This window comes from Magnolia sinica, chromosome 18 (assembly GCF_029962835.1).
Source record: "Magnolia sinica isolate HGM2019 chromosome 18, MsV1, whole genome shotgun sequence".
In the NCBI taxonomy this organism is placed as follows: Eukaryota; Viridiplantae; Streptophyta; class Magnoliopsida; order Magnoliales; family Magnoliaceae; genus Magnolia; species Magnolia sinica.
This window is the reverse complement of record NC_080590.1, coordinates 910,344-971,190: the sequence shown is the minus strand read 5'-3', so window position 1 is coordinate 971,190 and position 60,847 is coordinate 910,344. Positions and strand designations below refer to the sequence as shown.

The 60,847-nt window shown below is 40.2% G+C and overlaps 4 protein-coding genes across 8 annotated transcripts; 1 reads left to right on the top strand and 3 right to left on the bottom strand.

Moving 5' to 3' along the window:
- Nucleotides 1-2,751: 2,751 nt before the first annotated feature.
- LOC131232251 (cleavage and polyadenylation specificity factor subunit 3-I-like) lies at nucleotides 2,752-11,189 on the bottom strand. The gene is made up of 5 exons (XM_058228468.1): nucleotides 10,665-11,189; nucleotides 9,977-10,074; nucleotides 8,738-8,783; nucleotides 8,509-8,658; nucleotides 2,752-4,687 (listed from the first exon to the last, which is right to left on the bottom strand). The coding sequence occupies exons 1-5, from the start codon at nucleotides 10,821-10,823 to the stop codon at nucleotides 3,056-3,058; spliced, it is 2,085 nt and encodes a 694-aa protein (XP_058084451.1). The 5' UTR covers nucleotides 10,824-11,189; the 3' UTR covers nucleotides 2,752-3,055.
- A 7,923-nt stretch (nucleotides 11,190-19,112) lies between these two features.
- On the top strand, nucleotides 19,113-30,188 carry LOC131233927 (cleavage and polyadenylation specificity factor subunit 3-I-like). Its single transcript, XM_058230791.1, has 5 exons — nucleotides 19,113-19,583; nucleotides 20,135-20,232; nucleotides 24,395-24,440; nucleotides 24,520-24,669; nucleotides 28,483-30,188. The coding sequence occupies exons 1-5, from the start codon at nucleotides 19,425-19,427 to the stop codon at nucleotides 30,112-30,114; spliced, it is 2,085 nt and encodes a 694-aa protein (XP_058086774.1). The 5' UTR covers nucleotides 19,113-19,424; the 3' UTR covers nucleotides 30,115-30,188.
- A 2,513-nt stretch (nucleotides 30,189-32,701) lies between these two features.
- LOC131233928 (uncharacterized) lies at nucleotides 32,702-37,797 on the bottom strand. Its single transcript, XM_058230792.1, has 2 exons — nucleotides 37,573-37,797; nucleotides 32,702-33,035 (listed from the first exon to the last, which is right to left on the bottom strand). Exons 1-2 carry the CDS (start codon nucleotides 37,733-37,735, stop codon nucleotides 32,842-32,844), a joined length of 357 nt encoding a protein of 118 aa, XP_058086775.1. The 5' UTR covers nucleotides 37,736-37,797; the 3' UTR covers nucleotides 32,702-32,841.
- An 8,973-nt stretch (nucleotides 37,798-46,770) lies between these two features.
- On the bottom strand, nucleotides 46,771-57,659 carry LOC131232469 (RNA polymerase sigma factor sigA-like). Of its 5 annotated transcripts, none has more exons than XM_058228712.1 (10): nucleotides 57,524-57,659; nucleotides 56,175-57,001; nucleotides 53,580-53,778; nucleotides 53,370-53,462; nucleotides 50,706-50,834; nucleotides 49,233-49,286; nucleotides 49,058-49,135; nucleotides 48,891-48,953; nucleotides 48,076-48,188; nucleotides 46,771-47,104 (listed from the first exon to the last, which is right to left on the bottom strand). In XM_058228712.1, exons 2-10 carry the CDS (start codon nucleotides 56,858-56,860, stop codon nucleotides 46,996-46,998), a joined length of 1,524 nt encoding a protein of 507 aa, XP_058084695.1. In that variant the 5' UTR covers nucleotides 56,861-57,001; nucleotides 57,524-57,659; the 3' UTR covers nucleotides 46,771-46,995. The 5 variants fall into 5 exon arrangements, with proteins under 5 accessions (XP_058084695.1, XP_058084698.1, XP_058084697.1 ...); XM_058228715.1 differs by lacking the exon at nucleotides 57,524-57,659 and adding an exon at nucleotides 57,359-57,485; XM_058228714.1 differs by lacking the exon at nucleotides 57,524-57,659 and adding an exon at nucleotides 57,274-57,413.
- Between the last annotated feature and the right edge of the window lie 3,188 nt (nucleotides 57,660-60,847).

Sequence of the window (60,847 nt, the reverse complement as noted above, 5' to 3'; positions counted from 1 at the left end):
AGGCATGCATTGCCCATTCTCTGACCTCAAAATGGGATTTGTAAACTGTCTACCCCGTCTATTAACTGATATTTTCACTAGTAGGAGAATCTGTCTGATTGGTGGCTTGGAAATGAAATTAGTGGCATAAATTCCGTAAGGATTGCCTGATTTAGGTGGTTGTAGTGGCGTAAGCAATCCATGTTCATGCTCGGTTGGATGGACAACCCATATCAAGGCTATCGATGCGCAGTATGGAAAATGGTCTAAAATTCACGACATGAAGGTTGCATTGATAAATAGAAAGAAATTCAACCTGATCCACGATCCATTATCCTATTGCCGGATCTGATCCACTTAAAGTTGATCAAGTCCAAGATCGAACTGACCGAATTCATTTAATCGCAGATGGTCGGGCTTGACCCACCCAATCCATTCAGACCAAACTCGAGTTTAACAGTGAAATATGGAGCTAAATGTGCCGGCTCGGCCCCAATTTGTGGATACATACAAACATGCATACGTTGAATATATAATCTGTAATTATCTTCTATTAATTTATTTTGAATTTTGAGCCAACTTGAGCTTGACCCATTTACCTAGCTATATGGGTCCCACATTCTATCGTTCAACTTGGCAAATCCGCATCAGAAGTGGGTTGGACTAATTGATCAAGCAAGACCCAAATTTATTGTTTATTGATTAATCACAGCCATGCAATTAAGGGCATGCAGAATTGATGGTATGGGAGATTTCTTACTAAGATCCAAATTTGAACGGCATCAATGGTCCAGATGGATCATTATGAATGGGCATACCATAGGATACTTAATGGATCATTATGAATGGGCATACCATAGGATACACGTGGCACACATTAACTCAATTTAAACTGTCCAAATTGAGTGATCCATGTGGACCGGTTGTAAACACAGTAACAGAGATTTATTAGCTGAACTAGGATGGTTGGGTATTTTATATATCAATTGTCCATTAAAATTTCCATCAATCAGTAGAAAGGTTACCTGTTGGAGCAAGGTTCGAAATATGCTGTTTCGATTCATAGCCACTCGGTCCCAATTCAGAGATGGTCTAAGATAGCCAAGATATTGGCCACGCTTGAAATCTTTTAAATGATGTGGGATAGCCAATCAATGTGATTTCTGCATTGTGGATGCTGGCCCATAGTAGTGTGGTATGAATTTACCGTCCAGATCAAATGGTTTACTTCCCCGTGTGAAAATATTGCCACGTGGGATGACATTTAAAAGAATTGGGACCCCAGATATCAGAATGTATCAAATGTAACTATCATTTAAATTACGTAATTGTATAAAATGAGATGAGCTTTGTTAAGCCCACACCCCATATAAGCTTTGTCCACTAGTCAAGAGCACTACAGTTTACAAGATAAATGTACTGCTGGAAAGATTGCCCACTTCTTTATTACCCGTCCACCTCTTCCAAACATTGTAGCCCACTTAATGAGTGGGCCAACTTGATTTTTGAGTGAGAACATCTATAAGGTCAGACCACCTGATGGAGAACTTGGATATTGGGGAGTTCAAATTAAAGTAGCTGGCATTTGCAGGATACAGTTTATTCTGACTTTTGCTCAACACAACCCCCCCAAATAAATAAAATAAATAAAGTTCTGAATTGGGCCATTTTGAACACCAAGACATCCTATGGTTGCTATTTCAGTTCTTGTTGTTCTCTCCTTGTGCTGTGACTTTCAACCAAGATGGATCGTTTTTCCCCAACAGATTACCCATCAGTTTTGACCCTAAACATCCCTCCCTCCACTTCATCCACTCGTTCTATTCTGTTGGAAACAAACTCATCAATCTCTCCATCTTTTGGATAATAGACAGCAGTTATAAAACAGATTAACAATCCCCTTCAATGTTCACGGTGTGACCCACCAGAATTAGCGAGCCAGCCTGGTTTTCAAGCTGGGGAGCAGATAAAGGTATGGCCTAGTGAACGGCCTGCATCTCATACACCAGCAACACATTAGCACCTGCAATAATGAGGGGGCTACTGGGCTAGGCATTAGAAGTGCAATTACATAGGGCTACGCTCTGGTTCCATGTTCCTTCTGATTTTATATCACCCACCTGGAGATGTGCATATATATGAAAAGTTCAAGCTAGATGGATTACTTTTTTCAATATATCCTAGAAATGATCTTGCATGGTTTTTATGAGTCCTCTTCAATCCATAGTACAAATATCTCCCATATTCTGAAAATATATAGCTGTATTATCTCTGAAAGTATCTCCAAAACCCTAAAAACAAATCCCAATATTCTCCCAACAGGATAATGACAATAATCTCAAATATCCAAAATATCTGCTCCTCTGTACCAACCACTTTTTTCTTTTTTTTAAAAAAAATCTCTTTTCTGTGTGGTTTCCCAAACATATGCTAAGAAAAATACCTGAATTTGGAAATATCCTGAGAATTCCTTATCGAGAAGGAGATTTGTGGCCTTGCTTCAACCTGTGTGCTTAGGGTAGTTCCCTATTGCAACCATTAGATTGCTGAAATGCAGATAATGAACTATGCATAAGCTACCCCAGGACCAGGATTTATATGATACTCAATACTAGCCAATTTTCAGTTTGTAAGAGTGGACCCATGGTTCAGTGATTGATACCATTGATACAATCAGCACCACTGTCGATTGATCATTCCCTAAGAATGTCCTCCACAGGAAAATCCTACATTTCTAGTCTTTGAATTTGTCATCCTTCAAATAGATGGATGAGAAAAGAAATACAGAAACAGTTCATTCAACTGGAAAAGTCCAAAGGCTGGACCATCAGATCAACATTCTGGACCACTGGACCATGGACCTACTCGTACAAACTACAAACTGAAAATCCGAGGATGCTGTGCATATATCCTTGGGTAGAGGATCATACAAATCATTCTACTACTGCCTACTTACATGATTGATTTATCAGACACCCTAACCTGTGAAAGGCCATAAAAAATGCCACATATAACATCTCTAATTCTCATAGGGATGAGAAAACAGTTTGATGCTCCTAACAATGATTAAGCCATTTCAAGATGCTGAAAGCGGGATTGGCTTCACGGCACTCTGGATCCGACGAAATGCTGTCCTTACTCTTTCCTTTAAATTCTCATTCTCGCACTCAACATCTCCATTCTTGCCATCAACACGAGCCACATTCCCATCAACCGTCACAACCAGTTTCCCTTCCTCTCCCATCTTGACATCGCCAAACAACGAAACCAAGAGCGCAAATATCACTTTCTCCGCTGTCTTTCCCATCTTCTCCTCTGTCTTGGTCTCCGTCACCGTCACCTTCGGAACTTCCCGGTTGATATTCAAAACCAGAGCGACAATAGAGTCTGAGACCATGTCACTAATGGGGTCTGAAGTCCACTGTAACGAAACATGCTTTTCTGACTCCTGCTTCACTGTCACCCGTTCATGCACATGCAAGGTTGGGACCTCAGATTCATCAATTGGGGATTCAACGCTCTCATATATCTGCTTGAGCCGGTGCTTTATCACTCCAAAGGCACCAGAATAAGGGACTGCAATCCTCTGAGTGATGTTTGCAGTGGATAGCTGTGAGAAGATGTGGAGGTCATCAGGGGCCATTATTTGGTATGCGAATCCCTTCTTTACAAGCAAGCCACTGACAGTCTCTCCCACTTCCGGGGTCTTTTCAGCCAACCGCCCAATTGTCTTGGCCATTTTCTCTGAATTGAAGTACATCTCGACAGACTGGCAGTTTTTAGGAGATATGATCTTCATGTTTTTGTCAATGAATTGGGTGATGAGCTTCTGTTTAAGCCTTCCCATCTCGTTGGCTTCTCCATGAACCAGGATTATGTTGGGGGGCATGAGCTCTTTCAAAAACGTACTTGTCTGTGCAAAATCGGCATGGGCCGAGAATGAAATGTAATGGACCTGCATGTTGAGAGGGGCAGTGAGGCCATTCATGAGTGTGACTTCCTTGGGTTCATTAATGATAGTCTTGGCCAATGTCCCTTCCACAACATACCCAGGAATCACGCAAGCATTCTTCTTGTCCGAGCACCACTTGTCGAACAGCTGCCTCGACAGACCACTCTGCAGACCACTAGGACTTGCCATCACCACGGATGGGCCGACATCATCAAAATTCTCTATGCTCTTCAATGGTGATATGTGCTTGAAGTCGAACGGGTTTGAATTTGCAAACTGGTTCCGGATCCTCTCGTTCATTGCATTGATGTAGGTTTGGTAGACTGCCATGCACCTCTTGGCAAGAGGGGAAGCATAGTAAATGGGAATGTTGTGGAGTTCAGGGTGGTTTGACCAGTACTCATCCAGAATGAGGAGGAGCTCTTGTGCACGGCCAAGTGCAAATGCCGGAATGAGGACGCGGCCGCCCTGAGAAATAGTTGAGTGGATAACATCGGTAAAGCGTTTCTCTCGTACAAGCCTGGGCTGGTGGAGCTGGACACCATAGGTGGATTCAATGATGCAGATGTCAGGGGAAAACTGTGGGATCTCAGCAGCACGGAGGTGGCGATCTTCTTCACGGGAGTAATCTCCTGTGTAAAGCACCCGGACCCCAGCGATGTCAACCATGAACATGGCAGCCCCAAGGACATGGCCAGCAGTGTAGCACCAGAACCGGATGCCATTTACTTCTAGAGTCTGGTGGAAATCGATGACCTGCATAGGGAAGAGTATGGTCTTGCACTTAAATATCTAAAGATGATTAGTGATGCATTCAAAGGACAAAAATTACCTTGCAAGACAAGAAAGAAAGAAATAAAGAAAGAAAAGATCAGGCTTTCAAGATCAGGACTCTGTCCAACTTCAAATTTTAGGAGAAGAGAACATGGTTATTAGCAAAAAAGGCCGATACCAGATCTCTATTTCAATTTTCTGTTTGATCAATAAAGATCCCCATTTGGATTAACTACCTGGAGGAGAAAAAAAGGCTCACTTGAGTGGAAACTAGCAGCAAGCATTGAATGGGCTGGCTACATATGGATAGGAGGTAAGAGCAAAAGAAGTCCTTTCTTCTTCTTCTTCTTCTTCTTTGAGAAGTCACAGCAGTCTTCATGCTCAATAATCCATCAAATAATCTATATTTTGAAAATCAGGCTAATCACATACAATTTTGATGGATGAGAGGTTCAAACAGATGTACTTCTTAAATGTTTAAGGTTGGATTCCCATAACTTTCAACAATGACAAAAGCATAGCTTCCCATTAGTTTCAACAATGGCAAGAATATTTGGCTTGAAAACAGCAACGTCTGGATATAGGAAAGCGGCACTGGCATATTTTGATTTTGGTCAAATCCTGAAGCAAGGCACTTTCACAAAAATGAAAAAACAAAAAATGCAAATATTATCCTCAGGTAAGGAGGTCCCTTCCCCTCTTAAAAATACATCTCCTATTCCTCTATTCCATAATGAATAGACCAAAATGCCATCTCTATCACCAATTGAGGTTATCTCCTTCTATTCCTCTCTGCCAGAAGACCCACCATGACACCCATTAAATGCTCACTCAAGATTTTGACAGTTTGTTTGTACAAGTGGGAGGCTGGTATAGCTGTCCAAACCATTAATATGATGGCCATCATCGTGATAGCCAATGCACCACAAATCCTCTGGATTGGAAAATCATAGCCTCGTAATAATGCACTTTTTGGTTCAATGTGTGCTACTTGTTGCATTTTCTTTCTCACTCATCTACCTGTTGCCAACAAATTGAAGGATTATGATTTTCTGAACTGGGGGATTTTTAATAGCGGTCTCCTACTAATATCAACAGTTTGGATCAGAGAGCAACAAACCCCATTTGGTAAAATTGAAAACCAAAGCATAGTTTACAAACTTTTGGGCAGACCATTATGCAACACTGCATGAATCACTCTTCCTACTCACAGCTAACGGACAGCTTATTAATGCACAAAATTCCGTACATGTTAGTCTATGGTCCAGTGATAAAAAATGATCTTGTGGGAGAGTTCTCACACCATCACCCAGGTTTGAAGATCCCAATGCTTCGATCAAAGGCCTCCACATGGATGGTTGAGGAGAAATACAGAAATGGTCCACTTGCCCCCATTTGTACAAACTTACAAAAATGACATGACATATTGCAACCTTTCGGCCCAAGCAGTGTATGATACCACGAGGAAAAACATCTAAGTGATCCTTGCCAGTCAAACAAAGGACTTGTTAACGACCCTTAGGTAGATGATTAAAGAATGTTCACAGATGGTTCATGTTTAAATGACAAAAAGACTTCACACTATTCTGACAGTATTGCTAAGTTGATGATCCTAAACAATAATTGGCATTCTACACAAAGTGGTTTGCTTGGCAATTTGCATTCTCAAATTTAACAGTTAGGATAATTTGACAGGTACCTTTTTCAATTTATGGCCAATGCATGATAGGTTGTGCCAATGAGGATAATCCTATGCATCATAGTGGTGGCAATGGGTTGGGTACGGATCAGGTCAGGTTCAGCCCAAGCCCAAAAAATGACCAGATTGTAATAAACCTGCGCCTAGCCTGACCTGACTCACCTGTTAAAAAAAGAATATCAGGAGGGCTCGAACCTGAGACCACCTGCAAGACACCATATATCTCCAAGCACACGATTAATGCACACATTTATTTATACATAACTTATCAACAGCTAAAATGATATATGGGCAGGTCTGGTGTTACCTAGGTCAACCTGAGCCCAGTGTTCGAAGTATCGTTATCGCTACAAGTTTCGCTTGCCAAGGATACGGAAACAATATCGATATCACCGATAATATCGCTGATAACTGGAGATGCGGGGAAACATGGGAAAAACGGTAGAATTTTCAGCGAAACTTGAGGAGATGTTAAAATGGACATATTTGCATATTTAGAAATATAAAAATTGCAAAAAGAATACATACATAACAAGTTTCCATTTAACGGGGCCTTAAAAGCATGTGTTGTTGTAAGAAATCAATCCAACCATCCCATCCGTCCTAGTTAACCATCCAACCTTCCTTCCAAACATCCATCGATATTGCAAAATATCAACAACATATGATATTTCACTAAGAAATCATCAACAATTGGAAAGAAAACGAAAGATTGTGGTCTCAATATCACGCATGTTGCAATATTGATAATATCGAGATCTTATCAATATTATCAATAACAAATTGAAAACTACGTATGACCATGTACTCATGAAAAAAAAATTTGAAATAAATTTTTACTACTGAAATATCGTCGATATACTTATGATACAAGCATTGCCTAGAATTTACATAGTCAAAAATATTAGTGATACATTGGCGATATTAATACATTGGCAATACAAGCGACACCTAAAATTTACATAGTTAAAAATATTGGTGATTGCATTAACGATATTGATACGTTGGCGATACTTAGCAATACATTGCTAATACCTGGAATTTCTGATACTACCAGCGTTATTGGTATCGCTACCAATGTTATCGGTATCGCTAAGTTGGAGATAAAGATAATATCGGAGATAATTCAAACACTGCCTGAGCCCTACCCATTTATTAAATGGGGTATGTTTTCCGGCCTAAGCCTAACTGGAAACGCAATAAAATCAGCCCAACCATGGCTTTTTTTTAAGAGAGTTAAGTTGGTTGGCAGGCAGTCCATCCGACCCAATGCCAATCCTAATGTACAATACAATGTGGTTTACAATTATTACTTCAAATGAAACTACGAAATTGCAAACATTGTGTTGGTAGATGAACATGCAAAAGAAAAAAATAAAATAAGAAGAAGAAGAAGAAGAAGAAAATCCAATTTTGACTTTGGTAATCAGAAAATTGTCAAAATAAAAAACATAAAATTATTTAGTCCAGAAGTTGGAAAGTTGCAATGAAATAAATTTTCAATCAACCATTCAAAAAACCAAAAGAATGTTTTCAATCCAAATGCACCCTAAGTTAAGAAATTGATTAGGGGAAAAGAAGAACACAACACTAATTAGGTTCTGATGTCTTCAACTGTTGGGCTGAGTTGGATGAGCAAACTTTTTGTTACTTCCAAGGGCAATTCTATCATTACCCAAAGTTTCAGGGTAGTCCCATCTAATATATGTCAAAGGGCACTTTCCTGACCAAATCTTCTTTTCCACCATGGTTCTTATTTATTTGTTTTGTATATCAGTAGCCTTTTCTATTTCTGGTCTCAGCCTGGATAAAGGAGGGTTGCATTCAGGTTAGCAGCCAGTGCGAGCCTCCAGCCACCACTTTTATCATAAATCTTGACAATCTCGCATTTCAAGATAAGAGTGGAATGGCAGAATATGATCCAATTAGTTGGGATAAGGCTTAAATGATGACAATGATGACGAAGATGATGATGTTGACGATGATGATTAGTAGCCTTTTCCAGCATATGACAGAGGAGAATATGGGCAAAAAGAGCACATAACCTGAGGCTATGCAATAAAAAGCATCCTTACAAAACAGCACAAGAAACAGATGAACAAACCTCGATTTTGTCCATGGACCGAAGAATGTCTTGTTCATCATACAGCATGTCCTCAACCGAAACTTTGCTCACTTTCACATAATCTGACAAAAGCAGCTTGTATATGGCCTTTGTAGCATGAGTCATGAAAACCCGTCCCTTGAAAGTGGTCTGTAAAAATATGAACACACTTCACTCAGTATATCAGCACAGGAAGACCACGCAAATATTTATCCATAATGCTACATACCTTCTCGAGAAAATATGGCAGTGATGCAGCATGGTCGAGGTGAAAGCTGCAAATAAATGGCATCTTCTTAAAACAAATTCATGATTTATACAGTGAGGAATGCAAAGCTGAATTAATGAATAAAGTCGCAGAAAGGAATGCTGTGATGGGAAGAAAATTTTAACAAGAGAACTATATTTTCATTTATTCAATAAACAACTTCTTCATTGCTAAGTACATGAATTACAAGGTAATGGGTTCCCCCCAAGAAAGGGGCATCAATTGCAAATGCAATGATGGCATGGTATTTTGGATTAAATACTGGCTTTGGAGTGTGACTCGCCTTCGGGCTGGAATAATTTGCCCCAAATTGTTTGTTTCGGTTCCCTATTGGTTGGTTTCAATCTTTATTAGCCTGGTGACTTGTTTCATAAAACAGGACTTGTCCAAATTGGTCCCCTATTGGTCGCTCTCGGTCTGCATCAGCATGGTGATTTGCTTCAATCTGGGATGAAACTGGAATGACTCGGATGACTCATCCACTAGAAAATTAATTTTTTTTTAAAAAATGGAATCGCCACAACAAAAATAAATTGCCATCATCTTTCTTTTTTTAAAAAATAAAAAATAGCTGATTGACACTGCTTTAGTTTTTGTTTGAATGCACAAGGGAATTAAATTGCAAACATTCTTCTGAAAAGATTTTAATTTTTTTTTTTTATAAAAAAAATCAATGTTTCCAGTATTCACCATGGAAAAGTAGTTATAAAAGTTGCAGCTATGTTTCTATTTAGTCAACTTCAAAGTAACATATTTGTATTTTGGAGCTCAAATCATGAACTTGAACGTTAAGTAGATTGCAACTTGACTGTTTCCACTTTATTATCAAATTAAGAACTGCATCCAAACACACCCCTAATGATTAACAAGCTAACCTTAACAGTCTATACCGTACAACACAACTAATTTGGGCAGTCTCAAACCAATCGGAAGTTCACAACAAGTGATTGCCAGACAATTAACTGAATTATCAAGCAATTTGAACCCCACGAAACATGTCAATCATTCGGACGAAAGTAGATAACAGACACTTCAAAATGTTCCTCAACATCTCTTTAAACAACAAACTAATCAATTTCACTATTTTTCTTAGTTTTCAGCTCATTCCTACATTGTCTTCCGAATTTAACTCAGAACGTGGTAAGCAATGCGTACCAAGATATCTATTGAAGAAATAACCAGAACAGATTCTATACTTACTGTGTAACAAGAAGCACGTCAATGGTGGATGGATCAATCTCGTCAAAGTAAGGCAAAGCAGCCATTCCCGAGTAAGCTGGATGTATTCCACAATCAAACTACAAACCAAGAAAACACAAACTGTGTGAAAATCTAATGCATGTAAATAAAGAGAGAGAGAGAGAGAGAGAGAGAGAGAGAGAGAGAGAGAGAGAGAGAGAGAGAGAGAGAGAGAGAGAGAGAGAGGCAGAATTCTCTATTTAACAACAAATCCAGAACCTCCATGTCATGGGGCCCATGGTTCAGTGATCCAAACCATTGATTTGCCACCCCCCATCATGGATGGAGCATGCCCTGAAAACGTCCCCAACTGTAAGATCCTAGCCATCGAATCCACGGCCTTTTAATCCACTGAACAAGGACTGTTGGCATGTATTTTGTAATCCATCCATAAATAAGCTAACAATGGAAAGGTCATTTCATTTGGGGTATGGTCCATCCGTGATACGGTCCACTACATCAACGGATTGTATCACCCAACCATGGGCTCCACATGTATAAACTTCACGTAGAAATATTTAAATTCCCAATTGCTGAAGAAGTAGAAAAAGAAGAAGAAGCAACAAAGAGGTGCAAGCTGAAATCACTCAAGACCTGCAATTCGAAACCAAAAATTGGAAGAAAGGCACGATCGATACAGGCAGCATACCAGTACAGTTTTTCCTTTGTAGGACATGTAAACGCACGACCGACCCACTTCATTGCCGGCTCCCAACGGTGTTACGATGAGCTGATCGCCTTCTCTCGTAACCGACGAATCCCGTCTCTTCAGAGACGGAGGAGGTTGGCTCCCTACGGATGCTGCCATTTCCAACTTCAATGATCCGTGCTACAGCAACACCGACGAATCAACAGAAAATTCAGCTCCTCTTCCGTTAAAACAGGAAAGAGCTCTCAAACTCAATGAGATGCTGATGACGGCATTCAATCCTCGTATATATCTTCAGATCGTGACCGCAGGAAAAGAAAATCAAAATAAAAATCTGGAAGACTTGGATTTGGGGAAAACTGATAGAAGAATGATATTTCTCTTGACCTAGATTTGGGAATAATTTCTCAGAGGAGAGGGCTTCGTTTTCCTCTGCAGCTGTGCAGAGTGCCGAGACACTTAAAAACCCTAAATGGACTGATGTTATTCAAGACATTTGCCCGCCTCTTCTGCTCCCGGACGGAAGCGGATTGGCTGGTGTACCACACACCAGCTATATAGCTGGTGTGTTGACGTCAGCAACTTCTTTGGGTCTAATCGTGAGATGATGATTTCCATCCTTTGGCGAGCTAGTCTTAAAGCTTGATACGAAAAATAAGATAGATATAACTGTCAAGTAGACAAAACTGTAAAAAAGCAGGGAGGATTGAACGTCTACCATTAAACCTTTTAAGAATCGTAGGAGTTTTGGACCAATATGGAATTTTTTATCTCTTCGCCCATGCCTTTGTGACCTTATGAAAAGATTGGATAGAAAATAAAAGTTATGTTGGGCCCTATAAAGTTTTTAACAGTGAAAATCATTATCCCTGCTGCTATTTTTGGTGTGGCACATTTAATCTTTGGATATAATTCTTTTTTGAATAATGCTCTAAAATTATCTTGAAAAATGTATAAACGGTGTGGATATAATAAATACATCACTGTGGGGCTCATGTAACTTTGATCTCCTTTGAACCGTTTGTACAACACGGAGCGTCAGCGCTCGTCTTCGCACACAGCACGTTCCTACACCAGCGTGAGTCTAAAAATGGAAATATCCAAAGTTCAGGTAACCACACCAAAGGAAAGTGTGAATTGGACCATACAATAATACAATAGGAAATAGTGTGAACTGAACTTCTACGGTATGAAAATTTCTTAGGGGCTGCAAAAGTTTTGGATCAAGCTTGTATTTGTTCGTATCTTAGTGATCTTATGAACAGGTAACAAATAAACATTACTGGGGGGCCTCTGATGGAAATCATTATTCCCACTATTTTTGTGGTATTGTCCACTTGATCTTTGGATATGCTTCGGGCCTGTTCGAGCAGTGGGATTAGAAGGGATTAGGTGGGATGGGATTAAAAAATATAATTATTACCAAATTGTCCCCTGTTGCCATGGGATAAGATTAATGTCATGATTTGTAGATAATATGGTGGTACATTGAATGGATATACCCACAATCATTTGAAATTATGGAGAATAATGCATGTGTTATATCTAAACCGTTCATTTGTTTTGTAACCTCATTTTATGGCATGGACCTAAAAATGAGGTAGATCGAAAACTTATGTGGCCCCAAAGAAGTTTTCAATGATAAGTATTCAATCCCCATTGCTTTCTATGGTGGGTCACTTAAGCTTTAGTTTTACCTTATTTTTTGGCCCATGCTCTAAAATAATCTCGATAAATGGGTGGACGGTGTGGATATAGCCCACACATCATGGTGGGACCTACACAACTTGCTAATATTAAGTAAAATTGGCACGGGGACCAATGCAATTCCATTTAATGTAATTCCAAGCTTTTCCATTCTTCCAAAACATGGAGTGGAATTGGCACAGGATGAGATGAATCCCATCCCACCTAATCCCATCTAATCCCATTGCCCAAACAAGCCCTTAAATTTTAAGCTCTATCCCCTTAAAATGAGCCGGAAAAACGGATGGACAATGTGAAAAAACCATGTACATTCACAATGGGCCCAACATAGTTTACTTAGTATCATAAGAGCTAATTGAGTAACTCACCACGCAATCCGATTACCTCATTCTTGAGCTCATGGGCTAAAATGATCTTTCAAAGTGTATGGACGGTGTGGATACAACACATACATCATGGTAGGGCCTAGGGCCCATAGATGTTGGCAATGTCACTTGGGCATGCTTAAACCGGGAGCAAAGGACACGGTTCACTTGAGCTTTAGATCTGCCTCATTTTTTATTTCATGTAATAAAATAATTTGGAAAAATTAAATAGATAGCATAGATAAAACTTATATATAATAATGGTCCCCACATAACATGGTCATTTGGGGGCCAGGCGCAATCCACTTACCTCCAAATAATCCATTACTAGATTGGGGACATGAATTTTGTGAAAAATAAAAGAAAGGAATTATATCCTTACTCTTTAGCAAGAGAAGCATTATATACATAATGGTTGAAAATTTTTACAAGTGTCTTATTGCCACACAAGTAGTTAATATTGTTGGCCTGGCAGCAAATGGTGTCATGCACCAAAAATCCCCAAATTGAAAAGAGCCCTTATCCTCCAGTAGATTCACAACAAATATATATTCCATTACCATCTTCATCTTTACTGAAACTTTAGCCCTAAAATTATTAATTAAGAAAATAGTGCGTGTATCGTTTGCCTTAAACTAAAGAAGGCAAATATAACAAGTCTAGGGTTTCTTTCACTTGGGTAACTTTGGATATATGTTTCATCATATTAGTTGTTTTAAATCATACAAACTACTAATAAAGAAAATAGTACAACATTTGTGTTCAACTAAAAACAGTAAATATTATGAAGCTGGAATCTTTCACATCTTGCTAATTTTTAATATATGAGCCAACCAAAATTTAAAATTTGAGTCACTGACCCCACTTTTACTAATTGGATATCGAAACAGTTACTCAACAACCAGTATACATACATACATATACATACATAATAAAGAAAGTCTTTCAGCTTTGTAGCCAGTGTTTTCTTTCTTTCAGCAAATGCAGGACAGCATGACCATGTGTGTGGTATGATGGAAAAACAAGACATGTTTCATTGAATTATGTGATGAAAATCTCTCATGCAATATCTATATTTATCTAACAACCCAACAGAAATTAAATAAAATGAAAGGATTTAGAGTCAGTGTAGGAAATGGAAGTAGCACTCATCAGCTTGGCTGGCCGTGGCAGTGCCCCAAGACAAGGAGGAGAGACCACGTCACAGAAGAAGAGGGGCAAGGAGGTGCGTCCATTTCCTAACGATGCTGCTGCTTTGGTGGACGTACCCCACGCTACCCCATTTGAAAATTCCGTGGTGGCACACACCTGTCCCTGCTTGATTGGGAAACAGAATCCCACTCACTTTGCTTTTCTATTCTATAATATGTTTTGAAAAATGCTGACAGAGATACGAAGAAGCGCACGTGCGAATGATGCACGCGTGATGAAAAACCAAGTGGGTCACACGTATGCAATATATTTGGACTATTGGCTGTTATGTACACACTTTGTGGTCCACCTGATCATTGTGCAGGCCTGATTTTTGAGACAATGCAATTACACAGTGAGGATGGCTGGATGAGCGGCTTTGATATCACATACGAGTGCTTCCTTTCCACGTGTGAGATGATAGAGCCACTAGAACCTGAATATTTTAGACCCACGTCTCTGGAGAGTACTCGTTGCGGGGTGTCCTATCAGTGGGGACCGTAAATAAAGTAGCCCACATAAATCAGATGATGCTAGCCATCTGATCAGTGTCGTTCAAAGGTGGTGGAAAGCAAAGAGAGCCAAAGGGGCGGCCATTCAGTGCAGCAAAGTGAAAGAAAAGTGTTGGTGCTGGATATGATTCTGAGACGAGTGCGACTTGTTAACCACTGACCATCAATGATATGGCCCACTTAATGGACGGTCCAAGTTAATGTATCACCCCTGTAATTCAGTTCATACGGATTTTAAGGGGTCATTTCGATGCAAGCCAAGTTCTGTACAGCACAGTGGCGCAACATGTTGTCTATGGTCTGTCTAAGGATGGAACTCATAGAAGAGCTTTGTAAGCCCATACGCACGTCAATCTTCAAATACCTTATATATACCATGTGTATGCATATTCACATGGACCATAAATATTATATATATGCTCATTTATCTTAAGCTCTTCACAGAGTAATATGTCTCTGGTTAATTTTTATAAAGGTATTTGACAAATAATGAAGAAATTAGTTGCTGATCCACGGTAACATAACTTAATAGACTTATCTAAGACAGGGAGACAAGACCAAGGCACTACGCCCACGCTAGGATTTAGCTTGCATCCAGGAGAGTGGATTAGGTGAGACTCACAGAAGAGGCCCCCTTGGTGTATCTATTCTGTATCCAGGCTGTCCATCTATTTCTTCAAATCATTTTAGGTCATTATTCAAAAAATGAAAAAGGTACAATTATCAAGTGGACCTTACCATAGGAAACCGTGGTGATTGAATGCCCTACCATTAAAAACATCTTATAGCACACCTTAATGTTTGTGTAATATTTATTTGCCATCCAATCTATTGATAAGGTCAAAAAAGCATGGATGATGGGAAAAAATAAAAAAATAAAAAAATTCTGCTCGATCCATACCTTTTGTGGCGCATTCATGGTCAATTAGCACTGTTTCCTGTGGTATGGTCCACCTCATAATTGGATCTACTTCATTTTCTGGATAATGCCCCAAAATGATCTTTGGTGGATGGCGTGGATAAGGAGGTACCACAGGAGACTCTATCCTTGCGGGAAAGGATGAAGGACTGGGACAGTTACCAACATATCTGCAAAAGATGGCGCCCTTGCTTCAGTACCGGAGTGGCCAGAGTCACCACGTCAGCCAGCTCTGTTAGAAAAAATATCTCACATGCCACATTACTTGGGCGAGTGAGAGATGTCTTAGTCCCTCGATTGGACCTCACTTCAGCAGAAGGAACATCCTCGGGGTCTTGACATGCTTCTATCGCAGTAGCAAGAACACCTAGAGGAGATAACATTGGCCATTGGAGCAGAAAACACTTCACGAGGGACAAGTGAATAATTAGAACCGAATGATATAATACATTTTCACCTGGCGAGTAGTTATACTCTCCATAATTCAAAGGCTTATAGATTAACGTGGGCCATTTAGTATAATTAGAACTGATATATATATATATTCTCACCTAGCGAGTAGCCATACTCCCCATGATCCAAAAGCTTATAGATTAACGTGGGCAATACAGTAAAGGCCGCATGTTTGGATGAGTCCGGGGTGTCACGTAGTCCGCTCCCAGCATCCAGACCCTAACGTATAATCCATGCAGTCTTCCGCACACATATGATGAGAGGATAAGATTCCCCCGTATTACAGTGTTGGTCCGGGGTGTATATGCAGTACCCGTACGTTTCAAGAATATGCCAGTGGGCCGCCATGATTTTTCTGAACCGTTGATTCGATCAGTCTCAATCTGGAAAGCCCATACACCAAAATTCTCCAAATTAACAAAACCCAACCATTCAATTTGTGTCCACAAAACAAACAGTTCAGGAACGAAACACAGTGAGGGGACACATTTGAAAAAGATCCCATGGATAGTATCTTCCAACCTCGTGATATTTTGGTTCTTGGGTTATCCACAGTGGGTCCATTATATGAACGGTTTGGATCACTGAACCATGTGTCCCACGTGTACAAACTGAAAACCTGAGCGTTACGTAGAAAATCCACGGCCGCGCATTTTATCGTGCGCTGCACCTATTGTCGGTGCTTCGTGGACATTGCGACGTGGATATTCCCCACTCAGTTCTTCGCGTGCAGCCTACGTCGTAGGTGCCTATAGTCATCATATCATCCACTAGAGAGAAAAGATGGGACCCATATTGCTACATGGACAGATGATCCGTACCGTAATTATGGTGGGCCTTACCATATGGATGCATCATCCACGCATCAGCCCTTCGGTCTATACCATCCCAAATGGTTGACTATACTTTTAGGATCTCTGACTGATTATTTCACGCATATGAACCCATGTTTCAATCTTTTCGACGTTTAGAACTTGCTCAACCACTTATAAAAATGGAACTGCATTTATTAATGGCCCCCACTTCCAACGGGTCTGATTTTGGGTGTGTTACAGTCAGGGCCCATCATTCGGGCAGTGTAAATCGACAAGCACATCAGCATACGTGGCTTCAAACTGCTGGTGTATCCATAAAAAGAACACACACCGCAGGAGCACCATTTGAGTTCTGCATTCACGGTTGGGCCATATATATTCATTGGAATGGCTCAAGAGAGGCCCCACCATGAATAGGCAATGGGCAAAATACCTAACCTTTTGATCAAACAGACAGCCAAAAATTTGCATTCAATTCCGCTATTGGACAATCACAGGTTTTTTAATTTCAAAAATAACATTAATATTTATTAAAAATCTCATTTAATGTCCTGCTTGGTCTTAAAGGCCACAACTATTTCAAAAGTACTTGTTTAAATTGGATACCGTTAATCTATGCCAAACAAGAATTTTCGATAGAATTAACACTCTTGATCCTATTGAAATTTTTTAGCTTTTTCTAATTGTTTGTTAGATTGTTTTGATCATGTTCAATTTGATTGTAAAAATTCAAAAATACAAGTTTACTCTCTAGATGATTTTGAACACTTTCAATTCGATGAAAGGGTGGTTAATTCGATTAACAACCCTTGATTGAAGTCAATCCCATTAAAGGTGCACAACTTTTTTTGTACGTGTGCAGTTTTATTTCTAATTCTATACCTGGGATATATAAATGAGTATAATTAAGAATAAATATACATTGTAATTGGAAACTCATTTGAAAGAGGGCTAGGATTTGGAGGAAATGGATATAGAATTTTCAACTTTAGGATTTGCATGTAAGTTACTCTTGTCTTTTATTATTTTAGTTTTTTAATAGATTGTTTGCTGTTTTGTGGCATGATTTATTTTTTTCGCAAAGCTTTTCATCTGTTCATGAGGCTACAAAGTCATAAATTAAGAGGAAAAAAAAAAAATCATACTAATCCAAAACTTCAGTAACTCTTGAAAGGTTTCAATGGTAGACATTCAATCCCCCATTGCTTTTTCAGTATAGTTTCACTTGATAGTTAGATCTACCTTAGTTTTTGTAACAAGCTTCCAGACTACCTAGCCAAATGGAGAAACCGTTTTGATATAACAAATACCGCATGATTAGACCCAAAGAACTTGATAACAGTGTGTGTTACACCAGCCAAGCCGCTTCCGTCTGGAAACGGATTGGCTACTCCCCCTACCACCATCTATGCGGCTAGTGTTCGAGTGGCCTGTGGGCTCCACAATGATGTATGTATTTCATCTATTCTGTTCATCCATTTTTACAGATAACTTTAGGGCTTTATACAAAAAATGAGAGATATAAACCTCAGGTGGACTACACCACTGGAAAATAATAGTGATTGGATATCCACTTTAAATGCTCCTAAGGCCCATTGTATTGTTTACTTGACATCCAATATGTTGATTAGGTCATACAGACCCAGATGAAGGGAAAAACAAATATCAGCATGATCCAAAACTGTTATGGCCCCCCAAAAACTTTTTAATGGTTGACATTCATTGAACACTAGTTTATGTAATGTGGCCCACTTGAGATGGGGATATATCCCATTTTTAGTCTCATACCATAAAATGATCTAGAAAAATAGATGAACGGCATGGATGAAACACATACATCATGGTGGGGCCCACAGAGCACCGACCACCAGCCAATGGCCAGTGGCTGGGGGAGTAGCCAATCCATTTCCCTTCCGTCCGGTAGCCAATCCGTTTCCCTTCCGTCCGGGAGCAGAAGGCGCGGCGCGGATTGGATACTGACAACGTCAGTAGCCCAATCGCCATTGAAGTGACGTCATCAAGCTCTGTGGACCTCGCATGTGTTATATCTATACCGTCCAAACATTTGTAGAAATTGATTTATGGCATTACAAAGAGAATGAGATAGATCTAAATTTTAAGTAGACCCTACCATGGAAAATGATAGGGACAGTGACATGCACCGTTCAAAACTTCTCAAGGGCCACGGTAGTTCCCGAAGAAGCTGATATTTTTGTTTTCAGACTTTTTAACAGATATATCTAAAATATACATTACGCAACTGTGGGTGTGACGGCTCCTACGGTTTTCAGTGGTGGGTCCATTTGAAATTTAGATCTATCTCATTGTCTTTGTAATGCCATAAAACGATCTCTACAGGTGGTTGGACGGTATGGATACAACACATGCATCATGGTGGGTCCACACTTGGTGACGTCACTTCAGTAGCGACTTTGCTACTGACACTGTCAATGTCCAGTCCGCGCGCAAATGTGTTGAATAACATCAGTCTTTTTTGAATGTCTCCGCACTCTGCACAGTTGCAGAGGAAAACGAAGCCGTCTCCTCTGAGAAATTATTCCAAAATCTAGGTCAAGAGAAATATCATTCTTCTATCAGTTTTCCCCAAATCCAAGTTTTCCAGATTTTTATTTTGATTTTCTTTTCCTGCGGTCACGATCTGAAGATATATACGAGGATTGAATGCCGTCATCAGCATCTCATTGAGTTTGAGAGCTCTTTCCTGTTTTAACGGAAGAGGAGCTGAATTTTCCGTTGCTTCGTCGGTGTTGCTGTAGCACGGATCATTGAAGTTGGAAATGGCAGCATCGATAGGGAGCCAACCTCCTCCGTCTCTGAAGAGACGGGATTCGTCGGTTACGAGAGAAGGCGATCAGCTCATCGTAACACCGTTGGGAGCCGGCAATGAAGTGGGTCGGTCGTGCGTTTACATGTCCTACAAAGGAAAAACTGTACTGGTATGCTGCCTGTATCGATTGTGCCTTTCTTCCAATTTTTGGTTTCGAATTGCAGGTCTTGAGTGATTTCAGCTTGCACTTCTTTGTTGCTTCTTCTTCTTTTTCTACTTCTTCAGCAATTGGGAATTTAAATATTTCTATGTGAAGTTTATACATGTGGAGCCCATGGTTGGGTGATACAATCCGTTGATGTAGTGGACCGTATCACGGATGGACCATACCCCAAATGAAATGACCTTTCCATTGTTAGCTTATTTATGGATGGATTACAAAATACATGCCAACAGTCCTTGTTCAGTGGATTAAAAGGCCGTAGATTCGATGGCTAGGATTTCCAGTTGGGGACGTTTTTAGGGCATTCGCCATCCATGATGGGCGGTGGCAAATCAATGGTTTGGATCACTGAACCATGGGCCCCATGACATGGACGTTCTGGATTTGTTGTTAAATAGAGAATTTTGCCTCTCTCTCTCTCTCTCTCTCTCTCTCTCTCTCTCTCTTTATTTACATGCATTAGATTTTGACACAGTTTGTGTTTTCTTGGTTTGTAGTTTGATTGTGGAATACATCCAGCTTACTCGGGAATGGCTGCTTTGCCATACTTTGACGAGATTGATCCATCCACCATTGACGTGCTTCTTGTTACACAGTAAGTATAGAATCTGTTCTGGTTATTTCTTCAATAGATATCTTGGTACGCATTGCTTACCACATTCTGAGTTAAATTGGGAAGACAATGTAGGAATTAGCTGAAAACTAAGAAAAAATAGTGAAATTGATTAGTTTGTTGTTTAAAGAGATGTTGAGGAACATTTTGAAGTGTCTGTTATCTACTTTGGTCCTAATGATTGACATGTTTCATGGGGTTCAAATTGCCTGCTAATTCAGTTAATTGTCCAGCAATCACTTGTCGTGAACTTCCGATTGGTTTGAGACTGCCCAAATTAGTTGTGTTGTACGGTGTAGACTGTTAAGGTTAGCTTGTTTATCATTAGGGGTGTGTTTGGATGCAGTTCTTAATTTGATAATAAAGTGGAAACAGTCAAGTTGTAATCTACTTAACGTTCAAGTTCATGATTTGAGCTCCAAAATGCAAATATGTTACTTTGAAGTTGACTAAATAGAGACATAGCTGCAACTTTATAACTACTTTTTCATGGTGAATACTAGTGTAATGCCCTGAAATTTGGGGGTCGTGCAGACACTCGACTCCTAAGTTCCCGGGTGTCACTTATATCCAAAATTTAATGTTTTGCATTCAATTCAGTTTAATGAGCAGTGAGGAATTGATTGGAACATAAATCACAATTACAACTAGTCTACTGAAATGAAAGCGACTAAAGTATACGAGTCAACAAAATATATCAACGGGTCGCACAAGGCGTCGCCCGGCAAAATACAAAAAAAAAATGATATGTTCAAAGGAAAATTAGCCAAGTCCACTACTCAGCAATCTATAATCGGTCCGCTCAAACTATGGTGACCCGCTCATCAGCTGGAAGTAAGATAGCTCGTCCTCCTCGTTTAGGCTCGCATCGCTCGGCTCGTCAAGCTTAGCGTCACCTGCATCTACTGAAGAGTCTGGTTGGTGTTTTAAAACACCGTCCCAGAGTGAGAGTGAGTGATTAATTCAGTGGGTGTTATTAGTCTTAAGTTACAATAAGTGTTAATTCTATGATGAATTTAATGAAAAGCATACATTCACAATTCCCCAACTAATGTTGTTAATACATATGCATGAATTATGATATGATGCATGACCTCGCAACAACACTCCCTTGAGCGACTTCGTCTAACGATCGCGCATGACCAACGCTCCCTCATTGCGACCTCAACTGCCGAGCCACCAACCTATCTAGTGCGATGCGATCGTGATCATGTTAGCCAAGTCTTTAATTAATTTCGTTCATCCAACAGATTGGGAAAACAGGTATACCCTACGGTATTAATACTCTCAACCAGTTGCGAGGCCAGGGCCCCTCAACGTGCGGGGCCAAGACCCCGCGATCCTTGATCCCATCGGGTTCCCCATCCCCGATTTCAAGCACATGGGGAGTGATGGGAAGTGGGATCGCTCGCGGTCACTACGGAGAGGCTCATCACCCCAGCGTAGGCCGACAGCTCGGAGACAGTGTCCCATTCCACCATGCCCGACTCTCGAGACAATGGATCGATTTCTATCAGTTGTCAGTGGGTTTCAGTGGACGAGAGGTGTCCCAGGTTCCATACAGGCATAAATAGGCATGGTTAACAAACATGATTAGTCAGTAAGGAGACTAGACCGTCCAAGTTCAGGCGAGTACGTAACGGACGACATCGGGTGCAAGCAACCCACGTAGTTGAACTACTGTCGCCCATTCGCATCCGCCCAAACCCGTTAGTCTAGTCACAAGCACCTTCACCAATCTCAGTTCCCTGACCAACCCAAAAATGGATTTCTATTCAATAGCACTTCAACAATTTAGTGTTCATTTCTAGTACAGGTGAAATCATGCATACCATACATCGGGCATAAAAATTCAGATTTTTAACATAAACGCAACTACTCTCAATAACATGAATTTAAACGGTGTGGTGCTGGGTTTTCGAAGAGACCAAGAACAATACATGCCTCGTAGTACAATAACACAACAAAGAACAATGCAATCATGCATACTACAGGGAAAATCATGTAAGAATTATGTGTGGGATGAACATGCAACACCAATTTCAAGCCCAAACATGTTGTAGAACAAACAAACAACAATTAATCATTTCATGTAAATAGGGTGGACCTATCATATAGGTTCTTTGCTAGGTTTCCTCTAGATTACTCATGCACATCACCTTAACATTCATAATCATTAAATTTATCCTAAAATTGGTACTTGGCCACCTAACGATAATAGTTCGCACCTATGGAACGTTGAGAGCTTGAGAGAATGACCTAGGAGTGCCGAATTCGCGGGTCGATTTGTCAAGGTCCTGAGTCAAAGGTATTTGCATGTTAGGATGACATGCAAGACTTAGCTCAACGCAAAGAAATTCTAGTGAAGATGTGTGGTTACCTCCCCAATCGATTGAAAGTCGCGCTTGTAGTCGTGGATATGGGGAAGAGGAAAGGGATTCTCCAAGCATCCAAGTTTTCCTTTGGCCCCACCACCCACTACACCCTCTTTCTCTCACTTCTTCCTCTCTTCTTTCTCTCTTCTTTCTCTTCTCTCTCTTGTTGTTGGAAAATGGTGAGAGTGGGTGCTAAAGGATCTTATATCCTGGATTTTTGGGCTAAATGGCCTTTAAGTTCTGTTGTTTTCCTCCAACGGCCCTGTGGGACCGCTCTTTGGCTGTTGGGGCTGCTCTGACACCCCTCTGACCACCAAATTTGTAGAGTAGGTGGCCCATGGTCCGATGAAGGGCTGCGCAAAATTTGAAGGCAAACAGACACGGGGTTTTATCGTACGGGCCCGATCTTTAAATGAGCCTGTGGGGTCCATTTCTGACTGTTGGGGCTGCCTTGATGCTCCCCTGGCCATGAAATTTATAGGATAGGTGCCCCATGGTCTGATGGAGGGCTGTGTAAAATTTAAAGGCAAACGGACGCGGGTTTCATCATACGGGTCTGATTTGCAATCAACGATCACCGTTCCACGATCGGGGTTCAGATTTTGTGGACGAGCGTAGAGAAATGTTTTTGGTCTTCATCGTAAATTTAGAAGAAATCCGACGGCTAAAATGCTTAATATCTCAGTTTCATTTAAAAGGGCCAGTGATTTGAAATTCTAGCCTTTGGGTCAAGGCTGGGGTGAGTTGCGCTTGGCAAGTGCCGTCTGGACGGCGCGGATAATAAATTTCTAAGCGTCTACTATGTTCGTGGTCCGTGACGGACCGCAAGCCCAGTGAGGTCCACGGTCTCCCCAATTTTTAGACTTTTCTGACCTTCCTTGGTCGTTGCACGGCCCGCGCAGGCTGTTGCCAAGTACAATCAGACTATCTGGCTTAACGGCCTGCACTTGGTACGCACATAACCAGACTCGACTGCCTTAATGGGATAACCTGAGTTAATTTGTTAGTGGTACTCCTCACACTAGCGGTTTAATCGAGCGGTCCTGCGGCAAATCCCACGTGGATGCCTCAGGACACTGTTCTGATTGGGCCGGGTGTTACAACTGGAAACATTGATTTTATTTATTTATTTTTAAAAATCTTTTCAAAAGAATGTTTGCAATTTAATTCCCTTGTGCATTCAAACAAAACCTAAAGCAGTGTCGATCAGCTTTTTTTTTTTTTTTTTTTAATAAAGAAAGATGATGGCAATTTATTTTTGTTGTGGCGATTCCTTTTTTTTTTTAAAAGATAATTTTCTAGTGGATGAGTCATCCAAGTCATTCCGGTTTCATCCCAGATTGAAGCAAATCACCATGCTGATGCAGACCGAGAGCGACCAATAGGGGACCAATTTGGACAAGTCCTGTTTTATGAAACGAGTCACCAGGCTAATAAAGATTGAAACCAACCAATAGGGAACTGATACAAACAATATGGGGCAAATTATTCCAGCCCCCAGGCGAGTCACACTCCAAAACCAGTATTTAATCCAAAATACCATGCCATCATTGCATTTGCAATTGATGCCCCTTTCTTGTGGGGAACCCATTACCTTGTAATTCATGTACTTAGCAATGAAGAAATTGTTTATTGAATAAATGAAAATATAGTTCTCTTGTTAAAGTTTTCTTCCCATCACAGCATTCCTTTCTGCGACTTTATTCATTATTTCAGCTTTGCATTCATAAATCGTGAATTTGTTTTAAGAAGATGCCATTTATTTGCAGCTTTCACCTTGACCATGCTGCATCACTGCCATATTTTCTCGAGAAGGTATGTAGCATTATGGATAAATATTTGCATGGTCTTCCTGTGCTGATATACTGAGTGAAGTGTGTTCATATTTTTACAGACCACTTTCAAGGGACAGGTTTTCATGACTCATGCTACAAAGGCCATATACAAGCTGCTTTTGTCAGATTATGTGAAAGTGAGCAAAGTTTCGGTTGAGGACATGCTGTATGATGAACAAGACATTCTTCGGTCCATGGACAAAATTGAGGTTTGTTCATCTGTTTCTTGTGCTGTTTTGTAAGGATGCTTTTTATTGCATAGCCTCAGGTTATGTGCTCTTTTTGCCCATATTCTCCTCTGTCATATGCTGGAAAAGGCTACTGATCACCATCATCAACATCATCATCTTCGTCGTCATTGTCGCCATCTAAGCCTTATCCCAACTAATTGGATTAGCTACATGAATCATATTCTGCCATTCCACTCTTATCTTGAAATGCGAGATTGTCAAGATTTATGATAAAAGTGGTGGCTGGAGGCTCGCACTGGCTGCTAACCTGAATGCAACCCTCCATCCAGGCTGAGACCAGAAATGGAAAAGGCTACTGATATACAAAACAAATAAATAAGAACCATGGTGGAAAAGAAGATTTGGTCAGGAAAGTGCCCTTTGACATATATTAATGGGACTACCCTGAAACTTTGGGTAATGATAGAACTGCCCTTGGAAGTAACAAAAAGTTTGCTCATCCAACTCAGCCCCACAGTTGAAGACATCAGAACCTAATTGGTGTTGTGTTCTTCTTTTTCCCCTTATCAATTTCTTAACTTAGGGTGCATTTGGATTGAAAACATTCTTTTGGTTTTTTGAATGGTTGATTGAAAATTTATTTCATTGCAACTTTCCAACTTCTAGACTAAATAAATAATTTTGTGCTTTTTATTTTGACAATTTTCTGATTACCAAAATCAAAATTGGATTTTCTTCTTCTTCTTCTTCTTCTTTTGTTTTTGTCTTTTGCATGTTCATCTACCAATGCAATGTTTGCAATTTCGTAGTTACATTTGAAGTAATAATTGTAAACCACATTGCACTGTGCATTAGGATTGGCATTGGGTCGGATGGACTGCCTGCCAACCAACTTAACTTTCTTAAAAAAAGCCATGGTTGGGCTGAGTTTATTGGGTTTCCAGTTGGGCTTAGGCCGGAAAACATACCCCATTTAATAAATGGGTAGGGCTCAGGCAGTGTTCGAGTTATCTCCGATATTATCTTTATCTCCAGCTTAGCGATACCAATAACACTGGTAGCGATACCAATAACGCTGGTACTTGGTAGTATCAGAAATTCCAGGTATTAGCAATGTATTGCTAAGTATCGCCAACGTATCAATATCGTTAATGTAATCACCAATATTTTTAACTATGTAAATTTAAGGTGTCGCTTGTATTGCCAATGTATCGCCAATATTTTTGACTATGTAAATTCTAGGTAATGCTTGTAACATAAGTACATCAACGATATTTCAATAGTAAAAATTTATTTCAATTTTTTTTTTTTCATGAGTACATGGTTGTATGTAGTGTTCAATTTGTTATTGATAATATTGATAAAATCTCGATATTATCAATATTGCAACATGCGTGATATTGAGACCACAATCTTTCGTTTCCTTTCCAATTGTTGATGGTTTCTTGGTGAAATATCATGTGTTGTTGATATTTTGCAATATCGATGGATGTTTGGATGGAAGGTTGGATGGTTAACTAGGACGGATGGGATGGTTGGACTGATTTCTTACAACAACACATGCTTTTAAGGCCCCATTAAATGGAAACTTGTTATGTATGTATTCTTTTTGCAATTTTTTTAATTTCTAAATATGCAAATATGTCCATTTTAACGTCTCCTCAAGTTTCGCTGAAAATTCCACCGTTTTCCTACGTTTCCCCACATTCCGGTTATCAGTGATATAGATATTGTTTCCGTATCCCTGGCAAGCGAAACTTGTAGCGATACCGATACTTTGAACACTGGGCTCAGGTTGACCTAGGTAACACTAGACCTGCCCATATATCATTTTAGTTGTTGATAAGTTATGTATAAATAAATGTGTGCATTAATCGTGTGCTTGGAGATATGTGGTGTCTTGCAGGTGGTCTCAGGTTCGAGCCCTCCTGATATTCTTTTTTTAACAAGTGGGTCAGGTCAGGCTAGGCGTAGGCTTGTAACAATCTGGTCATTTTTTGGGCTTGGGCTGAACCTGACCTGATCCGTACCCAACCCATTGCCACCACTATAATGCATAGGATTATCCCCATTGGCACAACCTATCATGCATTGGCCATAAATTGAAAAAGGTACCTGTCAAATTATCCTAACTGTTAAATTTGAGAATGCCAATTGCCAAGCAAACGACTTCATGTAGAATGTCAATTAATGTTTAGGATCATCAACTTAGCAATACTGTCAGAATATTGTGAAGTCTTTTTGTCATTTAAACATGAACCATCTGTGAACATTCTTTAACCACCTACCTAAGAGTTGTTAACAAGTCCTTTGTTTGACTGGCAAGGATCACTTAGATGTTTTTCCTTGTGGTATCATACACTGCTTGGGCCAAAAGGTTGCAATATGTCATGTCATTTTTGTAAGTTTGTACAAATGTGGGCAAGTGGACCATTTTTGTATTTCTCCTCAACCATCTATGTGGAGGCCTTTGATCGAAGCATTGGCATCTTCAAACCTGGGTGATGGTGTGAGAACTCTCCCACACGATCGTTTTTTATCACTGGACCATAGACTAACATGTACGGAATTTTGTGCATTAGTAAGCTGTACATTAGCTGTGAGTAGGAAGAGTGATTCATGCAGTGTTGCATGATGGTCTGCCCAAAAGTTTGTAAACTATGCTTTGGTTTTCAATTTTACCAAATGGGGTTTGTTGCTCTCTGATCCAAACTGTTGATATTAGTAGGAGACCACTATTAAAAATCCTCCAGTTCAGAAAATCATAATCCTTCAATTTGTTGGCAACAGGTAGATGAGAGAGAGAAAATGCAACAAGTAGCACACATTGAACCAAAAAGTGCCAATTATTACGAGGCTATGATTTTCCAATCCACAGGATTTGTGGTGCATTGGCTATCATGATCATGGCCATCATATTAATGGTTTGGACAGCTATACCAGGCTCCCACTTGTACAAACAAACTGTCAAATTCTTGAGTGAGCATTTAATGGGTGTCATGGTGGGTCTTGTTGCTGAGAGGAATAGGAGGAGATAACCTCAAGTGGTGATAGAGATGGCATTTTGGTCTAATCATTATGGAATAGAGGAATAGGAGATGTATTTTTAAGAGGGGAAGGGACCTCCTTACCTGAGGTTAATATTTGCATTTTTTTAATTTTTTTTTTTTCATTTTTGTGAAAGTGCATTGCTTCAGGATTTGACCAAAATCAAAATATGCCAGTGCCGCTCTCCTATATCTAGACGTTGCTGTTTTCAAGCCAAAATATTCTTGCCATTGTTGAAACTAATGGGAAGCTATGCTTTTGTCATTGTTGAAAGTTATGGGAATCCAACCTTAAACATTTATGAAGTACATCAGTTTGAATCTCTCATCCATCAAAACTGTATGTGATTAGCCTGATTTTCAAAATATAGATTATTTAATGGATTATTGAGCATGAAGACTGCTGTGACTTCTCAAAGAAGAAGAAGAAGAAAGGACTTCTTTTGCTCTTACCACCCATCCATATGCAGCCAGCCCATTAAATGCTAGCTGCTAGTTTCCACTCAAGCGAGCCTTTTTATCTCCTCCAGGTAGTTAACCCAAATGGGGATCTTTGTTGATCAAACAGAAAAATGAAATAGAGATCTGGTGTCGGCCTATATTGCTATTAACCATGTTCTCTTCTCCTAAAATTTGAAGTTGGACAGAGTCCTGATCTTGAACGCCTGATCTCTTCTTTCTTTATTTCTTTCTTTCTTGTCTTGCAAGGTAATTTTTGTCCTTTGAATGCATCACTTATCATCTTTAGATATTTAAGTGCAAGACCATACTCTTCCCTATGCAGGTCATCGATTTCCACCAGACTCTAGAAGTAAATGGCATCCGGTTCTGGTGCTACACTGCTGGCCATGTCCTTGGGGCTGCCATGTTCATGGTTGACATCGCTGGGGTCCGGGTGCTTTACACAGGAGATTACTCCCGTGAAGAAGATCGCCACCTCCGTGCTGCTGAGATCCCACAGTTTTCCCCTGACATCTGCATCATTGAATCCACCTATGGTGTCCAGCTCCACCAGCCCAGGCTTGTACGAGAGAAACGCTTTACCGATGTTATCCACTCAACTATTTCTCAGGGCGGCCGCGTCCTCATTCCGGCATATGCACTTGGCCGTGCACAAGAGCTCCTCCTCATTCTGGATGAGTACTGGTCAAACCACCCTGAACTCCACAACATTCCCATTTACTATGCTTCCCCTCTTGCCAAGAGGTGCATGGCAGTCTACCAAACCTACATCAATGCAATGAACGAGAGGATTGGGAACCAGTTTGCAAATTCAAACCCGTTCGACTTCAAGCACATATCACCATTGAAGAGCATAGAGAACTTTGATGATGTCGGCCCATCTGTGGTGATGGCAAGTCCTGGTGGTCTGCAGAGTGGTCTGTCGAGGCAGCTGTTCGACAAGTGGTGCTCGGACAAGAAGAATGCATGCGTGATTCCTGGGTATGTTGTGGAAGGGACATTGGCCAAGACTATTATTAATGAACCCAAGGATGTCACACTCATGAATGGCCTCACTGCCCCTCTCAACATGCAGGTCCATTACATTTCATTCTCGGCCCATGCCGATTTTGCGCAGACAAGTACGTTTTTGAAAGAGCTCATGCCCCCCAACATAATCCTGGTTCATGGAGAAGCCAATGAGATGGGAAGGCTTAAACAGAAGCTCATCACCCAATTCATTGACAAAAACATTAAGATCATATCTCCTAAAAACTGCCAGTCTGTCGAGATGTACTTCAATTCAGAGAAAATGGCCAAGACAATTGGGCGGTTGGCTGAAAAGACCCCGGAAGTGGGAGAGACTGTCAGTGGCTTGCTTGTAAAGAAGGGATTCACATACCAAATAATGGCCCCTGATGACCTCCACATCTTCTCACAGCTATCCACTGCAAACATCACTCAGAGGATTGCTGTCCCTTATTCTGGTGCCTTTGGAGTGATAAAGCACCGGCTCAAGCAGATATATGAGAGTGTTGAATCCCCAATTGATGAATCTGAGGTCCCAACCTTTCATGTGCATGAACGGGTGACAGTGAAGCAGGAGTCAGAAAAGCATGTTTCGTTGCAGTGGACTTCAGACCCCATTAGTGACATGGTCTCAGACTCAATTGTCACTCTGGTTTTGAATATCAACCGGGAAGTTCCGAAGGTGACGGTGACGGAGACCAAGACAGAGGAGGAGATGGGAAAGACAGCGGAGAAAGTAATATTTGCGCTCTTGGTTTCATTGTTTGGCGATGTCAAGATGGGAGAGGAAGGGAAACTGGTTGTGACAGTTGATGGGAATGTGGCTCGTGTTGATGGCAAGAATGGAGATGTTGAGTGCGAGAATGAGAATTTAAAGGAAAGAGTAAGGACAGCATTTCGTCGGATCCAGAGTGCCGTGAAGCCAATCCCACTTTCAGCATCTTGAAATGGCTTAATCATTGTTAGGAGCATCAAACTGTTTTCTCATCCCTATGAGAATTAGCGAGGTTATATGTGGCATTTTTTATGGCCTTTCACAGGTTAGGGTGTCTGATAAATCAATCATGTAAGTAGGCAGTAGCAGAATGATTTGTATGATCCTCTACCCAAGGATATATGCACAGCATCCTCGGATTTTCAGTTTGTAGTTTGTACGAGCAGGTCCATGGTCCAGTCCAGTGGTCCAGAATGTTGATCTGATGGTCCAGCCTTTGGACTTTTCCAGTTGAACGAACTGTTTCTGTATTTCTTTTCTCATCCATCTATTTGAAGGATGACAAATTCAAAGACTAGAAATGTAGGATTTTCCTGCGGAGGACATTCTTAGGGAATGATCAATCGACAGTGGTGCTGATTGTATCAATGGTATCAATCACTGAACCATGGGTCCACTCTTACAAACTAAAAATTGGCTAGTATTGAGTATCATATAAATCCTGGTCCTGGGGTAGCTTATGCATAGTTCATTATCTGCATTTCAGCAATCAAATGGTTGCAATAGGGAACTATCCTAAGCACACAGGTTGAAGCAAGGGCACAAATCTCATTCTCGGTAAGGAATTCTCAGGATATTTTCAAATTCAGGTATTTTTCTTAGCATATGTTTGGGAAATCACACAGAAAAGAGACTGAAAAAAAAAAAAAAGGTGGTTGGTAAATAGTAGGAGAGCAGATATTTTGGATATTTGAGATTATTGTCATTATCCTGTTGGGAGAATATTGGGATTTGTTTTTAGGGTTTGGAGATATTTTCAGAGATCAGCTATATATTTTCAGAATATGGGAGATATTTGTACTATGGATTGAAGAGACTCATAAAAACCATGCAAGATCATTTCTAGGATATATTGAAAAAATTAATCCATCTAGCTTGAACTTTTCATATATATGCACATCTCCGGGTGGGTGATATAAAATCAGAAAGAACATGGAACCAGAGCGTAGCCCTATGTAATTGCACTTCTATTGCCTAGCCCAGTAGCCCCCTCATTATTGCGGTGCTAATGTGTTGCTGGTGTATGAGATGCAGGCCGTTCACTAGGCCATACCTTTATCTGCTCCCCAGCTTGAAAACTAGGCTGGCTCGCTAATTCTGGTGGGTCACACCGTGAACATTGAAGAGGATTGTTAATCTGTTTTTTAACTGCTATCTATTATCCAAAAGATGGAGAGATTGATGAGTTTGTTTCCAACAGAATAGAACGAGTGGATGAAGTGGAGGGAGGGCTGTTTTGGGTCAAAACTGATGGGTAATCTGTTGGAGAAAAACGATCCATCTAGGTTGAAAGTCACAGCACAAGGAGAGAACAACAAGAACCGAAATAGCAACCATAGGATGTCTTGGTGTTCTAAATGGCCCAATTCAGAACTTTATTTATTTTATTTATTTGGGGGGGTTGTGTTGAGCAAAAGTCAGAATAACTGTATCCTGCAAATGCCAGTGACTGTAATTTGAACTCCCCGGTATCCAAGTTCTCCATCAGGTGGTCTGACCTTGTAGATGTTCTCACTCAAAAATCAAGTTGGCCCACTCATTAAGTGGGCTACAATGTTTGGAAGAGGTGGACGGGTAAGAAAGAAGTGGGCAATCTTTCCAGCAGTACATTTATCTTGTAAACTGAGTGCTCTTGACTAGTGGACAAAGCTTATATCGGGTGTGGGCTTAACAAAGCTCTTGTCATTTTATTCAATAACTTAATTTAAATAATAGTTACATTTGATACATTCTGATATCTGGGTTCCCAATGCTTTTAAATGTCATCCCACGTGGCAATATTTTCACACGGGGAAGTAAACCATTTGATCTGGACCGTAAATTCATACCATATTACTATGGGGCGGCATCCACAATGCAGAACTCACATTGATTGGCTATCCCACATCATTTAAAAGATATCAGGCGCTGGCCAATATCTTGGCTATCTTAGACCATCTCTGAATTGGGTCCGAGTGGCTATGAATTGAAACAACATAGTTCGAACCTTGCTCCAACAGGTATCATTGTCTACACCAACAAATGGGGTTATCTTGATTTATAAATCAAGTCATTGGAGTTAGATTCGGCAATGTTTTCATGCAGCTTGTTACCAGTTACGACCCAGAATTTCCATATCATGGTTGGCACTCCACAGTGCACACACCAATACGCACAACATCCTTGTCTCGGACAGAAATCAGGCCAGTCCACTCATCACGTGGGCCTCCTATAAAACAAGCAAGCAGCTAAGAAATGACCGCAGGTACACATCTAACCCACACAGAGACAAGACTAGCCTGATTTTTGGGCCATGCATGTTTGCTTTCTCATCCAATGATCTTCAAGGCTTGTGCAACCCATTGACGGACCACACCTTGAAGATTATTAGGTGAGAAAGAAAAGAGAGATCCATTCATCAGGTGGCCAAACCATAAAAGAAAATGTACAGCCAATGGTATGCGTGTGGCCCACCTAAATACCGGACCCATATGGCAATCTTTTATCAATACCAAATATACTCTACCTCTCCAAAAAAAAAAAACAAAAAACAAAAACAAAAGCAACAACAAAAGCCTACTATAATCCAGAAAACGTTATACAAAGGTTAATCCCAACAGTACAGCAGGTAACTGTACCTTCATTAGAAACAGACTTCTCTAGACTTTTTCTTCTTCTTCTTCCTTTTTTTTTTTTTGACTAAATGCGGCCATCCCACAGGCACACCACCGCCACGTTACCTCCTTTCAACAGACTTTCCACATCTTTTGGGGGGTTCAAGCCAAGATTGTTAGCACGCTCCCATCGTTCCATTCTACTAAGTCCAAGGCATGGCCCATAAGCCATGTTCATGTCAAACTGTCGCAATACCTCCTCGTGCTTGTCATAATCACCTACCAACAGTAGCTAAAAAGCTTCAGTTGAGATATCAGAAAACAGGAGTGCAAAGGAAATGAACTGTCCTTGATAACAAATATATATTTTTCAGTTGGATATATATATATATATATATATATATATATATATATATATATATATATATATATATATATATATATATATATATTTCAAGATTGAATAAACACCATGACACACGAGAGTGTGAGAGAGAGAGAGATGTTGATTGGTGCTTTTTGGTTTTTCTTTTTTGCATTTACTGCATACGCATTGACATCCAACATGACTTCAGAACCAAGGTTTCATATGCATCAACATCCAACAGGATTTCAGAACCAACGTTTAAAGCATCGTCTGTATCTTCCCAAAAAGCACAATACGGGGCACTACAGGCCGTATCAGTGGTGAATGATATGATCATGATACACCGATTTAAAACCTTGTTCAGAACTGAAGAACAGTTTGCGTGGCTAAAACTTGTATTTTGCAACATGCCTGTTTTCTCAGGGTGACTTCTAAGACATGAATGTAAATAAAGGATTTCAAAATCCATATGAGCCCTTATCCTTCAAGCTGTCCAGCATCATTTGAACTATTTTTTACCATTATGACAAGATGGCTTAAGAATTGGGATAGCAACGGTACCACAGACAACTGATTTGCTTATACGTTCCAACTATTTGATAGTAGTTACAGACTTACAGTATAAATTTTCCTTTAGCTGCCTCTACTTGATAGAACCCATGCATTGTTATTGTGGGAAAAGACAGATGGGTGTTGCTCTCAAGGAATCAAAGTGGAAAGGATGCACCATCACCAAATTACAAGTAAGATCTGGCTTGTGATTTAGGGTGGGAATAATAGAAAAGCAGAAGTGTGCTGCTGACTGTGGATTCTGTTCCACACCTCACGAAACATGTATCATCTGGGAATATGCCCAAATGCACCATATGAAGAAAGAATAGCAAAGGGTGACACTTAGGAGATGAACAAATGCAATCATTGAATAATGTCTGTATTCTTGAATTCTTTTTATAGATTACATTTAATGAAGGTAGGGCAAGTGTTAAAATTTCATGTTCCTTAGTTCCATTTCAAGACTGGTGAGAAATCCAGCTCATATTCATTTTTTAACCATAGCAAATCATACTAATTTATGTGCATGCTCATAGATCTGCTTTCATCACATCCCTAAGTACCCTTTCAAGACTGGTGAGAAATCCAGCTCATATTCATTTTTTTAACCATAGCAAATCATACTAATTTATGTGCATGCTCATAGATCTGCTTTCATCACATCCATTTCCATATGAAGAAAGGGATAATGAGACCTAATTTATCAATAACATAATAATGGAAACTGGCCAACATTGTTGAAGCATAAAAAAGAAATGGTTAAAGTAAGCCATAAAAAGATGTGGGTTTTGCTGAAGTCCCCACCCAAACCATCTGAATGACATGGGATGCCCAATCCTGACCCTATGAATGAGGCCAATTTGTTACAAACATTTGTTTTTTTATGTGCCCTAGATTGCATGATTAGAATCATCAAACAAATGTGCTACTTTGGAATCATAAGCAATACAAAGTGGGATGTATCAGATACATGGTTCAAGATAATGATTGGACCTTCACTGAATCTTGCCAGTCCATTTTCCATGCTATTGATCATCTGATTAAGATCATCCAATTGGCACGACTTTTGTACCATGCCTTGTCGCTAGTTGTATAAAAGAATGGATGGTTCAAATTGACGATTGGGCATCCCACATGTTACTTAAAAGGTTTGGGCACATTACTAACGTCCCCACAACATTGGCAAAGCCCAAAAAACAATATATACTTCCATATACTACTGATGATGATGAAATGCAAGTGTGAGAAAATTCACAACTACGTTGTTTGTGGTTGAAGACAGAGAAAGAAAATGGACTTCTAGTAGTAGAAATTGTGTTGATACTTGAAATTGTAAATCCAATGATTGCACAAGGAACGAAGAAAACAAAATGTGTTTGGTTGTCATAAAAGCACTTCACATTTTAAGTCACACATGCATGATTTTTTTTATGCATACATGGAATGCAAACTAGCACTCAACTCCAGCCTAGAACCACCATTCTGACATGGTATTGAAAAAACACAAGATTCTTCCACATAATAGACCACTTCTAAATGAAAATGTTTCAAACCCAACTACAAAAGCTGTTTAACAGAAACACACCATGTGGCATCATAGCGAACATAAACACATACCCACTTATGGCGCAAAATGCCACCCTTCTTATTATTTTAGCTTATAGGAGCATAAGCTTTTAAAAAATATATAATAAAAAAATAAGAATTAAAAACTCAAACATTTATAAGGCTAGACTATGCTAATAGTTGTGCATGAAGTTGTGGTCATTCATCCACTGTATATGTTACGCATGCAAAGCAATCCTGACTCTCCAAATCAGGAAACACATTGTGGATGAATCACAGCCTAAGACTCGCACCAATCCAATAATCTTGAGCATCTTATTTTACCTGATGAAATTTGAACCAATTACCACTTTATTTTCCCTATCCATTTGATTTGACGCCACAACACGCAAAGGTTACCACTGTCACTGTCATGTAACAGCCGTTACATGACCTCTTTGGGATACCATGGTTGGGACTATTCAAAGTGTAATTTTCAGGCTGTGCTCCACACACAATGGACCAACAATGACAATCCTGAACATCTTATTTCACCCATTGGACTTTTTTTTTTTTTTTTTTTGAAAGACAGTCCCAGACATCTGATTTTACCCATTGGACTTTGGATCTGCCACCATTTAAAGTTTCACCATCCATTTGTAATTCATGAATTGAACGGCCAAGACCCTTTGATAAGTGTGATTTTCGGGGCAATGTCCCATGCATATGGACCCAACAACGCATACTGCTCTGTTAACAATTCACTGCCATTTAAAGGAAATGGTGGTGAACTATCACCACAACTTGGCTGAGAATTTATAAAACTGAGATTTATATATTTCATAAGCCGACCCCAATCAGTTGGGATGAGGCTTAAATGATGGTGATGATTTTATATTTCATAAGGGCCCGTTTGGATTCATTGAAATGTAAATTCATGAAACGTTGTTTCCATGAAAACGGCTTTTCTATTATTTGTTTTTGTAAATTTCCTGAAAACACGGTTTTCATTTCTCTCCATTACCTGAAAAATGTCCCCTTTTTAATTTCCTTGCCCCATACTTAAGAAACGTTATTTCTAAGAAAATGAGTTAAAGAAGGAATGGTCCCTCCCTTACGAAGTGGCCCACACAGTAAACACGGGTGCCTCTACCTATCTTCTAAGTGCCCCACATGTGCAACCATCCGTCTTCAAGTGCCGCACATGTGGCCCCACATGGCAACAGGTGTTGCCATCCATCTCAAAGTGCCATACATGTGTCACATTGCAACTTATGACACTGCCCATCTTTTAGTGCTCCACGTGTCAATGTGCGAAACACCCCAATGTGCGACCTTCATCTTCAAATGCCCCACATGCAAATGCCCAACATGCTACAAGTGCCACATCCATCTTAGACAACCATACATGTGCCAACGTGCTCATATGCAAAATGTGCCACCACCCATCTTCAAGTGTCCCATGTGTCAATGTGCCACATGTGCCACCCTCATATTGAACCACTCTACTTGTACAAATGTACCACATGTGCCACCCTCATATTGAACCACTCTACTTGTACAAATGTACCACATGTGCCACCCTCATATTGAACCACTCTACATGTACAAATGTACCACATGTGCCACTGTCCATCTTTAAATGCTCCGCATGTGCCATACATGCCACCATGCCACGTGTGCTGCCATCCATCTTAAAGCAGCCCTCGTGTGCCAATGTGCCACACATGACAATGTGATTCAAACAAGAAATTCCTTTCTTTGTTTCTTTGTTTCTTTTTTTTCTTTTTCTTTTTTTTTACTTTTTCTTTTTCTTTTTTTTTCAAACAAGAGAGAGAGAGAGAGAGAGAGAGAGAGAGAGAGAGAGAGTTTTACAGAAACCCTTGGATGATAATAGTCTGAATGACACACACACACACACACACACACACGCATGAATATGTAGAGGTGACTCCAGTGGTACCGTCAAGGGCCCAAAAATCAGCTTCGATTAATAACAAAGCACAGGGAACAAGGTGGGATAGGGCGTCCACCCTTGATTCTCACCAGGTCGGACCTGAGGTGCGGAACATCCTGATTTTTCTCCAGACCATTCATCCAGGGCAGATGAAGGGTCTGGACGGCCTGTATTCTGTATACAGGACACAGCCCCCCAACGTAAATCAAGGGTAGGCATCCCCTCTCAACTTGTCGCTTGTGCTGTGGCCCGTTTGAGTTTCCGCTTGGGCTAATTTTTGGGTCTTTAGTGATAACGTGAGGCGACCCATCTGATGAACGGGCCGGATGCCGTGAATACATCATGTGTGTGATTATGAGAGATGGAAGCAGATGGCAAGGAAGCAAGAGAGAGACCTTGAAGATCGAAGGAGTGAGAGACGAGGGCCGGTGACTGAACTGGGTCCGAACCCAAGCTCACGCCTGCTTTGGCGGCCTTCGATCTTGATGATTTCTTGCTCGCTGATGCTTTCCCGCTCTTCCTCTGCCTGTAGAAACCCTTGATATCTCCAGAAGCCATCTCTCTCTCTCTCTCTCTCTCTCTCTCTCTCTAATTTCAAATTTTGATTGCGTTTGGGGACATTACCCTGTTTGTAAGGTATAAATAGTGAGAAGGCTCGCCCTTTCTGCCTCACAACCTGATGATCCTCGCCGTTCATCCACAGAGTCCGACTGCCACACAACCCTGTTTGAATGAGCGTCGACCATTAAAAACTTTTTGGGGGCATAAAAGTTTTGGATCAAGCTGATTTTTGTTTTTTTCCCCATCATCTAGGCCTGTATGACCTAATCAACAGATTAGATGTCAAATAAATAGTACAGTGGGCCTTGGAAGGATTTTAATGATGGATATCCAATCAATATTGTTTTCCTGTGGTGTGGTCAACCTTAGATTTATATCCCTCTCGTTTTTGGGATAAAGCATTAAAATGATCTTTAAAAATGGATGAACGGAATAGATGAAACACATACATTATGATGGAGCCCACAGAGCACCGACCATCAGCCACGGACTGGTGGCAGGGGGAGTAGCCAATCCGTTTCCACCTATGATGGGATCCTCCAGATGAGCGGTAAGGATCATCAGTATCAGACTGGCAGAAGCATAATCGAGGAGGGATATCCCTCTTTCTGGACGCGGATTCGCTACTGAACTCAACAGTAGCGAGTATCGCTACTTCTGAAGTGACGTCATCACTTTCTGTGGGCCCCACCATGATGTATGTGTTGTATCCGTACCGTTCATCCATTTGGAGAGATTATTTTAGGGAATTAGCAAGAGAATGATGTATGTGTGGTATCCGTACCGTTCATCCATCTGGAGAGATTATTTTAGGGAATTAGAAAAAGAATGAGACAGATCCAAATCTCATGTGGACCCCAACGCAGAAAACAGTGGGGATTGAATGCCTACCATTAAAAACTTCTTTGGGCAGTTTTTGATCAAGCTGATATTTTTGTTTTTACTTATTCCATGTCTGTCTTAACAGGTTCAATCTCAAATAAACGTCATGTTGACTTAGGACACGTGTCAGTTCTGAGACCAGACATCTACCATTTGTTCTACGCAGAGCTTAAAAACACTCAAGCTGTATGAGCCCCACCATGTTGTGTATGTGAAATCCACTCCATCCATCAGGTGAGAACTTTCATTCTCACCGTACACACAGAAAATCAGTCAGATAAAAAAGAAATCGCGAGGGCCTCATCAATGGGATAATGTAAAATTGTACATTAAAATTCTTTAAGTTCACAAGAGATTTGGATCACGTTGATTTTTATATGTTCCATTCAATCCACACCTGATGAAAAAGGTTCTATGACAGATACAGACCTAAGTAGACCCACAGACAAACCTATGGACTCATCAGATCTCTGGCTCTTCTCCTGACCATCCACTTTGGAGCAACATATGAGATCAGATGAAAAACCGATGATTTGTGGTGGAGCAAGCTTCTTATACCCTTGCCCTTCATAATCTTAACCCACTATTCTTAGTTACTCTTCACTCTTTTAGATATCCACTAGCATGTTGGGATCTTTTGTTCCCGGTGATTTTGGGTGGTGGGCCGTAGCTAAATCAAAGTGGGGCGTAGTATTCCACGATCCAGACCATTGATCAGGTAGGCTCGTGATGGATGGCCCAAGCCTCAGGAAAAAATAAAAAAAAATAAAAATTCACCGATGGACAGTCTTAACCATTTTATCAGTAGCCCGCAAAACAGACGGTTTAACTAATGAGATTTTGGAGAAACGCTCCTAAATCATCCGCTTGTACATGCATGTACTTTTGCGGTCTTCCTGGTCAGTGGTCCCACCCACCTCTGTGGATCCGGGAATCCGCCCAAGCCGCGCCCCTCTACTATGATCCAGCCTCAGTTGGACGGGACACGGATTCCCTGCAAAACCCTTCTGCCACCGGAAGCTAGGTAGGGGTCACCCTAATGTTTAAAGGAAATCTACTCCGTTCATCCGTTTTTTTAGATCATGATATATAAGCCAAGCTAAAAAATTATGCAAATCTAAAACTCAAATGAGACACACAATTTGAAAACGTGGGTAGATAAATGCCCATCATTAAAACCTTCACCACCATGATGTTTATATTCCATCTGTACCGTTCACAAGATCATTCCTACTATGAAGAACTGAGGATACAAAAGTTAACCTGATTGAAAACTTTTGTAACTCTACAAGGTTTCAACAGTGGAAGTGCAATCCATTTATTGCAAGCGGCTCACTTGAGTTTCGGATTTGTATCATTTTTTTTTTGGAAAAAGCCCATGTCCTACAATGATTTTGGAAAAACAAATAAACATGTTAGATTTCTCACAAACATCACGGTGGGCCCCATCTAGCTTCCAATAAGATTTGCAGGAAATCTACTTCCAGTGGTGACCCTAGCATAACGTGGCTAAATGGTGACTGGACTCTATGGAGCCCAGTGTGATGTATGTGTTTTATCTTTCAAATTATTTTTTTTTCCGGCTCATTGTAGCCCGCACAAAATCGAAGTATACTCAAAGAAACCACACCACAGGAAACAATGGGAATAATGATCTCCACCGTTGAAACGTTCCTAGGACCTCAAATGATGTCTATTTGTCATCCAACTTGATCCAATAGCCTCAAAAACTTTTCAACAATAGGCATTCAATCCCCACTGGTGTGGTCCACCTGAGCATTGGATATGATTCAATTTTGGGCTCGTGTTCTGAAATGAGTTGTCAAAATGGATGAAAGGCCTAGATAAAATACATACGTCATGGTGGGCCCAACAGAGTCTAGACATCACGTCGCTAGGGACATTATCTTATTTGTGATGGTAAAGACTATATGAACGGCTTAAAGCATTGGGCCATCTCAACACCTGGGCTGCGGTGGCGACAGTGGCCCCCTGGTACAGTGTTGTAGAGAGGAAGACTGAACAGGAAGAGCCGTGGGAACACCGTGCTGTGTGTGACATCCACTCACTCCGTAATTTTGTGTAAGCTGGTGTTAAGATGTGGGCTAAAAAATGAGATCGGTCCATATGGGAGCGGATTAGGTGAGTCCCCGGATCTACTGATGTGGGTGGGACCCTTGATTGTGAGTCCTACTGTAATGTATGTAACTACATGCACGCCGTCCATCCGAATTGAAAGCTCATTCTAAGGCATGATCCAAATCTCAGGTGGACCATTACACAAGAAACAGTGGTAATTGACCATTAAAAACGTCCGGTAGCCACTTAAGTTTTGGATAAGGTGATATTTGTGTGGTCTCTTCATCCAGATCTTTGTGACCTTATCAACAGGTAGAATGACAAGTAAACATTCCTGTAGCCCCGTAAAGTTTTTAATGGTGGGTAATGGTGGGGATTCAATCACTATTAGTTCTTGTTCTTGTGGCATGGTTTACATAAGATTTGGATCCACTTCATTTTTGGGATCATGCCCTAAAATGGGCTTTCAAACATTTGGATTGTGGATTTAAGGCACATACATTACTGTGAGCCCCACAGTCAAAGGTCCCACCCACCTCGGTTGATCCCGGGTCTCACCTAATTCGATCCTGGTCCAGATCTCATGTGGGTCATATCATCGGAAAAGATGGGTGAGGAAACTAACATTGCTTCATCCTTGTGGTAATCACCTTATGAACGAATTGGATGGGATGTTTGTTGTCAAATGTCTTGAATCTAGGATGCTCGACTCAAAGTCCAGTGTGCTTCTTATTTGGGTGTCTGGGGCACTCGACCAATCGAGGCCTCGGCTTGACCAGTCGAGGTTACGAAGATTCTTGCGCGGATCTGTTGCGAACTGCGTAAATTTGAAGCGGTTTCGTAAGGGTGCGAAAGGGAAGTTGTCTAAACTATAAATAAGGATTCCTATGGCTATTCTAAGTATATTCTAAGGCTTTCTAAAGGAGTTCGAAGGGTTCCTAAAAGGATTTTAGTGTTTTTAAAGAGTGTAGCAAGGGTGAGATTCGAGGTTGTTCAAATCAGGTAAGTTTTTCTCTCTTGTAATTCTATTTTATAGTGGATTTCTGTCGTTTTGTGCTGCTGTTTTTTCCCGCAAAGATTTTCCATGTTAAATCTTTGTGTTCTCCTGTGTGTGCTTGGTGTCATTGGATTGCTATCCTAGATCTACATCTGTGTAATTCCGCAGGCACAAATCCCCAATAAGTGGTATCAGAGCAATCGTTGGGGCACAGATATGAATCTGAGGGATTAGTAATAATGGCAAGCACTAGGTATGATATTGAAAAGTACTCAGGGAAAATTAATTTTAAGTTATGGAAGATCAAGATGATGAGTTCCTTAATTAAGCAAGGCGATGATCTTGAGGAGCGGAAGTTTACTATGACTGATGATGAATGAAATACTTTTGATAAGAAGGCATTATCATCGATCCGTTTATGTCTCATAGATGAGGTTATCTACAATGTCATGAGGGAGAAAACTGCGGCTAAGTTATGGGCGAAGTTAGAGGATGTATATACCAAAAAATCCTCTGAAAATCACCTACACTTGAAGTGACAGTGGTATAACTTCAAGGTGGCAGAGGGTGGAGATTTGGAGGCTCATATCAGCAACTTTAATAAATTGGTTTGCAAATTGCTAGATACGGAGGAAGTAATGAAAGATGAAGAATAAGTATGTATGTTGCTGAATTTTCTTCTGGTGTCTTATGAGTTATTTAAGAACACAATGTGCTCCACGAATAAAATCCTGAGTATCGACACCGTTATCTCAGTCCTTCAAGGGAAGGCTATGAAAAAGTTTAACATCGACATGGGAATACCTTCTAATGATTGGTTACAATGGGTAGGAATTCTGAACAAAGTACAAATTCTTCAAGTTCTAGATCCAAATCCAATGGCAAGGGCAGGGGAAAGGTAAAATGTTGAAACTGTGGGAAGAAAGGACATGTGAAGAAGGATTGTGAAAATCTTAAATCGAAGAGAGAAGATTCTGAGGCTTCGTACAAGGAGGCCAACGCTGCCACATTAGATGGATCGAGTAGATGTGATGGTGATGTTTTGTCCGTATCATTGCTCAGACGCTCATACGATGATCGTAAGGATGAGTGGATGTTAGACACAGGGGCATCTTTTCACATGACTCCTCATCAGAGTTGATTCACCAGCTACAGGGAGTGCAATGGTGTACAGGTATTTATGGGCAATGACATTGCCTGTAATGTTATGGCTATTGGTACGGTGCGCATCAAGATGTTTGATGGGGTGGAGCGTACCTTGACTGATGTCAGGCACGTTCCTAATTTGAAGTAATCTGATTTCTCTTGGTGTACTTGAGGTAATGGGCTGCGAGTTCACAGGTATTGATGGTGCTCTTACGGAATCTAAGGAAGCACGGATAATCATGAAAGCACAACGATTCAGTAACATGTACAGGTTAATCGAGAGCACTTTAAAAGGTGGAGTTACAATGGTTGTAGTGGATTCCACCTCTGGACGTGTGTGGCATGTTGGGCATGGTCACATGAGCGGGCAGGATAGGAAGGCTGAGACGCATAGACAGGGATACAAATCAGGTGGAGCATCCACCTGTGAGAAGAATCACACGGCATGATCGCAGGATATCGGTGAGGTACATGGACGACTCCAATATCGCATGAGGATTCGTCTTCTAGTATGATGGCTCTAGGTGAGTCTGATGCTGAGAAGTGGAAGGTAACTATGAGTGATATGATGAACTCGTTGTACCAGACCGACATATGGGAGCTGGTGGAGCTTCCAGTGGGCCAGAAAGCGGTTGGATGCAGGTGGATCTTCAAGAAGATACAACATAGATACAGAGCGAGGTTGGTAGCGAAGGGTTATGCTCAAAGAGAAGGGATCAGCTTCTCAGAGATATTCACGTCGACGGTATAGTAGGTGTCTATTAGATCCGTGATTGGCGTTGGTTGGCCAATGAACTGGAAGGATGGATGTAAAGTCTGCACTTCTGTAAGGGAAAGTGAAGAGCAGATTTACATGAAGCAACCAGAGCGGCTCGAAGTTAAAAGGGCTAAGAAAAAAGTTTGCAGGAGGTCGTGGTTCGACCTGTCGCCTAGGCAGTGGTTTGATTCCTTCATGGAGAGTTAGGAATTGATGACATGTAAATCGTCAAATTATGACATGTCTAAAATCAATGTACTGAAGACTCGATTAAGTGGGACATTCAAGATGAATGATCGGGGGATGCAAAGATAGTTCTCGGCATTGAAACTGAAAGAGGAGTAAGCTTTGGTTATCTCAGGTAAAATACCTTGTGTAGGTATTGATCAAGGAGGTGACGGACCATGAAAAGTCGGAGAGCGTTCACTACGTGTCTCTCTTCAAAATTTTCTCAGAACATGTCCCAAAACATATGAGGAAAAATAGGATATCTCATGAGCCTTATTCAAATGCGGTTGACAGTGTATGTCATGGTCTTCATTAAACCAGTTATTTCACAGGCCATCAACGTTGTGAGCAAATATCCCGGCAAGCAATATTGGGTAGCGGTGAGATGGTAAGAAGACTACGTCTTTCCTTTTGAGAAGACATGAGCAAAGGAGGTTAGGCACGTGGATTTTGATCCGGCAGACATACTCGCCTAGATCGTTCCTGCAGAGAAATTCAAGTTCTGTATAACTTCTCTGGGCTTGCCGATGGTGAAAAAATAAGACAGAGTGTGCACAAGAAGTTATGATGTAGAGATAAGAGAATAGATCAGAGAGCTACATAGTTGCAGATTAAAGATATGGTGGAGATTGTTGTCAGATGTCTTGAATCTGGGATGCTCGACCGGTCAAGTGGACTGCTCAACCGGTCAAGGGAGCTGCTCGACTAGTTGAGCACCACTTGACTTAAAGTCCAGCGTGCTTCTTATTTGGGTGTCCGGGGCACTCGACCGGTCGAGGGGGTCCCTCGACCAGTTGAGGACTCGGCTCGATTAGTCAAGGTTACGCAGATTCTTGTACGGATTTGGTGCAGACTGCGTAAATTTAAGACAGTTTTGCAAGGGTGCGAAAGGAAAGTTGTCTAAACTATAAATAGGGGTTCCTAGGGTTATTCTAAGTAGATTTTAAGGCTTCCTAAAGGAGTTTCCAAGGGTTCCTAAAAAGGGTTTTAGGGTTTCTAAAGGGTGTAGCAAGGGTGAGATTTGAGGTTGTTCGAATCGGGTAAGTTCCTCTCTCTTGTAATTTCTATTTCATAGTGGATTTCTGTCGCATTGTGCCGTGGTTTTTTCCCTCAAGGGTTTTCCATGTTAAATCTTTATGTTCTCTTGTGTGTGCTTAGTGCCATTGAATTGCTATCCTAGATCTAGATCTGTGTGATTCTGCAGGCACAAATCCCCAACAGATGTATCATCATCGTGCGTCTTAGGAAGTTTCGAATGGTGGGCTTCTGCGTTAACACACCAACGCGTGGAGAAAGAGGAGATTATTGACTTTTTCTTAATCATAGCCCTTAGCCCTTATACTTAAGGCATAAAATAAATATTATCAAGTGAAGTGTTACATACGTATTCGATGTGCTTCGATAAGCAAAAAAGCACTAGTTTTTTAATTTGAATTTAAATAAGTAAAAATTATTAAAAAAAATATTAAAAAATGTAAATAGAGAAAATAGTAAGTTTCAACTTAAAAACTCTAATTTTATTCCAAAAACAATTGAATTTTGCAAAGTCATTTAGGAACCAATGAATATTAGGTAGTTAGCCAAGGCATAAAGCTTGTCAGTAGCTTTCCAATGACATGCTACACACGACGTGAATAATAGTTGCAAAGACATGATGGACGGAAAAGATGTTGCACACAGCACTGTGGGCCCCATGGATCAACTTTGGGCGTCAATGAAGGGGAATTACTGCATACTCTAGCTTACAGTGATGCTTAATACACGAGCATTCAGAAATTGTACACACATTAATTTAAATTAAACTGACTAGATTATGGGACTCATTGTCTCTAAGTCAAAGTTAGAAAATCAGACTGGTAGCGCAACCCAACCTCTGATTTGTGGACAATTGTGTACAAATATGCACTGATGGACCTCCTTTCGTGGAAATCAGAGAGTGAATCTTCACCTTGTTCAGTGTACAAGAGAGGTTATGGCCATGCACCCCAAATGCATTGTGGAATATCACAGCATTTGCATTTTCAAGTGCAGTGAATGAAGGGGATTATAAATAGTGTAGATGGCCCAGTTCATTTCTTCAATGCATCAGTGTGGGAGATTGTAAGTGAGAATTGGAGGAAACCAAACCGCTTCTGTGGGTTGGCAGCAACGGTTTTGTTTCCTCCAATATCTCACATTCAATCAAACTTCAACTTTCCAAACTTCTAAAATGAGCATTGCTAGCTTTTATTTCTATTCTTGGGCTAGTGCCGTGCTTCGTTCGGGCCATCATTTCATTCCATGCATGTGGGGCCCAAAACTTGGCGATCCAGATTGTTCGTCCAGTGGTCACACCAGAAACTTCCATCACTGGATCACTTAGGTAGTCATCTTAACAGCTAGTTTTGAAGATGGTTCGATCCCCGTTTCATGGGTTCCCTGTCGGGTAGGTCTCAGCAAATGTCACACTTTCTCGCCAATGGCTATAAACATGGATGAACTTGTACAGGCTTCAACTTTTGGTGCTAAAGTGGCCCCTTTCTGGTTCATTTTAGAAAGTTAAGGGCCTGGTTGGGCGACACTAGAAAACCATTCTTACTCATTTTCCATCCATCAGGCGCCATTGTAGACGTCAGCGCCCAGTCGGCTAGGTCATCGAATGGTCAGGATGTGTGGCACTAGCATGGCCCACCTAAAATAAGGATGGAACTGATATTTGTAATAGTGAATAGTGTGAATCGTGGATGGTTTGGATCCCACAGACGTACCAACAATTGGCACGCGTGAAACAAGCAACAAAAAGATGGCAAACTCATTTTGGTGGGAAAACAATTTGTTTTAGACAGCTACAATATTGCACGCAGGTATCATTTTGAATGATAAATGGGTATCAGCCAAATAAACCTCAAGGAATTTCAATTGCAATTGTTCTTCATCCAGGCATGCTCACTTATTTAGACCATCTAGAGATTAGAATTTCTCTTCATATCATACACAAAAAATTTCATCTTACAATCACTTGATCAGTGTTTCTAATCCCATCACTCAAAGGTTCAGGGTCCAATCCCGCTCTAAATTCTTCTTTTCTTCTGTAATTATTTCCAATAACAAATAAATTGGAGATGCACATTTTTCTTTCTTTATATACAGTCATTACATAATGTCTACAGAGTTAAAATACATACCAAATCAATGCTTCACCAGCATGGCTTCCAACCTTCTTCTCCTTGCGGCATGTTTTAGTTTCTCCAGGGCAACAAGCCCAACTTGCCGAACTCGTTCTCTTGATAAGCCAAACCTAGAGATAAACAGCATATATCAGTCAAAGCAATCAGCTCATGTAATATGACAGCAAAAACTCTCCTCTTTTTTCTGGTAATTGAGCCCACACATACATGAATAAATGCTAGATGCATGTGTTCAAGGATGATTATATCAATTCTCATGGTCATTCTGAATGTGTGCATTATGTGTATGGGGGATGCGAGTCCATGGATCACCTATTCATGCATTGTGTTTTCTTTTCATTTTTTCTTTTTGAAACTAATCATGCATTGTATTTTCACTAAAGCTGTGTGGGAATGATTCTTTGACGTCTTCCCTTGTCCCTTGTCTTCGAGTAATGCCGTACACAATTGGAGCCTTTCACCTTTGGGGGTGGGTGAGGGTCAGCATTGAAGCGGAGATTGCTGGATGAGGTGTTCAACTAGGCGAAGCTCAATGCCATAGATTAGGCTTCTTGTTTCATCTCTTTTGCTAATCACATGTTAGATTCTCTTTTCTTAATAAAATCAGTTACCTATCAAAAATGAATTCACGGTTGTATCTTTCCTCCTCTCTTTTTTTTCTTTTTTTCTTTTTCTTTTTTCTTTTCTAAATCAAGGTTTATGACTGATGCATTATATATGTACAGGCAAAGTTTCAAAAGTCAAAACTCGAGTTGGACAGGTGATGACCTAAGTCCCAAATTTACTCAAAAGATAGGTCAAGAATTCAAGAATTTGTTTTCTAAAGTATGAAGGCTTGTGCTAGACTGATTTTTTGATATTTCAGATTTCGCAAAACCAAGTTAACACTAGAGCTTGATCAATTCAAGTAAAGTTGGCTAGTTTTTTCAAGTACAAAATCAAGTTGTTACATACGTGACCATGATTGATTTTATAATAAGCCAACAAACAGGTGACAATTTACAAAACAGGAATATGGAATCATTTGAAACAAATCAAGGGGTAAAAAAACTTATTGTTGACAAAAACTTCAGCTACTTACTGTCTACTAATGTCTTCCCATGTATGAGATTCTTTATCCAGGCCATAGTAAAGACGTATTATATCTCTCTCCCTTTCACCCAGGGTTGTGCTGATAAGCTTGTTCACTTCATCCTGAAAATGAGAAGAAATTTGGTATTTTATAAGACTTTTAACTGCTAAAGGAGTTTGAGAACTGAGACAACAGGTTTGCTGAGCCCACACACAAGTGAACCGCTGCCCATCCACATAAAAGAACACATGCCAATATGGCACACTTGTACAAGATCTAAGCTATCCATCAGGTCGGCTGCACTTGTTTAGATCAAAATCAGGCTGTTCCACAGTCGGCCAAAGTGTACAAAACAAATGGATGGCTAGAAAAAATTGTTTTAGCCAAGCATTTCTTTTGTTAACTGTTGTTCATCTGAGTGAAATGACCTTATTTAGGCCAGAAAATCTAAACTGTGTCATATACCTAATGGAAATCTCAGATCCAGCACGTGTGCCACATTGGCATGTGTGCCTGCATGTGGATGGGAAAGGCTCCACGCAAGTGTGGGAGTAGCAGCTTCTTGAGGCAATATACCAGAACTTGTGAAAGAAACCATGCAACAACTAAGATTTTATTTGAATACTGAGGACCTTGTTGCTCATCTTTTGAAAGCAATCAAGATAACTTTCAAGAATAATTGGAGAAAAATCAACAACATTTTCAGAACGTCATTCAGGCAAATTGATTCTTAAATCAACAACATTTTCAGCAAGTCGTTCAGGCAAATTGATTCTTAAATCAACAACATTTTCAGAACGTCATTCAGGCGAATTGATTCTTACCTTGAGTGACCACTCATCAAATCCATGCCATGGGTTGTTCTCAAGATTGTTATCTGCAATGTACTGCAAATAGAAAGATTTAAGATTTTGGATTAACAACGTACAGAAAGATAGCAAAACACTGCATGGTCCAAACTTTCTACTTTAAAAGACAGTGCTGTACGTACGCTATGAAGAGTTTCTCCTGGAAGGCCATTTAGTGTAGGGAAGGCTTCCCTATCGAGAGAGAAGACCTTGCTGATTGCCTGTATTTTTGACATTTTATAGTAAGAGAATGGAAACACCAGCAACATCATAACTAGAAAGTAATGTTATAAGTGCAGACATTTCAATAATTCATACCTCTGTAGCATTCCTGACTTTCTTTTGTGACATTTTCAGGCTTTCTGCAATTTTCTGAAAATGATCAAGAATAATTTATTTCAGCAGGTCAGATTGAATTTCATCTTTGCTTATATAGAAAAGGTAAGCCCAGGCCTGGGTTGGCTTTGGCCTGGATTTTGAACTGGTCGGTCCAGCCCTAATTAAAATTTTTGATTTTGCTTGGCCCAGGCCCCGGCCCATTGACAGCCCAAGCCATAAAAGTTGTGCAGCCTAGTTTACCAGCCGGGGCATGTGACCATCTCAAACATGTGACATCTCAATCTCAAATGAATCTAATATTAGGGAAGGGCGATGTACCTAATGGCTCTAGCATTTGCCATGAGAGAAGCCACTGGTAGGGCTGCAACTTGAGTTCAGGTCAACCCAAAACCAACTGGCCCAACACGAGTTCAGGTCCAGTTGGGTCGGGTTGTGAGGGCCCTGATTTGAAATCAGGGTGGGTTCAGGTCGAGCAAGTTCAGGTGGAGTTAGGTCAGGTTGGGAATAATGACATCTACTTGGGTCAGGCTGGGTCCGGTTAGGTTAGGCTGGTTTAGGGTTGAGCACAGATGAATTCGAGTTGGGAACCTTGGGTTGGGTCTGGTGGCGGGTTGGATCCTCTTGAGGTTGATTGGGCTCGGGTTGAGCCTCAACCCGACCCGACCTGCCCAAGTTCCACCCCTAGCAGTTAGAGATGGAAAAAAAATCATATGAAGTAGAAAACGAGAGAAGTGTCAAAATTATATTTAACAAAAATGTCGAGCAAGGCAACTGCATCTTGCCTTCCACAAAAATACTAGGGTTAACATGATGGCATCATAAGCACTGGTTACTTGCAGATATCAACCAGGAAAGAGAGAAAAGATAAAGGAAGTGTGTGTGTGTGTGTGGGTGGGTGTGGGTAGGTGGGTTTTGCTAACATCTCCAAATCTTTTGAATGATGTGCGGCATCCAATCATCGATCGGGACGGTTCATTCAATAGTACTAATGGGAGCAAGCATGGTGCAAAAATCATGCCGATTCGATGTTCCTAACCCTTTGAATGGGGCCAATTTGTTACAATCATCCGTTGTTTACGAGCCATAGATCACATGTTTAGAATCATCATAGCAAAGTGCTACTTTAGAATCATAAGCAATAGAAAGTAGGATATAGTAGATGTTTCAAGATGATAATTGGAGCAATTTTGTCTGTCCGCTCAATCTTGGTTAACCGTTTTCCATCATATTGATTGGACGCTTAGTATCATCCGATTGGTGTGATTTTTACACCATGACTTTCTCCTAGTTGTATGAGTGAATGAATTAATTAGATCAATGATGGGTTACCCCGTGTGCCATTTAAAAGCTTCAGGGACATTGCTAATGTCCCCATGAAGGGTGGGGACGTTAGCAAAACCCTGTGTGTGTGTGTGTGTGTGGTCAACAGCAATAAAATACCAGTTGACGTACATCTATGGAGGGTGTTATTCCTTTCTCTTCCAATCTAATCTTTGCATTCCGAATTAAGCTCAACCTTTCATGCAAATGTGAGGGTAATCTTAGCGTTCTGGAATTCTCAACCAGAGCTTTTGAAACACCCTGGCAACAAAGTATCTCATGTATCAGAGTAAGTTCAGTAAAATTGCTAGATGAGGCATAATGTTTCATGTAATTCTGAGGAAACGAGTTTTGAATTTATACAACACATCAAACAAATATAGTAATAAACAAAACATAAGGCCACACAAGACACTCCAAGGTTTAAAAAGGTCTAAGCCTACAATTTTGTTTGGAGCACCACAACAACTGAAATAATCAAGCCTCTTCAACAATTTTCTATGGCCTCCACTACAAGCCCATCTGTTTACTTCGAGATTATTACCCCACCCTAGGATATTTTACGGGAAAGAACATGCATGGGTATGAAGACAGAAGAAACATCGCTCTTACTACTATGAGACTTGCAGGTTTAGTGAAAAAACCTTTTGACTAACTGTCGGGGCTTGGCAGGGTGAGGCTGGACACAAGAGTTGGGTTTCTATGGTTGTCATCTATTTCTGAAGTTGTCTACATAATTTGGAGTGAAGAGATGCTTCTTCTTTTTTTTTCCTTCTTTTCCTTTTTTGGGGGGTGGGGTGGGGGCTTCTTGAGAACAACTGTTGAGAGTATGGTTGAAGAAGTTGGGTCAAAGCAACTGAGAAGGCCGTCTCTTGTTTCAACTAAATGAGCATATATACACCCCAATTTGGATAGAAAGCTTCAATGGTCATATGCTACTTGGATCAATCTCTAACATGTGGAATCCTCGCCGAAGGAAGAATATATGAAACTTATATCACGCATCAAACCTTCCTGTTTTGCAATCCATTTACTTTAAAATTATGGCACAAACCAGGTGACTTTTCCCAATTAATAGAGCTTTGGAGTATACTTATGTGCCCTATCTTTTGTGCTTTTCCCAGTCTCGAAGAATGTAAGTGCAAACCAAGATTGAGTAATGAGTAATTAAAATCGATCATTAAATTGAGTTATGAATTGTTGTTTCTAGTTTTCTGGGCTTTCTGTAGGTACCTCAACAAAATAAATGCAAATGATTGGTAACATTACGTTCTAGGTTTCTACAAAAAATACATTACGTTCTAGTATTTTACCATTCCTAATTAATCATTGTTCTGAGAGGATTTGGACCCAACTCCCAATCCCTAGGCTGTGCTAGCAAAGGGTCCCACTAAACAATTATTTTTCAGATAGTTGCAAGCATGAAGCGAAATGGCAACAGATTCGAGTGTGGGAGTGGGGAAGCATCTGTTTCAAAATGTAAACAAGTATGAATTGGTGGGAAGTGGTAATGGGAGTGAGAATCCAAAGTGCGATTCAAAGCGGGAGCAGCACCTAGTTAGAAGGATCCTGCAACTAAAAATTTTCAACTGTTTACAAATAGTTATATTGGTAGGCCCTGTTTGGATTGTGGGAAAATAAAAGAAAAGAAAGCCCAAGGGCTTTGCTTTCCATTGTTTGAACTTTTCACATTGTTTGGATAGCAAATGAAATGGTTATATTGGAAATAGAAATCATTAGCCTTTTCTATAATCGATTTTTCTTGCACAGACTACAAGGTGACTATTGTGAGAGCAACATGAGATTTCCAGTTGCTATGCAAACAAAACCCCCAAAAAATGGAATCCATCATTGGATAATCATTATGCTTTTTTCTTTTCTTTTCTTTTCTTTGCTTTTCCCACAATCCAAACAAGCTTGCAGTGAAAATGGGCATACGTAGCATCAGATAATTTAAATCAAAAGGATTATGTTTACTTTACTAGTTTCATCATACAGAAATTTTTATTGATCAACTTTAAGGAGTTCCGCGGTACATCCATTGTACTTCAAAATGAGAACTTATCACATACAACCGGCCATGAGCTAACATAACCTACAATCCATTTTTACAGGGATTTTTCCTCAACGATGTCCCATATTTCAAAGGGCAAAAGTAGAAACAAACATGCAAAGTAAAAGCACCATAACATTCAACCGATTTTAGGCGATCATTTCTCTTTCAAAATTTGTAGATGGAAGGGATTATAAGTAGTAGTAATTTGAAAGTTGTTCAGCATGCAATTTGATAAACACAAGGAAAACCAGGAAAAGGAGGAACAAGAAGTAATGGATTATTCATGCTAAAGTCTCCATGCTATAACACTAAAAGGAGACAGAAACTTGAACGTTAGTGGTTTAGATTTATGACTAACAAAACTGTGTTTGAAATGCAAATCATCAAGCATATATTATAAGAATCTTCTAGAAAGATCAGCTGAAATTGCTAACTCAGAACATTGCGACTACATTCTTAGCATATAAATCAGGTGACATATTTAATTAAATTAGAGTATGGTTGACATTCTGAATTCACTAACCCTAATATTGGCATGGTCATAACTTCTTGTAAGAGAAATTCAGCTTTTCTATCCGACAATTTTAAAATAGTGATTTCACAGCGTTGTCTAGTATGTATGTGAATCTGTTTTGTATCACATAATTATATATAATAATAATAAATATAAAAAAAATCCTTTAGCATCTGCAGATATTTTTTTATTTGGTTCGCTATGACTAAGGAAACCATAGCCTCACCTGACGAATCCACCAATATACATAAGTTGATATTTTGTACCCTTTTGAAGAATCAAATTTCTCTATCCCACGCAGTAATCCAATCAAACCCCCCTATATTCAGAAAGGAAGTTACCCGTGAGATGGACCCAGTTACAAAAATCTGTGTGGCTAGAAAGAGGAACAAGTTCAAAATGCATTGGAGATGGAGTTTGTGGTAATAGGTATCACCTGAACAAGGTCAGCCAGTTCAGCCCCCATGTTATCATATTTTTGAGCGATGGACATGACTAGACGGACATTATTCATTGCTAGCCTCTCTCTCGCCAATGAACATTCAATCATTTTGGAGTGTAATTCAGCACGCGACATCCGCAAAGAAGAGACAAGTTGTTCATCAGAGGGCTCACACCCTAATCTTTCCTGCAGCCTGCATCACCATTTCATGCCAAGTAAATAAACTTACTGAACCTCCGACAATTAATTTGCAGAACAAGCCTCAAACACCTTTTTTATAAGAACAGGGAGACATGAACAAAAAGCATAGTGGAAATATACTGATCAGTCACATGACTCACATCTATACAATTAATGGCATTGGCTGATAAATCTTCAGCCTACCAAAGGATGTATAAGCATTTATGTGCTTAAAATTTACATATATATGACCCACTTTTAGCTGACTCCAAATAGCTGTACAAGGCTATGATGCGATGACAGTGATGGCCCACTTTTCCATTTAATCTTATTTCCACAAAACACATCTAGCGGAAACTCAAGGTATTTCACAATCCATCTAGATTTTATATTATGTACACAAATGGGTTTTAAGTAATCCATCTACATACATAACTAAAGTGCAAGAGCAAGATAATCTCGATTCAAGGAGAGGTTAGTAAAATTGTGAGTTTATGAAAAAACCATGCCCAGCAACTGTTGGAGTTATGCGTGCCCTTTCAAGTCAATTTGACTCATTTGATTGTTTTTTATGACTGGAACTTGGTCATTAGTCACCTCTTTTGGTGAAATGAACAGGGTATTGATTGTTTCGATGACTGGAACTTGGTCATTAGTGACCTCTTTTGGTGAAATGAACAAGGTCATTAGTTACCCACTTTATTATGTACCTTATTGTTAGTTATGATTGGAAAATTAGACAATTAATGGGTTATAAGGATTTCTTTTGAAATTCCTCTTTGCCTTTGGGGAAAGAATGCAAGGGACATAACAGCTCAAATGGGCTAGTAGAGAGTTGATTTTCCGTATTCTCTAGTACCTAAAATTCTCCATGACCATGTCAGTGGGGGAAGGCAACCCATGATAAGTTTTATGATCTTATCTCAACCATCGAGCATCTAGTTTCCATCGTCCTTCACACATGGGAATATGGATGTTCATTTCTTCATCAAGATATAGTTCTAGACTCAATTGAACATCTATATTGGATGGATCATGTCAAGTCTCCTAACTAAGAGTACCCACCATGCTTGGATTGGATCGACTTGATCATCCACCAGCTTAGACTTGCCCTTAGACTTGATATCGCAGGACTTCAGAAGTCTTAATGTGGGGCTTCAATACACCTTTTGATGCTACATTAGTGGCTGACACACAAGTGATATTGGGTTCTCATGTTAAGCTTCAAGTGAGGTCTGTTGTACTTCAAAAAGGAACCCACTGGTTGCCCGCAACTAAGTTTAGTAGCTAGATCTTGCATCTTTGATGCTCTATCAAACTTACAATAGTTTTCTAGCATCATCATATGTTTTCAAAAGGTTTTAGATGAATTTTAACCGTTGTATTGTTTATTTCACCATAGATTTGTTTTTATCAAGTTTGATGGAAATCCAACAATCAGGTCTTTTGATATCTAATTTAGAGCTTTGCATTGGATTTTTAAAGGCCTGGATTGGATGCCACAAAAAGGTAGAAGTACATAACTCTATTTGGGTGTGTGGGATAGGCATGATTATGGATTTTTTATGTTGTAGGGCATTACTGAAGTTCATAGGGTGGTGGAGTAGCATAACAGGTGCTTCTCCAAACCTTAGAGCTACTCCTCATAAATAGATCCTATTCCCAAAGGGAATAGGCAAACCCTAGGTACCCCCCCTCCCTGGTGATGTCCACGTGCAGAGAGAGAGATTCCTCATCACATCCCCTCTGTTTTCAATTAGTGGCCCATCTGATCAGACCATTCTTTACAACCCTATAGTGTAGATTGGTGGGTTTTGTGCATTTACTTGATTGAGATCTGGGAGAGACCTCAATTTGTGAATTAGTCGACATAAATTTCTCAATTTCATATTTCATGGCATTAAAGTATGATCTAAACCCTCCTTTTTAGGGTTTAGAATTTTTTTTAAAATTTTTTTTATCTAACTGAGAATTGATCCTCAGGTTTTAAAAACATGATTTGCAAAATTTTGCGATTCTGTCTTTCAAAAAAATCCTAACAGCAACTTTCTACAACTCAACAGCGCACTCCTTGAATGTTCCTTAATTAACATGATCCAATCGTGACTTGGAACTTTTTTCGCTATATCTGCAAGAAGCTTGGCCAAATCAGGAAAAAGGCTTTGTTGTTGGAAGGTAGCATTTGGGTTTCACATAAAATATAATCCAATTTTGGAAGCATGCTCTTTTGCATTATTTAAAAGAAATGACACTTCTTGCATCTGGTTATGTTAGACTACCACAAAGCTAGATTCCTAGAAATCTCAACGCAGGCTGTCAGCAACAGGGAAGGATAACCAAAGGCATAAAATTGGAAAGGAATTTTCAAAATGAGAATGGTTTCGTCCTTTTCAGTAGAACATTACTTACTTTGACTTGTGTTCTTCTAAGGAAATACCCGCTTTGATTGTATTTGACAAGTGTATGACTTCAGCATGGGAGAGCAAATCCTTGCTTGATATGCCCTTTACATAACCAGTTAAACGACCCTGTAGCAGTTCCGGACTGATAATAGAACGAGGATGCTTCCTTCTACTTGGCAGCATTAATGAAGCAGTTTGATTGATAGCTTTTCTCCTTGAATTTGTTCTCCGTTGCCGAGCAGATGTCCCTGAACCAGTTATTTGTATCTTCTTGTTGACTCCTCCAGGTGCATCCAAAGTTCCTGCCTGATCAAAAGAAATATTCCACTGCTTTTCCAGCATAGACTTCTGCAGCAAAATTAGGACTTCTAGTGAGGATTCGTTGTGGTTTCCATCCTTCTCCAAGAGGTCAGTCCACTGCTGCCAGCTCTCATCAGTGGAAGGAACAGAGGAAGTATCCACATGTTCTTTAAGAGCCTTAATTGTCTGGGTATGCCGATTAGATGGAACTCCAGGGCCAAAATTGTTAGATTTTTTTGCTATTATCACATTCTTAGCTGAGGCAGCCTGAAATTGCGTCACTCCAAGCTCGTGGACAGAGAAGAGTTTGTCGTTGAGGTCAGATGAATAAAACGAAGAACTCAACAGCCTCTTCCCTGCACTTAGCCCAATAACTGCAGCTGTAGCCATCATATGGCTTCTCACGGTTATGTATTACCATTACACTTCCGAAGCTTGTTGAGCAGAAACCATGTCACCCGAGTTTTAAGCTGTAAGAGTGCCGCTTATAACAGGATTAATCACAAGCTAGCAAGAAGTAGTTCACTTGAAGACCTGGTTATTTAAAAGAAAAAGAAGAAGAAGAAGAAGAAGATAAATAATCAGAATGCAACTTGCAAATGAAAATGGCTTTCAGTGGTAATCTAAATCCAAACTAGCACATAAGAGTTGAATATTCAAAGCTAAATTATGTATTCCACATTAGCTTGGATCAACAAGAAAGCTACCCTAGTCTGAGAACAGTGAGTAAAACCCAGTTTCTGAAATTCTGAGAATGACTTTCCTAGTATCCAAACACGTTATTTCGACAAACAGATACACTCCACCATTTAAGATTCCTGAGGGAGCCAAACGACCACTAATTAGCCTTAAAAACCAGCAAGCCAAACATAAAGAAAAGCCTCAGGGGACCTTAGCAAGGAACGGTTGTGATCGTTCCTCTAAAATCTGCTTGCTCTGCAATGCCTATACTTACACCATCTACGGTCATACATGCATTCCTACAAATGCTAAACAGACGCATCTATCATTAATATGAACATACTGCGTGCAGGAGAGAAAGAGGGAGAGAGAGACCCGGACTGGAAGTGGAAAAAAAGACGTTAGCTAGAGAGGCGGTGAAAACCGAGACGAATAGAAAACGGGAAATCACGTTTATTGATGTCTCTCCATTTGTGATTTTTCTGTCTTTCTTTATTTTCTAGAATACGGATGGATATCAGAGAGTAGAAGGCCATTGGTTGGATTAGATATTTAGCATGCACCGAGTGGTGTACAACGCGCCATGCGTATGCCGTTTATCGGATCAGTCCCGCCACGTGCCCGTTCAAGGGAAATTATCGGTATAAAAATCCATCTTCGCGCGCATACACCGAAACAACAAGTGTTCACCTGGTTTACTGTGCTTGAATTCACTAAAACATAATAATAATAATAAACCATAGCATATCTGCACACGCAAAATCAGTTTGGTAGAATAATTCTAATCCTCTATTGAGGGACAACTATCCGTTGGATTTGGACCATTGATTGAAATGTTCCAGTTTTAACCGTCCTTTTTGGACATGATAATAGGAGGTTAGTGAATTTATGAACCATGCCCCCATCCCACAATGGGACCCAATAATTGGAAGGGTACGATTACAAGACGTGTACACCCGCTGCCCGAATGAGTACGAATGTCGATACTTCGACAGCGTATCCTATAATAACTCCTCTAAGGGAAAACGATGGGACCGTGGCGGAAACATCACCGCCTAACCGTCCGCTACAATGGGTACTTCGCCCCGGGTTTGTTAGTCTTGCCTGCATCGTGACTCGAGATTAGCAACAAGTATCGCACCATTGGGGATCCGAGCCGTTGATTTTTGGGCATTAATATAGGCCGATGGCACAGTGAGAAGATTATTTTTGCTGAATGGACGATTTTGACCATTCATATGTGTAGCTGAATGCAGAGCACTTGTAATCGCTCACATCTGACCAACTAAATGAATGGTCAGGATCGTTTTCAGCGTGATTGTTGGAGCATGGCGGTGTTTCGAAATTGAGCTTACCTATTAAAAATATATAATCTCTAATCAAAGTCTGATTTGAGAGGGATGACCCCCCACTTGATGGACGGTCCATATTCTCTTGCATACTCACTAATTGAATGGTTACGATCATCCAATTAAAGCCGTTTGAAAGGAATGGGAATCAAATGAGAGCCCCACATGGTGGAATTTCCATATTAATAATAAAACATTTCCATAATATTCTTCCTTCTTAAAAATAAAGGTGGGCCCCGCATGATGGATGGTCCGTAACTATGCGTGGACCTTTTAAATGGGTGCAACATTTTGAGGGGTCATCACACGATCTCTTTTTCCATTCTATTAAAGCAATAGTGGAAGATGAGTTTTACATTGTGATTTGGTCCCGTCTAATAGAATCCACACCGTGCGAGGGCTTATGATTGAGTTTCATCCAAGTTTTGGGGTCGTTTGCTACTAGAGTTTGAGACCTGTTTTAATTGTGGCGTCTAACGTCCCTAGGGCCCGATGCTACTACATAAATTACTTTTTCTATTTTTTTCACTTGCAGTAGCAGATAAGTAACTTAGTCCAGATAAGTAAGCTTGGTTTATGATTAGTTATAAATAACAATTTTACTTAAATTTATTTGATCACTTCAATTAATTTCTTTTAGTTTTTTTACTTTTTATAAGTTACTAAAAAGAGATAAAAGAGTGTAAAGATGGGAGAGGGAGAGAAATATTTGATTGAATTGTAATATATTTCGAATTGCGCTTTACAAATAAATATATGTACAATGAAATGTATGGAAAAATATATTTTAAAAATAGTCTAATTATAAATTTTATGCAAGTCTTGATTTTGTGCATGTATGGTAAGAAATCTGTTAATACTCCCCCTCAAGTTGGCGCATGGAGGTTCGTAATGCCCAACTTGCGCGAAAAACGATGAAAAAGTTTATGTCCCAAAGCTTTGGTGAAGATATTGGCAACCTGCTCACTCGAAGAAGTATAGACAGCTTTGAGGAGGCCTGAGCGAATTTTGTCGTGAATAATATGGCAATCAATCTCAATGTGTTTGGTATGCTCATGAATAGAGGTGGGCATCAGACCGAATCGGATCGGATTAGGTCCAACTCGACTCTGTTCGAAATTTGTAGGGCCTGAATCGAACTTGATCCGATCTGGGACCGGGTCCTGGTCATCTAACTTGATCAGATTCGAACTCCAGTGGCCTGAATCGATCCAAGTCCAACTCGGTCAGGAAAACCGAGTCGGATCAGATGGGGCAAGGTTCGGATTGTTCGTTTTTTTTCAACAGTGTGAAAATCATTATTATCAGTGTTTCGTATGGTGCGATCTACTTGATTATTGAATTTACTTAAAATTTAGTATCAACCCCTAAAATGATCTGAAAAAACTGATGAACGGTGTGGATAAACCAAAAAAAAAAAAAAAAACATGGCCCACATAATTTACTCAATAGGATAAAAACAAACAGTTATGTAGCTTCTTGAAGAAGCCTTACACAGGATACATAGCTTATTGAAGAAGCTTTATAAATCAAGTACTGCTTGTTGTTTGTAGCTAGCACCAGCTAGCCTATATAGTTGCACTTGGTACATGTCGTGTGAAGACAGAAATCGGATTGTCGTACTGAGTAAACTCTGTTGGGTCCACCTTAAGTGCATGACATTTATCCACACCATTCATCCGTTTTTACAGATCATTTTAGTCATTGATCCCAAAATTGAAACATATCCAAATCTCAAGTGGACAATACCACAAGAAAGAGTGGAAGTATTGATTTCCTCCGTTGATACCTTTCTAAGGCCCCCAGTGATGTTTATTTGTCATCCAAGATATTCATAAGATCACACAGACATGGATGAAGGGAAATCACAAATATCAGCTTGATCTAAAACTTTTATGGCCCCTAAGAACTTTTCAACGATAGAATTTCAATTCACACTGTTTCTGGTGATGTGTTCCACTTAGCGCTTTGGATATGCTTCGTTTTTTAGATAACTCCCTAAAATTATCTGGTAAAAAGGATGGACGGAGTGGATAAAATGTATGTATGACGGTGGGCCCCAAAGAATTTACTCAGTACACAGTCCGCTTCCGCGAAGGCAGCACTGACGCTCCTCGATCTCCTTGTTGTGAGAACGGTTCAAAGGAGATCAAAGTTACATCTTACATGGGCCCCATAGTGATGTATTTATTATATCTACACCGTTCATCTATTTTTAGAGATGATTTTAGAGCATTATCCAAAAAAACGAATCATATCCAAAGATCATCTGGACCACACCATAAATAGCAATAGAGATAATGATTTTCACCGTTAAAAAATTTGTAGGCCCCACTATAACGTTTATTTT

Excerpts from the sequence above, each read along its gene's own strand:
- LOC131232251 (XM_058228468.1), bottom strand. The coding sequence starts at position 10,823 with ATGGCAGCATCCGTAGGGAGCCAACCTCCTCCGTCTCTGAAGAGACGG. Across the intron at positions 8,784-9,976 it reads GACGTGCTTCTTGTTACACA|CTTTCACCTCGACCATGCTG; the intron begins GTAAGTATAGAA and ends ATTTATTTGCAG. Across the intron at positions 8,659-8,737 it reads TGCCATATTTTCTCGAGAAG|ACCACTTTCAAGGGACGGGT; the intron begins GTATGTAGCATT and ends ATATTTTTACAG.
- LOC131233927 (XM_058230791.1), top strand. The coding sequence starts at position 19,425 with ATGGCAGCATCGATAGGGAGCCAACCTCCTCCGTCTCTGAAGAGACGG. Across the intron at positions 19,584-20,134 it reads ACAAAGGAAAAACTGTACTG|TTTGATTGTGGAATACATCC; the intron begins GTATGCTGCCTG and ends CTTGGTTTGTAG. Across the intron at positions 24,670-28,482 it reads GGTCCATGGACAAAATTGAG|GTCATCGATTTCCACCAGAC; the intron begins GTTTGTTCATCT and ends TTCCCTATGCAG.
- LOC131233928 (XM_058230792.1), bottom strand. The coding sequence starts at position 37,735 with ATGGCTTCTGGAGATATCAAGGGTTTCTACAGGCAGAGGAAGAGCGGG. Across the intron at positions 33,036-37,572 it reads TCACTCCTTCGATCTTCAAG|GTGATTATGACAAGCACGAG; the intron begins GTCTCTCTCTTG and ends TACTGTTGGTAG.
- LOC131232469 (XM_058228712.1), bottom strand. The coding sequence starts at position 56,860 with ATGATGGCTACAGCTGCAGTTATTGGGCTAAGTGCAGGGAAGAGGCTG. Across the intron at positions 53,779-56,174 it reads TTAGAAGAACACAAGTCAAA|GCTGCAGGAAAGATTAGGGT; the intron begins GTAAGTAATGTT and ends ATGGTGATGCAG. Across the intron at positions 48,954-49,057 it reads CAGGAGAAACTCTTCATAGC|TACATTGCAGATAACAATCT; the intron begins GTACGTACAGCA and ends TTCTATTTGCAG.